Consider the following 61,669-nt stretch of genomic DNA (forward strand, 5'->3'; position numbering starts at 1 on the left):
AACTTCTTCACCTTTGCAATAAATGACCAATGAATACCTTGGTCATTTATAGCTTCTATCACAAGAATATAAAATTGGGGCTCAAAGTTATTAATGGGATCGTACAGGCCATTCACCACACGCTTGTAAATGAAATGATGTCTACCACTTTTATTATGCATTTCCACTGCAAACCTTGCAGCAATTTGCACTTCTTCTTCATTGACGTCCTTAATTGGAACTAGATTTGAAGGCAACTCTTCTCCACAACTCATTTTGGAACACCTTTGATAGATAGATTCAACAAACTTACTTTGCTCATGAATACTTTAGAGTTTGGTATTTATAGTTGTGGTGGAATGCTACTCAATTTGATATAGTCGAATCTTACAACAAAGACTAATTGATCATTCTTCTATTAGGAGATAGCTTCGAATCAAATTCTTTCATTGAAATGATGGCTGCATCGTTTTAGTCAAACAATTGAGACTAGTGTATTATCAATAGTACAAACATTTTATGCGTGTATTTTTCTTACATATTAATAGTTGGATACAACTAAGGTTAATTAAATTTGTGAGTAGACATTTGGATTAAGCTTGGATGAACAGGTAATGTTAAATTTTAATTCTCTTATTTTTCAAGAATAAAAAGTATTATTCTCTCTCGAATATGGTACCGTATTTAATTATTCTCTCTTGAGTGAATTTTAAGTGAAACATATTCTCTACCTAGGTAATTTTGACGAAACAAACCCTAACTACTCAATAAATTACTAATATATTATGTGTTGTTTAATCGATATAAATATTAAATATTTTAGAATTAAAGGTCTAATACTTTAGTAATCTTTCAAATAAGAAAGATGCTAGAGATATTATAATCAAAGGTATTATAATGAGTTGTGTGGAACCCGTGCTTGCAGAATCTGTAGTGCTGATTGAGGATACTAATGACCTAAAGGTGCAAAAAGTTGGAAGGATTGCAATTGAAAGGAATCTTGATTAAATCATGTATTTCATTTACTTAGTGTCATATTGGTTATTGTTATATTACGTATGTGAATATGAGGATTATATGTAAAGTGGATAAATTTTTAGAGAAATACTCGCAAGTATATGATGTGATAACATTAAATGATGATATGATACTGTTATATGATGATGTGATGATGTACATTATGTTGACATGATAATAATAATGCATGATAACATGACAATGTAAGATGTATGATGATGAGATTACTTAATATGACGTTATTCCATATTAAGATGATGTGTATGTATTAAATGTCATGATTGTTGGGTTTTATGTCTTAAAACTCATAGTTTGTAAACAAAGATATATTTTATGTTCAATAAAGTTATTATTGATGTTCATTCGGTAAAAATTGTTATTGAATAAAGTGAACTTTACGATCATTAATCTAAATCCAATAAACTAAGAACACTCTGGCTATAGTATGATTACTTGAACTATATGTGGAGACATAAGAGGGGATCAAGTTCAAGTATATAGTCAAAATGATCTATAGTATAAGGATAAGGCTGAGTACCTTATTCTGGGGACACTATGGATGCGGCCCACTTTTGTATATGATATAAACAATGTGATCACTAAATTGTACATGTGGAGACATGTGAGTGAGGGCGTCCTATGCAATGAGTATTGCATAAGATCGGACCATGAAGAAAACCACTCTCACTTTATAATGTCGTTTACTGTTGAGACTGATTTTCTTTTCATTCGATAACCTAGGTAACTCGGTTTTAATCTTGAGCTAACCATGAACTCCTGTTTATTCGGAATTATCCTTAGATTTGCATGGGTGAGAGTGGCTCTAATTCGCCGACTCAACAGGCCTCCCATTTCAGGGGTAAGACTGGGTGAATGGCTGGGGACGTGGGGTGCAAGACGGAATTCACTCCTACCCACTTTTAGGGATAGAAGAAATGTAGTTCCCTTAAGCACTGACTCTAGGTCTTGAACAAGGGGCCTCACCCTCTCATTGACCTGAGAGAGATTCGGTTTACTGGTTGGACCACAAACCAATTGTTCATTAGAGGATCAGTGAGACATAAGGAACAAGAAGTAACTTCAGGGGTAAAACGGTAAATTGACCCAGCTCTAGTTACGAACAACCTGTGAAGGATCGACTTACTAATCATGGTTATATCATATGGACAGAAATATATCTATAGTGAGGGGAGTGCAACTACTAGGCTATAGTGGAGTGTCCTAGTAGTTAACGAATGTTGGTTAACCAAGTTAATGAATTTAACCGGTTAATCTTGGATCGTTGGAGCCCATGATCTATAGGTCCATTAGGTCCCTCTGCTAGCTCATATCGGACTAAACCATAGAACAGTGTGACGAGTGAGTTCGAGGTGTTCGAATTCAAATTAGGGAATATGCGTTACATATATACGATATATTTAACTGCAATTTTGTTTTATTTACGAATTAAACAAAAAGAGAGAATCTGAGATATTTAAATAAGATTTAAATATCTTAATCAATTATGTGTCGGAATTGATTGGGATTAGCATTTGAATTAATATTAAATATTAATTAAATAGTTTAATTAATCATTTAATGTTACTTTAATTTGAAATTCATTATTCAAATTAATTGTTGAATTAAAATGAAGAAAGTCAAAATGTTGACTTTCATCTAATGAAAAAATTCATGTTAGTGGAATTTTGAGGTGTCAAAATTTGGTTTAACCAAACTTGCATGTTTGACAAATAAACCCCACAAGTTTGAGTGGAATTTTGAGTGTCAAAATTTGGTTAACTCAAACATGCATGCTTGCCACATAATCCCAAACATTTGAGTGGAATTTTAAGTGTCAAAATTTGGTGATCTCAAATTTGCATGAACATGCAAACATGACTCTTTAAATAGAGTGATCATGATACATGGAAGGTCTTCTTCATCTTGGTGAAAAACCTTGAGAAAAACCTCTCACAAACACTCTCTTCACATATACAAAATCCCTCCCAAGTTTAGTCACTCACCGGATTCCACAATCCCATTCTAAGGTCGTAGGATAGTGGAGAAGACACTAGTGGTGGTTCGAAACCGGTTCGTGAGGCAAAAGGAGTTTGAACTACAAAAGGTTGGTATTTAAACTCATTAAGTTTTAATACTTATGAACATGCTAGTTATTTACAATAATTGATGTTCTAAAAGTGTCTAAGATCCAAATTGCTTCCGCATGTGTTAGATTAACACCATCAATGATGCATTATGACGATGATTTTTCTAAGACACAACCCTAGTTAATGTTGATGATGATGAACGTATGAAGATCAATGCATGCATATTACTTAGAGTATATGTGAACGGTATTTAGGTTTGTGTCATAAAGATAATTTAAAGATGAAAAACTATAGGGACCTCATACATTTTTTGTTTACATATACATCGAGTTTACTTCCTCATTCATGATGATGAGTATGAACACGTACATTATGATGATGATCATCATCTTGTCTTGCATGACACTCAGGGGTCTATTGACCTCCGAACGTCGCTACAGACAACTAACTCAACTATGATGGGTCCAGGGGGTGGAACTGCCCGGGGATCCACGCTCACACATGTGGGTTGTGTGTAGGGAACTAGACATTCAATTTTGTCTGGATTGGATGTCACTCCTCTCCTATGATGGTAACCATAGGTGACTCGATCATGAGTTGTATGCGTATGCATTTCCCTGACCCCAATAGTGAAGCCACTTATTAAGTATTTCTTGAAATATTCAAGTCATGTGCTACTTCCATTTTAGGTAAAGGCAAGACACCCATGTACGGCTAATGACGACGTCACAAGTAAAGACTATCGCACATGTATAGGATAGTTGTATTTAAATTCCTAGATCATAGATTAGTATAGGACGTTTTTCAATAATTTTTACTTGTTTTATTTTAATTTTCATTATATTGTTTTAAAGACATTTTCAACTGTGTAAGTTCATAGTAATTTTTTTAAGATGATGTGTTTAATGTTTATTTTCGCATAAGAGATGATGATATGAAAATGGTAGCGACTTTAGGTTAGTAAAATAACTAGGGCCGTTACAAATAGCTTAATAAAAATTAATATAAGTAAATTAAGGGTTGGAGATGAAATAAAAGTCCAAAGTTTCTTAGAAATATTATTTTGGAAAAGAGGGTTCACTTGAGTGTCATTAACGACAAAATTTATAGAATCTTAACAAGCGACCCCTGAAACACACCACCAGTCGGTTCGCACACAACCACACATGAGAAATCCTAAATTTTCCTTCGTTTACTTTTTCTTTTGTTGTCGTCTCCAATCTCTGTATCATCAATTAGTCTCCCAACTGCCTCGTTCCCATCCTCCCCAACTATTCTTCTTTTGATACCCCTCCATCTCCTTCTATACCTACTAAGATTCGAACTTGCACACAAAAAGTTGCACTAGCAATTAATTCATCTTCTTGGTTGGCAAAGTTACGACACTATTCGATAGTAATCACTCATGTGCATTGTGGTGTTCTCTGGCTTGTTAGTCCTCTCTTCCATTGCGTTATCTACATTATACGGCACCATGAGTCTGCACGGGGTGGTTATCGGCATCATGCTCGTCGTGAGGTAACTAAACAATCTTTTCTTCTTCTCCCTTGTTTTTCCTATGTATCATATTATTTTTCTTTGCAGGTGGATTTTGTGAGGTGCGTCTGTCGTTGGTGTATTCTTGGCGCAGAAGAAACATGTAGAGTGAGGGTGCGAGAATTTCGGAGAGTCGCCGGCATCCTCACCCTTTTTTTATCCTTACCTCAGAGTCAACCAAAAAACATAATTTTTTAGTAGAGTCAACCGAACTCACTTTAAAATAGAGTTAAATTCAATCCAATCATATCCTACTTTTAAGATTATTACGAAAATTAAGAATATTTAACATTTTTAACCAAAGTTAATAATGAGCTGTGACATGTGAATATTTAACATTTGAAATTTGTGAGATTTTAATTATTAATGTAACATGTGTTACCTATATGTGAGATTTTTTTTAAATAACTAAAAAAAGATTTAAAAAAAGAACAATTCGATAATACAACTCAATTCGAGAGTTGGGTTGAGTTGTGAACTCTATTCAGATTGCTTCAGTCACCAACCTAATCAACGGAAAATTTCAAATTGGTTCAAAAGATTTCTCCAAATCAACCCAATTCAATCTAGGTAAATTTCTACTCATAATTAAAACATTTTAAACTTTAGTGATAAATTAGACATAATTCTAAAGGTTGAAAAATCTACATATTTGGTTATTGGAGTTCAAATTTTATTTCAATTGAGTAGTTATTAGCAAGTTTTAACTCCCACTAATTTTAAAATGATTATTAATAATTATTAGTTTGAGGGAGTTTAGGAAAATTGTTAGTATTTTGTTAGAGAAAATTTTTAATAGTTGCAAACTTGTGTAAAAAGTTTAAGAATTTGTTAGTGATTTCTCCGGTAAATAGTTTTGAGATGTATGTTTTATTCAACTAACAAGAAGAATTGGAAAATTTTAGTACTTCAGGTTCTTTTGTGGTAAGAAACTCTCTGTTTTTTTTAATTCATTTATTTGTTTTGGTATATTTCGATCATGGATCATGTCCAACATTTGACATCAGAGTTATATTATTAACTTAGTCATATCAATAAAATCCTAATGTATTGAACAAAAAGTTGTTAGCCTCAAAGGTGATCCAAGTATCGAACAAAGGGTGTACTTTGTTCAAGGACTCCAAATAAGAAGTCGAGCTTTGATTAAGGGGAGGTTTTTTGAGAGATCCAGAAAAGGAGGGCTCAGGGGAGGCTCCATGATGTACTTTGTTCGAGGGAAAGATTATTGAAAGGAGTAGTCCCACATTTGCTAATTAAGAGGGATGATCATGAATTTACAAGTAAAGAATACTAACACTTTGAAATTCACAAATAAGAAGGAAGAAAATAAAAGAACAAGGCTAAAAAAGAAATTCAAAAACGAAAGTTGATACATGTTAAAGAGTATGGATAAAGTAAGATATCAACGATCGACATGTCGATAAACCCATCTCATTTAGCAACGTCGATGACACGTTAACAACCTCTCTCTGTGTTACTTGTTTTCCCAAATTGCAGATGGGGCACTTGCGATCAAACTTAGATGACAAGATGTACATGAGGCATCAGTTTTCGATGGTCAAGTTAGATACCGAGAACGCTAAATATTGTGGTTCTTGTTGAACACAACTATTTGTGGGAAACACTCGCACACTTTATTAAGACCAATCGAGAAGAGATTTACAAAAACACTCGGTAGAAACTACTGATTTGTATTGCTTGGGATTTCTTGGGATGATGAACTAAGTAGGGTGGAGGGGTATTTATACTGAAGGGTACTCAATTTATTCTTAAAATTTCTCAACGTTTTTTCCTAAAATACCTCATCATTTTCCTAAATTTATTCCTAAAATCCTAAATCATTCTCCTAAATTTATTTCTAAAATTCTAAATCATAAATATAATTACTCATACAATGGTTGGGTTTAACTCCATTGGGCTAGTGATGACATTTTAACACTCTCCCTCAGCACTAGTCCTCATTCGTTGCACCATGTTGAGCTGACAGCGAAAACTCTCATGTTTGCCAGTATTCAGCTTTTTGTAAACAAGTCTGCCACTTGATCATCTGTCTTGATCTGTTGCATCTCGATTTCTTCCTTCAAGACTTTCTTTCTAATGAAATGGTAGTGTACTTCCATATGCTTTGTTCTAGCATGAAACACCGAATTTTCTACTAGGCGAGTCACAGATTGGATATCACAATGAAGTGGTATTAGATAGTCAATTTTCTAGTGCCAATCTTCGATCAAGAGTTTCGACAATGTACTTTCCTGAGTTGCTCCAGTCGCTGCTTTGTACTCTGTTTCTCTAATAGACAATTATACTATTGGTTGTCTTTTCCTACACCAAAAGATTGTTCTCGAACTGAGCTTGAACACATACCCAGTGATTGATCTTCGGGTATCGTGATCTCCTGCATAGTCGACATCACTATATCCACCTAGCTTCCAGTCTTCGCTTCTTTTGTACAAACAATCGTAATTGATTGTACCTTTGATATCTCAAGATCCGTCAAGTCGCATCCAAATGAGGGTTATTTGGACTTTGCATACATTGACTAATACTCCAACTTCATTTTCGAATTTCTTCGGTTGGTCCATGTAGAACTCTCTGTTTAAGTCACCATTCAGGAAAGCATTCTTCATATCATTTGCCATAATTTCAACTCTTTATTTACCACAAGTATTGGAAGAACCTGTATGATAGTTATCTTCGCTACTCGACAAAACGTTTCATCATAATTTAGTCCATATTCTTGAGAGAACCCTCGAGCTATATATTGAGTCTTGTATCTTTCGATTGATCCATCTGAGAGACACATTATTTCATAAGCCCACTTGCAAGAGATGGATTTGACATCTTCTGGTCTTGGTACAAGTTCCTAAATTTGATTTTACTCTAGGGCTATAATTTCTTCCTCCATCGCTTTCTGTCAAACCGAGATTTGTGATATATCCTCATATATCTCTGGCTTATTAACTCCGTTTTCTACAATAGTTGCGTTGGCATACTAGAGACTTGGCTTTTGGATTATTTCTAACTGTCTTATTGTTGAGGTGCCCTTGGTTTTTCACTAGGTTCGCTTGGTTGAGTCACTTTCTGCTGACCAACACTAGTGTCACTTGAATCTTTGGCACATCAGCACTTAAGCAAACGTTTACAGTTTGCTCCCCCGTCTTCTGTGGAAGAATCTCTTCAGTTTGCTCTCCCGTCAGAAGAATTTCTTCAATTTACTCAATGTCTGGTGATACTTCCTTCTTTGAGGGCCACCCCTCTTCCATTGCACCACTTTGATCGTCAATCATGTGATTTGAGTATCCTGAATCAATGATCCAATCATTCACATAATCGATATGGTCTCCCATCATCGCCATGAGTGCTAGCTCATCTTCTTCTATGACATACAGTACCTCTGCATCCCATTCCTCCTCCATCTCCATGTTGGAGGATGCCACATTGCTTTCGACAGATTTTTCATGGATCAACAATCTCTGGACATGTGACCCTTCTTCCCGCAAATGTAGCAAATGCCCTCAAATCTTTTCCCTTAAGAGTTATTGTTATCATTCCTCTAAGCTCTCTTTGGTTGTACAGTTCCTTAGTGACTTCTTCTTTTGTCACCATTGTATCCAAATTTGGTAGACAACCTATTATTGCTCCAACTTTCACTTGTGTAGAGTGCTTTTTCTTCACCCTTCAATGTGATGCCTCTCTTTGTAGGCATGCTGGCTAACAAATTTTCGAACTCTACAAGTGATGGTTGAGTGGGCCATCCTTGTACAGCAATAATAAAGCTTCTATATTCTGGTCGCAATCCATGGATTATAATCCTCTTCATTCGAGATTCTACAATGGTGGACTTCGGGTCTAATTCAGTAATCTCCCGACAAATCGACTTGACCTTGTGGAAGTACTGAGAAATCGTCATGTCACGTTGTGAAATTGACAACAATTCATTCTCCAAGTTGTAGCCTCGTATCGTTCTTCTTTGAGAAAAACATCACGAACGTGTCCCAAACTTCTTTCGGTGTCTTGTCATCCCAAATTTGCTCTAACATCCCTTCTTCGATTGTGGTCTTTAGGGCAAACATTGCTTTACCTACTCTGATTCTCCATTTGCGCAAGGCGCCGTTAGAATCATCCTCTGTCGACGTAGTTTCGCACCCGCCAACGATCTCACAAAGATCATGGCCTTGTAAATAGAACATCATGCATGTTGCCTACGTGTTGTAGTTGTTGTTGAGTTTCTTGATTCCTCCAATGATTTGGAAATCACCCATCGTGTTGGCTATACCTCAATAATACCAAACAAGCTCTTTCGACACAAGACTTGCAGAGTCACAGAATACTCACAATACAAAAGAAACTCACTCACTACTAATCATAAGAAATCGTTTCTGATGTGGAAGATCAAACAGAGCTGCAGCCACAAAGCATACTAAGAATTCCAAGAGATCAGATAACCTACACTAACCTTGCTCAGATACCAGATTGTTGAACACAATCTGTGGGAAACACTCGCACACTTTATTAAGATCAATCGATAAGAGATTTACAAGACACTCAATAGAAACTATTGGTTGGGATTTCTTGGGATGATGAACTAAGTAGGGTGAAGGGGTATTTATACTAAGAGAGGGCAGGTTATTACTTAATGGTACCTAATAGGTATAATTAAAAGTTGAATTTGACACATTTTTTAAGAAAAAGAAAACTGTAAGTATATATATATGTAGATAACTATGTGATTATTTTTTTATGGTCTATGCCATTTTCATAGTAAAAAGACAATAACGACCCTATATATAGAGAGAGAGGGCTTAGTGTAGGCACTAGAGCAGTCTAATGCTTGTAGAAATCCTTGAGAACATCTTCAAAGGATAAGAGACTCGGTCCTAACGAGTGTAAATCTAACTCTATCTTTGCAATATATGACCAAGGAATACCATCGTCATTTATAGCTTCTATCACAATAATATAAAGTATGCTAAAACGATCTATGTTCAGACGAAACAGACCGTTCACCACACGCTTATAAACGAACTGATGTTCACCATTCTTGTTATTCATTTCCATTGCAAACCTTGCAAGAAGTTGCACGCTTTCTTTATTGACATCCTTAATTGGAGCTAGATCTAAAGGCAACACTTCTTCGCAACTCATTTTGGAACACCTTTGATAGATAGCTTCAACAAACTTTACTTTACTCATGAATACTTTAGAGTTCGGTATTTATAGTTGTGGCCGAACGCTACTCAAATTGATATAGTCGAATCTTACAACAAAGACTAATTGAGTGTCCCTCTATTAAGAGATAGGTTCGAATCAAATTCTTTACTTGGAAAGATAGTTACATTTTTTTAGTCAACAACTAAGACTAGTGTATTACCAATAATATAAACATTTTGTAGGAGCATTTTTTAGTTTTAGTAGTAAATTACATATTAATAATTGAATAATGTTAACTAAATTTGTGATCAGAAATTTGAATTGAGCTCAGGAAAATTAATCATCTTGATTGTAAAGAACAAAACAAAAAATCAAGAAAATGTCATTCCATCTAATGTTTTATTTTTGAAACAAACACTAACTTCTTAGATGAATTGCTAATATCAATTTAAATGTATAATATTTTATTAATTTCTGTGATCCAGAATTAACTTTATGGTTTAAGATACTTTTTTTTCAAATATATACTTTTGATAACATTTTGATTCATGTATTTTTTCGATCTCAATATCGTAAACTACTAAACTCATAGTATTTTTGTCTCTACCATTAACTTTTTGTTAATTATCGAAGCCAAAGATTTTTTTTCATAAAAATGTTTTAAATTCTTTTTTTTTTTATCCTTCTCTTTTCTAAAGTTATTTGGTGGAAGAACTATGTAGTTTACTGATGTTATTATAAAGATAAACGTACCTAGACACATAGATTCTATAACCAAGTTGAAAAATAAATAAATAAAACGTTTAATGGAAAACATGAGAAATAGTGGAGAAAGAGCTCTTTCCACTATAATAAGTGGAGTTGGAGATGGAGATGGTATTTTCTGTCCACATTTTGTTTACGTTCAAATTTTGAAAAAGGTGGTAAATTTATTTTTTTCAAATAAAAATATATTTGATTTGGAAAAATTAATTATATCTTTATCTAAATCTATATTCGTATTACTAAAATATTAGAATTTTCTCTTATTTTTTAAAGAAAAAAAAATATTTTCTCTCGTATGGTACAATGTTAGTTATTCTCTCTTTAAAATAGTGTAATTTAAGGTATATTTCACTCTCAAAATATATTCAAAGTCAGTGTCAAACACAAAATGTTGGAATATAAATGTCTAATATATCGATTGTACTAAGAAGTGTTCAATACATGTCCACCACGTGTGAACGAGGGACATGAGAATAAGTTATTCTGATGCTTTTTTTACGTCCATTCAAAGTAGTTTGAAAGGTAGCACGTCAAATATTACGATTGACTAACTACAACCTTAATTTTGTCATTTAAGGGGTTGTTTGGACCAAAGAAACGAAGATGAGAATAACATAGAAAGGGCAAAGAGAAATTAAGCCTTTAACTTTAGTACATAGTTTTAAAGATGGGAGGCAAGAATAAGTTAAAGAGTATTTGATACACTTCCAGAATTAGAAGTTTTCTTTCTCCTTTTTCGTTTAACTTTTAAAAAAAAAAAAAAATTAGAGAGGAGCTCCTCCTCACCCGTTTCAAATATGAGATAGGGAGCAGACCTCTTTGTAATAGCCCAAGCCCACCGTGAGTAGATATTGTCCACTTTTGTCCATTACGTATTGTTGTCAGCCTCTCGATTTTAAAACACGTCTACTAGAGACAGGTTTTCACACCTTTATAAATATTGTTTCGTTCCCCTCTCCAACCAATGGTCAGAGTAGGGCTAGACCCTCTCCATAATAGAAGCATTTTATTATGAGATCCAATATCGGTTGGAGAGAGAAATGAAACATTCTTGATATAGGTGTGAAAACCCCCCAGTAAACATGTTTTAAAACCTTCAGAAAAAGCTCAGAAGAGAAAGTCCAAAGAAGACAATATCGACTTGGTTGTTGCACTCTTCTTCTGTCTCATGTTTGGAAGAGGGAAAAAGCCTCCCAATTTTATTATTATTATTTTTTAAGTTAGAAGAAGAAGAAAAAAAACGTGTTTTTGTCGTATTTATGTCCATAGTTTTTTTTTTAAAATGGCATGACATCTTGTCTCTACGGTGTTATAACTGTGTCTCATGTTCCTATATTATATTCTCCGAGTTCTTACATGTTAGATTTTCATAAATGGATATCCCAACCTAAAGAGAAGTTAAATTTAGGAGGAAAAGGAGAATAAAAATCGGAATTATTTTTATAACTGTTTTGGTTTCTCGTTACTCATTTCTAGTAACCATTCATAAATGAAAATAAGTCTAAAACAAATTTTAATATTCAATTAATTTTTAAAACTTATATTTACCTAAAATCTTTATATTTCTAATTAAATTTTTTTAGAAAATTTGAAATTAGAAATGGTTACATCATGTTATATAAGCTAAAACTATACACAAACTTAATTCCTACCCCAAGAATATTGGCATGGGTTAAGAAGGTTGACATAATAGATACATATTTGACGATATCATGTTTTACATAAAGCTATATTTTGTGCTAGAAATTCAAGTTTGTTCAGAGTTAAAAATCATCTTATTAAAATTAGGACTCATTTTTTCATGTTTTTTTTTTATTTCAAATGAAAAGTGGTTATTCTCTCCTAAATATTATTTCACTTTCAAAAGATAAGTATATTAAGATTAAGGTATTAGTTCGACACAAATCCCACAAATTAATACAAGTTTTTCTAAGATGCTTTCTTTTCACTCACATGCATCTAAAACATGTTCAACCACGAAATTTCTGTGATTGAACCACAAAAAAGGATGGTCCTCATTTAGATGTGGTCTTGGTTCATTCATATACCTACCTTTACTCAAATGAAACTTTTTTTTTTTTTTTTTTGTAAAGACCTGTTTTAACATTCTTAATTAAAGTAAGTTTGAGTAAACCATGCTCTATATTATTTTTTTTTTTACATTAATTTTACAAACAATTTTTTATAACAAATTAGTTATGCTACCATTAGGAGGGTACTAAATAAAAAGAGAGAAAGAAAAGATACTCATATAAAAATAATTATATCATTATGGCTAATGCCATTTTCATAGATAAAAGAGAGTAATGCCCCCACAAACATATATAGAAAGAGGACTTATTATAAGTAGAGATAGCAGTTTATTAGTTGTACTGCTACTTCGTGACAGGGAACTTGATGACTTCTTCAAAAGATAAGAGCTTATGGGATGGCGGGGGCGGCGGAAATATCAAATTCAAAGGAAGGAACTTTACCTTTGCAATAAATGACCAATGAATACCTTCGTCATTTATAGCTTCTATCACAAGAATAGAAAATGGCCCAACGAGATTAATGTGACCGAACAGACCATTCACCACACGCTTGTAAATGAAATGATGTCCACCACTTTTATTATGCATTTCCACGGCGAACCTTGCAGCAATTTGCACTTCTTCTTTATTGACATCCTTAATTGGAACTAGATTTGAAGGCAACTTTTCTCCGCAACTCATTTTGAAACACCTTTAATAGATAGCTTTAACAAACTTACTTTGCTTATGAATACATTAGAGTTTGGTATTTATAGATGTGGCTGAACGCTACTCAAATTGATATAGTCGAATCTTATAACAAAGACTAATTGATCGTTCCTCTACTAGGAGATAGCTTCGAATCAAATTCTTTAATTGGAATGATGGTTGCATTGTTTTAGTCAAACAATCGAGACTAGTGTATTATCAATAGTACATACATTTTGTAGGTGTATTTTTCTTACATAGTAATAGTTGGATACAACTAAGATTAAATAAATTTGTGAGTAGAAGTTTGGATTAAGTTCGGTTGAACAGGTAATGTTAAATTTTAATTCTCTCTTATTTTTCAACCATAAGAAATATTATTCTCTCTCCAATATGATACGGTATTTAATTATTCTCTCTTGAGTGAATTTTAAGTGAAACACATTCTCAACCTAGGTAATTTGACAAAAAAAAAAACAATAACTAGATGAATTACTAATATATTATATGTTGTTTAATCGATATAAATATTAAACATTTTAGAGTTAAAATGTTAATACTTTAGTAATCTTTCAAATAAGAAATATGCTAGTGATATTATAATCAAAGGTACTAAAATGAGTTGTGTGGAACTGGTGCTTGCAGAATCGGTAGTGTCGATGGAGGATATCAATGACCCAAAGGTGCAAAAAGTTGGAAGGATTGGAGTGGAAAAGAATCTTGATTTATTCATGTATATCTCATGTGCTCGAGCGTCACATCCCGTGAGATCCCACATCGGTTGGGGAGGATTGTTGAGAGTTATTGAGAGGAGTAGTCTTACTTTGGCTAACTAAGAGAGATGACCATGAGTTTATAAGTAAGGAATACTCTTTATTGGTACGAATCCTTTTGGGGAAATAAAAAATAAAGTCAAGAGAGCTTATACTCAAAATGTCATAAATTATTGGGGAGGTTCGTGCAAGGAATTCAAAATTAAAGTTGATGCACATTAAAGAGTATGGATAAAATAAGATATCTCTGATTGACATGTCGATAAACCCATCTCATTTAGCAACGTCGATCAACACGTTAACAATCTTTTTCCGTGTTGCTTGTTTTTCCAAATTGAAGAAATCAAGCAACGTGGTGGTGTTGCAAATGGGCACTTGCGATCAAACTTAGACGACAAGACGTACATGAGGCATCAATCTTCGATGGTTAAGTTAGACACCGAGAACGACAAATATTGTGGTTCCAACTTCAAAATGTTGAAGCTTCGATCCAAAATCGAGAGCTCTCGGACGAAGAAATTAGTGAGCAAACCCAAAACTTGTATTTTTATAAAGGGGAAGAAGAGAGGAAATATACAAAGTTTAAACATTGACCTTGTATGTTTTGGCGGTAGAAATATACAACTTGGTTTTGAACATCATATCATTAAACTCCTTTCATATCAATTCATAACCTGATTATTAATTAAGTTATTATCATTAAACATGCTCTTAAACCGCCGTTCAGTCACAGTCCCACTACTTCAAGACCTTCATAGACGTGTTATGCGTTAAGCATCACCATCTAGCTAGCACTGTGGTGTTGATAGGCATATGCTCCTTGGGAATGATGGAACTCCAAACAAAGCAAAGTTGCTTCAACCTAACCATTCTTGATAAGGAACCAACACAATCTTTCCCTATTCTGATGATAAAGAGTTGAGCATAAAGTTTGGAAGATTGATTTGCTCCCTACTTTATGCATTTGACGTGCTACGCAGGAGAGTTCATGTCCAATGTCCAATGCCAAGTTCCAAATCACGTGTCAATAACACCATTTCATCTGTGCACACAAAGCTCTATATCATTTAATGCAGCAATAAAAACATGTTAGATGGTCGGTGCAATCATCACGTGCAAGTTTCAAAGTGTGGGGGCCATTGAACTACCTAAATTTAAGCAGGCCTTCGTCATGTGATAACAAAAAAAATGCGAAAAATAAGGCCCTATTTGATATGGAAGAGGAGCCTACCTAGATACATGTTGTGGACTGTTAACCGATGATGCCACTATATTTGTTCCTACAAGGGGAAGTGTTTGCTTACTTTTGATGATGGAGAAGTCGTGATGTTGAGCAGCTACTCCTTCGGGCTTCCTCACAAGGAATCTCACATGGAAAAAAGAAACGTGAAGTCACAGCCAAAGCTCAAAGACCAACTTCACCATTAAGGACATAATTATGTACTATCCTCGATACAACAATAAGCGTTCTTTGCTCTTTTTCGTGCCAAATAGCGTTCTTTTGCTGCAGCGACACCATCTTCACGCCTTTTATTATGATCACGCTTAGGTTGTTGTTCACCTTCATCGTGCTTGGGTCGTTCCAGGACTGAAGAAGTTTTATCTTGTTGGGAGGGAGTCACACAATTTGCTAATTTAGGGAATCATCATGGATTTATAAGTGAGGAATGTATCTCTTGAGGCCTTTTGGGAAAGCCCAAAGAAAAGCGATGAAAGCGTATGCTCAAAGTGAACAATATCATACCATTGTGGAGAGTCGTTATTCCTAACGGTTATCAGAATCGGGGAATCATGATAAAACTCACTTTCTTATCAAAGAAACGACACAACATACACATATATTCGGTTTTATATAAGACCATTTTTTATGTTTCATTAAGTTTTAGGTTCTTTTGTCTTAAATACAATCAACTTCATGTTAATTAGGAACCCATTAGGTTATTTTGAAATCCTCTGATTCTAATTAGATTACAAGTCCTAGTTGAAATATTAATCGAGGATCGTTGAGAGGGAAGTTCCACGTTGGCTAATTTAGTGGAAGATCATGGATTTATAAGTGAGGAATACTATCTCCATTGGTATGAGGTCTTTTCGGAAAGTTCAAAACAAAGCCATGAGAGCTTATGCTCAAAGTGGATAATATCATACCATTGTGTAGAGTCGTGTTCATTTAACATGATATCAAAGTCATGCCCTAAACTCAAATGTCGAACAAAGTATAGTCTCACATCGGCTAATTTAGTGGAAGATCATGGGTTTATAATCAAGAATACTATCTCCATTGATACGAGGCCTTTTGGGGAAGCCCAAAGCAAAGTCATGAGAGTTTATGCTCAAATTGGATAATATCGTACCATTGTGGAGATCCGTGATTCCCAATATAATACATGTAGTTTGTTAGTAGATAGAGTAGTTATTTATAAACAGAGTAACCCAATTCAGAGTGTAGGACAACATGGGCGGTAATGGAAAACATTCTCGTGTTGATGATGACTGAATTTGCAATAATGAACTAAAATAAAACAGAGAAACGAAATCGCAATGTAGGGCTGCAGGACAAGTTCAAATGTTTTTTTTCTTCTGGAAGATTCTATTCTAAGATTCAAAATCAGAAAGAGCTTAATGTTGGATCGTGAAGTCTATCCAAAATTTAAATTAGTCTAAAATAATTTGTCAACCTAACCCGACCAAATTAGTGAGGCCCATTTAAAACTTATGTTTGTGAGGCCCATTCAAAGCCCAAAATCCAAAAAGAATGGGCTTTAAAAAGGCCCATTAGGCTACCTGTTATTAGTCCAGCCCAGCCCAGCCCAACAATAATTAAAAATCACAAAAAGAGAGAATAAATAAATAAATAAATAAAATATAAAAAGAAAAAGAAAATGTAATTAAAAAATTATGAGGGGGCACATGAGCTTTGGTGAGGTTAATAAACACCAAATCTTTTACTTAAATTTAAATGAATGATTAGATTTGGGATTTAGGAAGTAATTAAGGCCAAATTAGAAGAAACCACCGACCAAATAAACACACATGTGATGAAGTTAGGTGGATGATGATTATGAAACAAAGTGGTTTTTAAGGAAGCAAATTTGGTGGTTAGTTTTTACAAATGCATCCTTAAAAGGATCGAATCATTTTCATGTATTGTCTTTTTGTTTTTGTTTTTTTTTTTTTTATAAATAAATTATTATCCCGTTCCTCTACCCGAACGTACGAATTTTTCTTGTTGATTTCTTGTTTGTTTGTGACATGTCGGAAAATTCATTTTCGAGGATTTTGATGTAAATAGTACGTGGCAGAATGAGTACAAAATATTTATTTATTTATCGAGGGACGTGTAAAACCTAAGCCATGTGGCTAAAGGCCAATATATTTATATACAAACCTTAGGGTTTCAATTGAATATAGTCGAACACTGCACGCCACTCGCCTGCATTGCCATCGTAGACGAACACCGTCGTCGCCGAAACTACCATTTGGAGGAGTAAACGGTGGGTTTTCATGAGACTTTTTCTTTGAGTCCAATCTCGATCTTGAATGGAACATACCCTTAATGTTTACCTCTAAATGTCCATATAGTAACCGAAGTACAACGACCCAACGAAGTTACAATGTTGGAATTGGACACAACCTCTACGTAGAAAGGAGGTGACCAATAAAACCCTATGATTTGTGGGAATCGTTGTATCGTGTCAAGTTAGGTTGTTTAAACTTGGGTGTTTAATTGTAGACTCGGTATAAGTTGGAGTTGGACCAATATTTGTACGTTCAATTAAAAAGAAGTCCTCAAGACAAGGGACCTTCCTATTGAAACTTAAATGTTTTATTTTTCTAAAATGGTTAAAAAACATGTTCGCTATTGATTGGTTGTGTGTTGTGTGATACGATTATGTTTTATAGTAAAAATAAATGTTTTGAGACCCAATGAACGCATATTATGTCTGATGATTGAGAAAATAAATATTTTTAGACCTAATGCATGCATATTATGTTTCATGATTGAGTAGATTGTGGTAAGGGTTATACTCAAGTGAGATCGAGCAATCACCCACTCTTGGTCACTCTGCTGGGTGATTGCATGAAATGATTATTAAGGTAAGAGTTACATGTTGTGTGAATCAGCCACTAACGGCCACTTTGAGGAGTGATTGCTGAAAATTGTTTTGGTGGAAAATTACACACGGTGTGTTTTGGATAATTAACCACTAAGGTCTTTCGATTTTGTTTGATTAGCTATATGATAGTTTATAATTACACTCTGTGTGTTTCAGATAATTAACCACTAAGGTCTATCGATTTCGTTTGATTAACTATATGATAGTTTATATATTTGACTCCAATACGGGAGTTTCTTACTGGTTATGACAGCTCTGCTTCCTCGTCTTGCTTCTGGCAAAGCTTCGACTTTGCTTGCTTGCTTGCGCAAAGGCTAAAAGTCCTTTTCGCTCGGTCCAAAAGCTTCCCGAAAGATCAGATCCAAGGGAGAATTTCTTGTATGTATGATATGGGGTCGAGATCTGTTATTAATGAATGTATCCTCTGGCCACTTCTTTTGGGGATTGCCCTTCTATCTTAAGGAGATTGCTGCCTTCCGCATTCAGTGCTCCCTTTCAATCAATGCTCGGAAATTTATTATAATACCCACTCTATTTTTAAAATAATTTTCAAACAAGTCGTGGCACGGAAGTGATGAGCAAGGTGGGAAAGTGAATCATGGGACAACTCGAATTTTATGTTTTCACTACTAGAACATTGGGACATTTAGTTTTTCATTGATTTAAATTGTGTTAGAGGATTCCTAGTTTATGGGAAGTAGGAGTCCGGTTAGCTTTTGTTTGAAGTTTTTAATTATTTATTTAAATTTTATGTCACATTTTTTTTTCATTTATTTTAAAACTATAAATTTGTTTATTGAGTAGTAGCTCTGATCACTAAGCTTAGTATGAAAAGTCAGGTCGTTACAAGTTGAAATCTACCGTTAGTGTTAATCGATAAGTTAAAACTAATTCGTTAGTGTCAATAATTTTCAACTTCTTTTACCGTTAGTACTATGGTTAAAAAAACACTCACAACATTAACACATTTTACCTTTATAAAAAAAATTAGTTTAAAAAATGAAAATCGTCTATAAAAAACTTTTTAGATTATCTCTAAATTTTTTAATATTATTTTTAAAAGTTCGTCGGTATTTTTAAAATTGATAATGGTCTTTTAATTTTCTTTTTAATTTAAAAGTATTTTTGAAATTTTTCAAAAGTTTATGGGTACTGTTAATTTTAATTTTTATTTTTTAAAACTTTACTGTACTTTTGAAATATTTTTTAAATTTAAAAGACATTTTTGAAATATCCTTAAAGTTTTTTTTTTTAAACAAAAAAAATTGAATGATATTATTGAAACATTTGAAAATATATAAATATTTGTTAAAACAAAAATCTATAGTTAAAATAAATAAAATTTTATGGATTAAATTGAATGGTTCGTAATTTCATGTTTGAATAAAATTAATCAAAATTTATTATTAATTTTAAAAAAAAAAATTGCTTAGAACTTAATTTTTCATTGATTATCAAATTTGTAATTGGTCATAAAATTGAATTAAAATGTTAATTTAATATTTAAAAATAAATAAATAGGTATTTTATCTATCAATATTTTTACTTTTATTTAAAATTTAAAAAAAATTAAATTATATTAAATTTATTAGTTAACAAAAAGTCACTTAATAATTAAATTATATTTACAAAAAAAAAATCTTATTAAATATTTAATTATAGAGGCGATGGCAATAATTAAAAAAGAAATTAGTTTATTGGAAATATAAAATGGATGGCGCGTGGAAAGGCGCGTGGAAAATGAATTTGGATTCATATTTTCCGGTAGTTGCGGAGTCAAGAAGCGAAGAAACAACAGTGGTTACGCATCATTGACTGGACTCCCATCAATTACCAACGAAACGACAACCAGTTTCGCGTTTTGATATTTCTATTTTTATTTTAATTATTAAATTCGGGGAAATCCAAGATAATGATTACATGGTACCGGTAAAAAAGTCGACATTATTTTGTCGGATTTCTTGTCAGGTTGGGCCCCACAATAATCTAATAAAACGGTGCGTTTTACCTTCACACACTCATCATGTTTCCACATGCTGCTGCTACTTTTTTTTTTTTTCTTTTTTTCTTTTTTTAAATTATTTTTTGGTTCCAAATAATTTGGGAGAAATTGAGAAATCTATTGCCAATTATTAATGAAAGCAAGCTCCAAAGTTTTTGAGTAAATTGTAAGAATATTTTTATAAAAACTTTTGCATTATAGGGACACGAATAATGTCTATGATGGCTTCCGATCATGGCTGAGATCTTTTCTATGACGGGTGTGAAAACTAAAAACCTCTCCTGTATAAACGAGTGTTAAAATTTTGAGGAAAAATCCGAAAGAAAAAGTTTAAAAAAGACAATATCTGCTAGTGGTAGGCTTGCACAGTTACAAAAGTAAAAGGTATCAAAACCAGGCATCGAGCGGTGTGTCCCACTCCACTAAAGGGGTGAGGGGAACGAAGCATTTCTGATAAACCATGAGACTGACAGTGATACGTAATGTGTAACTCAAACTAATTTCACGAAAACACTAAACCAACTCAACTCAGCTCAACTTATAAAATTTTCATTTATTTGAACATCGGTCAATTCAAATAAGTTGAGAATCCAATTTGTACGGTATGGATTGGGTTAGGTTTATTTAAACTCGACCCAATTCAAATAAGTTGATAATCTAGCCTAGGCTATATGGATTAAGTTAGGTTGATCGAGTTTTTCATGTCATCGAATCTTTTGAACATACTTGTATAAGTAAATAACTCAACCCAAACGATACACCGACATCAACATTTGATATAGCAAATCCAAATTACAATATGATGGGAACTATGAAGACATGTTGGTCTAAAACAAGGCATTACACGACTTATCCTCTTATTATTGTCTGTCTATAACACACGATGTCTTTTGTATGGTTGAAAATTACTATTTATGTTTCAATGTTTTACGTATTTATTTACATTATTTTATCGTTATTATTTGTTAAATTATTAATATAGGATGATTTATTGTAATCTATTAACTTTATTTATTATTTTAAAATAAATAAATATATATATATATATATTGTATTTCCATAAGACATCGTGCACGGACTCTGTTTCAACAAATATCGTACGTCCATAATGTTAAAACTATTCGTTCAAAAAAAAAAAACTCGAGTAGGAACGTTCGTAAAGATTTTTTTCATTCATTCATCATTAACGAGAATTCATTCATCCAAGTCGAGTCAAAGTTGGTATATGAGCTTGAAAAAATAACGAGAATTAGTGTATGGAAACAATTAGGGGAATACACGAAATTGGTTGAATTTTTTTGGATCAACCTAAAATTTGTTGACCCGAGCAATTTGAATATATTTCACAATCTAACCTAGCTCAACCCTCTATTTTCGAGCTGCGTTGGATTGTGTTGTCAAATTATAATAAATTATATTTATCTACGATACAAGTTACATTAATAACTAAAACTTAGTAAAATTTAAATATAAAATATTTATAAGTCATAACACATCACTAATATCAATTACAAACAGTAAATGTTCTTAATATTTTTAACATAAAATAGGGTTGAGTTGTAACCATATTTCGGGATTGGTCATATTATGTCAACCCACGAGTGCGAATCAAATTTTTCGAATTTTCAAAAATTCAACCATACTCAAACCTAAAAAAACATCTACTCGACCCAAATTTTATGATTTTTGTTGGATAGTCTCTACTGGTCGGGTAATATGAACACGGTTCGAAACAAAAAAAAAAAATTCAAATTTAGAGATATTATAACGGAATAATTCAAACAAATCATCACACGACATAAAAAATTAAGTGCCTAACTCAAAACGACACAAGCAAAAGACAAAATTGAATCGAATTAGTGTTAAATTATAAAGTCTTTGTCCCAAAAAAAACATGAAGTTACTTGTCATTTACGCATGTTTGCTCCAATTAGCTGCATCCTTTAAGCTGAAGTGATGCAATTTCCCCTAACCTTTTCCTACTTTAGTATGATTTGACAATTACAACTCCATAAACCCCCCCGTAAATTTAGCACCAAAAAATACCCAAATCCCCCAAAAAAAAAAATAATAATAATAGAAAAAAAGGATTTGGGATTTGGGGGCAGGGAATGTTACATGGCTTAAAAATCACTCAAACGTGATATCAATTGGGGCCAAGAACATTGATGGATGGGGGCAGTGAGATGAAGATTGATATCTATTGCGCGGCTTACGAGGCTGCCTGCCAGTGCCGGTTGGCGCCATTTCCTGCACTGCCGCAGGCGTTAAGCAACCAAACTGATACTCCCAATCAATTCATTCCTGTTTATGTTCATGCCTCCTTACGCTAAATTCTCACCAATCCCAATTTTTTCATTTTATAATGATTTTGGTACTTTTTTTTAAAAAAAAATTATAATTACCATGTGTTTAAATCTATGGTTGGTTTAAATTTTTGTTTACTGAATTGATAAAAATATTTTTGGTTTAAATTTTTGTTTACTGAATTGATAAAAATATTTTTGTGACATCGAAGAGGAGAATGAAGCATTCCTTATAAATTTGTGGAAATCTTTTCCTAGTAGACGCATTTTAAAATCGTGAGGCTGATGATGATACGTAATGGGCCAAAACATACAATATTTGCTAACGGTGGACTTAAACTGTTACAAATAGTATCAGATTCAGTCACCGAACGGTGTGAGACACTAATCGAATTAGGGGTAGACCCTCTCCATCGTAGACACTTTTCATAGACACTAATTAGATTAGGGCTAAACCCTCTCCATATTAGACGCATTTTAAAACTATGAGTCTCGTGACGATACGTAATGGGCCAAAACATACAATATTTGCTAGCGGTAGACTTAGACTGTTACAAATGGTATCAGATCTAGTCACTGAACGGTGTGAGTCACTAATCGAATTAGGGCTAGACCCTCTCCATCATAGACGCTTTTCATAGACACTAATCGGATTAGGGCTAGATCCTCTCCATAGTAGACGCATTTTAAAATTGTGAGTCTTGCAGCAATACGTAATGAGTCAAAACATACAATATTTGCTAGCGGTGGACTTAGACTGTTACAAATGGTATCAGATCTAGTCACCGAACGATGTGAGACACTAATCGAATTAGGGCTAGACCCTCTCCATCATAGACGCTTTTCATAGACACTAATCGAATTAGGGCTAGACCCTCTCCATAGTAGACACATTTTAAATTTGTGAGTCTTGCGGCAATACGTAATGGGTCAAAACATACAATATTTGCTAGCGGTGGACTTAGACTGTTACAAATGGTATCAGATCTAGTCACCGAACGGTGTGAGACACTAATCGAATTAGGGCTAGACCCTCTCCATCATAGACGCTTTTCATATACACTAATCGAATTAGGGCTAGACCCTCTCCATAGTAGACACATTTTAAAATTGTGAGTCTTGCGGCAATACGTAATGGGTCAAAACATACAATATTTGCTAGCGGTGGACTTAGACTGTTACAAATGGTATTAGATCTAGTCACCGAACGGTGTGAGACACTAATCGAATTAGGGCTAGACCCTCTCCATCGTAGACGCTCTCCATAGACACTAATCGGATTAGGGCTAGACCCTCTCTATAGTGTGAGTCTCGCAGCAATACGTAATGGATCAAAGTAGACAACATCTGGCTATAGTAAGATTAAGTTTAAGTTGTTACAATTTTATCTTAAAAAAATATCTTTAAATGTTTTAAATTTTAACATTACTCATAAATTCTTAAAAAAATACTTTATTGTATTAAAACCATTAATATTTTATTTCTAAAATATCATTAAAATTTTAAAATATTTAAAAATATTCTTAAAAAGACTCTTTTATTTTTTAATTTTTTAAGGAAAATTATTTATTGTTTTGTGGATTGTCTCTTCCAACTTTACGAGTAAGGCACTTTTGGATATACGATGTAGTTTAACAAAAGGTGTAGTGAGAAATTAATGTATTTCTTTTTGCACCCACTCCACGTCATCAACCTTATCTCCACTCTGGACCCCATCTCTCCAAGTGGTAAAATTTTCCATTTTTCGAAACACAATAATAAACCTTTGCAGATAGGATACAGGGATCTACGTGTCGGGTCAACACTGGTTCTGCATGTTTCCTTGGATGACAAAGCTGACACGTGGGTGAATCTAACTGGCCGAGTAAGATGGCTGTGGAGTTGAAATGGGTTCACTTGCCATGCACGTAAAGCCCGAACTTGTTATTGTCTATGAACTGGGAGGCATTAAGGAACCTTCAATTTCCATAAATGCCCTCTTCCTTCAGAACTTGGTAACTTCTTTGTTCCAGGGACGTTTCTGTCATTTTAAGCTTCCTTTTTATTTTGATCTCTCCCGTTGGTAACCAACGGTCGGGATTTGCTGATCTGGTTCGTAAGCGTGAGAGAGTGAGGTGGCGTGTTGGTTTTCATTTTTTCAATCTTTGGTCAAGATCACGTGACTGAAACATCCCGGTCAAACTATCAGTCAAAAACTCAGTTCCCATGTCACGTGCAATCAACTCGTGGTTGTTATATCAACGTCTCCCCTGGCCCCACGTATGACCCGATATTCCAGCCTTTTGAACTCGCGTGCATGCAAATAACAAACTATCATATAATCTTAATTTTAAAAATTCATTCTTTTGAGACTAAGATGTGATGAGACAATACATGCGAGCATATATTATCGGTTTGAGTAAGTTATATATAGTTGTCAGTCACACGATTTTTAAAATACATCTATTAAAGAGAAGTTTCTAAGTCACAATCCATCCTCTTAGAGACCCAATATCTTCACTGGCACACCACTCGGTGTCTAGCTCTAATACCATTTGTAACAGTCCAAGCCCACTCCTAGTATATATTGTTCGCTTTGACATATTACGTATCGTCGTTAGTCTCACGATTTTTAAAATACGTCTACTATGGAGAGGTTCCACACACCCTTATAAGGAATGTTTTGTTCTTTTCTCCAATCAATATAGAATCTCACAATCCACCCACCTTAGAGGCCCAACATCCTCGTTGGCACACCGCTCGTTATCAAGCTCTAATACCATTTGTAACAGTCCTAGCTCACCACTAGTAGATATTATTCGCTTTGACACGTTACGTATTGTCATTAGTCTCACAATTTTTAAAATACGTCTACTATAGAGAAGTTTCCACACCCATATAAGGAATGCTCCGTTCTTCTCTCCCATCAATGTGGGATCTCACAATCCACCCCCTCAGAGGCCCAACATCCTCCCTGGCACAACGCCCATTATCTAGCTCTAATACCATTTGTAATGGAGTCCAAGCCCCATTAGTAGATATTGTCCACTTTGACACGTTACGTATTGTCGTTAGTCTCACAATTTTTAAAACACGCCTACTATAGAGAAGTTTCCACACTCATATAAGGAATGCTCCATTCTTCTCTTTCATCAATGTGGGATCTCACAATCCTCGCTGACACATCGCCCATTATGTAGCTCTAATATGATTTGTAACAGTCCAAGCCCACCACTAGTTGATATTGTCCGCTTTGACATGTTACGTATCGTCGTTAGTCTCACGATTTTTAAAACACGTCTAATATGGAGAAGTTTCCACACCCATATAAGGAATGTTCTGTTATTCTCTCCTATCAATGTGGGATCTCACAATCTACCACCTTAGAGGCCCAACATCCTCGCTAGCTCTCCTATCAATGTGGGATCTCACAATCCACCCCCTTAGAGGCCCAACATCCTCGCTGGTACACCGCCTGTTATCTAACTCTAATTCCATTTGTAACAATTACGTATTGTCGTTAGTCTCACAATTTTTTAAACACATCTACTATAGAGAAGTTTCTACACCTATATAAGGAATGCTCCATTCTCTCTTCCATCAATGTGGGATCTCACAATTCACCTCCTTAGAGGCCCAACATTCTCGCTGGCACACCGCTCGTTATCTAGCTCTAATTCCATTTGTAACAGTCCAAGTCCAGCACTAATAGATATTGTCCGCTTTGACACGTTATGTATTGTTGTTAGTCTCACAATTTTTAAAATACGTCTACTATAGAGAAGTTTCCACACCCATATAAGGAATGATTTGTCTTTCTCTCCAATCAATGTGGGATTTCACAATCTACCGCCTTAAAGGCCCAACATCCTTGCTAGCACACCGCACGTTTCTAGCACTGATACCATTTTGTAACAGTCCAAGCCCAGTGCAAGCAAATATTGTCCGCTTTGGCATGTTACGTATTGCCGTTAGCCTCACAGTTTTTAAAATGTGTCTATTAAGGAGAGGTTTCCACACTCTTATAAGGACTTCACTCGTCTTTCCAACTAATGAGGGTTCTCATAGAATGCAAAACTCTATCCGTGCACAATCTCAATCTCGAATGACTTGATTAGAAGATTCGAAGGGTGAGGGACAACTGGTTGTCATCCCCAACGACGGTCAACACGATAACTTCGAAATGTAAGAAGCAAAAACTATCCCAATAAGCATGTCTACAATGCATTTGACGATATTTTCATTGATCGATTATAACTTAAAGAAAAAGAAGCATTACTTGGTTACGTTAAACCCATGTTAGTTATTTGATTAAAGACAGTTAATTTAGACACAAGTTACAGTTAAAAGAAGGAAGCATACATATTTATATGGTGTTTGGGGGTCACGTGCAGCTCGTGAGTGGATTTCGGACATTGGGCAGCCTAAAGCAAAGGGCTAACAAGTTGTTGGCTAATACGTTAAGCAACATCTTCTCTAATTAAATTAAATGAAACCCAAATGAATCTTTAAATTTGAATTTTTAATTTTGAATCCCGACAAATAATTAAATAAATTTAATTAAGAATGTGAGATTATTATTATTATTATTATTATTATTATTTATTATTATTATTATTAGCTGCAGGCAATGGACAACCTTTTAAGGTACTCCATTGGTTTGCTTCCTCTTTTCTAGGTTTTGATTTGGATGCACAAATTAAAATTTTCACAACCACTCTGCCCCTTCTCTTGCTTTGTACTTAATTTCACATCCTTCAAAAGGAACCCACAATGAGTCTTTCACATGTAGTTTAAAAATTAAGTGTCCTTCCTTTCGTTGACGGATATGATTCGAGCTAGTTGGAAAAGGGAACAAAACATTGTTTATAAGTGTGGAAACCTCTTCCTAGCAGATTAGTTTTAAAACTATTAGGTTGACAACGATACGTAACGGGTTAAAACGGACAATATTTGCTAACACTAGATTGTGTGCTAGCGAAGATGTTGGACTCCTGAAAATAGTGGACTGTGAGATCTTGTATCGGTTGGAGAGAGAAACAAAACATTTCTTATAAGGAGTATGGAAACCTCTCCTTAGCAAACACGAGCGAATAATATTTGTTAATAGTAGATGGTGTGCTAGCAAGTATGCTGGACTGCCAATAGAGTTCGATTGTGAGATCTAGGACGCTGAACGCTCAAGAGGGTTGGATTGTGAGATCTCACATCGGTTAGAGAGATATCGAAGTATTTCTTATAAAGGCAAGAAACCTCTTCTTAATAGACGCGAGCGAACAATATTTGCTAACACCAGATGGGGTGCTAGTAAGGATGCCGGACCCTAAGAATGTTGGATTATGAGATCTCATATCGGTTGGAGAAGAGAACAAAACATTTCTTATAAAGACGTGTTTAATATTTACTTTGTGTAAACTTTTTTCTTTTTTAATTCAAAATTCTCTATGGAATCTTAAAAATAAATTATGAACTCTTCCCAAAACTCATGTGAAGGTTCATGCTAGGGAAATCATGTGCATTACGCAATTAATCAAGTTGACACCTAACACATCTTCACCGTCGGTTGTGATCACGTGGCAACAAAACAAAGCGCCACCAATCAAGTGGGTGTCGCTAAGATATCGCCACGTGTAAACATCCATGATCAGAGAAATAGAGAACAAGCGAGCTGAGCTGTCCGTTACCCGCCTAACAAAACCAGACCCCACGTAACTGCCCCCATTAAAAAAATAATAAAAACAACACTGACGTGGAATTGAAGTAGATTAAACGGCGATCTCAGGCTTCCACACCATGCATGTGGATTGCATGATAACCCATTATCTAATTCTCCATCATCCATCATTAGTCCCTAACGTAAACAAGAAAGAACAAGAATTACGACATGTCGTACTGGGTGCAAAACGACGGTGGAAAATGGAAATAACATAAAAATAAAAATAAAAACACTTGAAATTCACTCAAAAAATAAGCTGGGTGATTTGGATCCCCCACTCCAGTGGTGTACAGTAGTTAGCGTGTGGGTGAGTCTTGTTGCTTGCTTTACCATACAACTTTGGGGGACAAAGTTATCACGTGACGGGGCCTCCCCAGTCTTACGTGTCCAAGTACTTTCCTTTGCTTAGCCTTGCCATTTAATATTGAGTAAAATTCAATCCTTTTTTTTTTCTTTTTTTAATAAATAAATAAATAATTAATTAATATCTTTTATTTTCCAATAGTTTAAAAAAAAAGGAATAAAAACTAAGGGTACAATCGACAGTACAAAAGGATTTATTTATTTATTTTTATTATTTATTATTTATTATTGTTGTCTTTATGACCGAGGAGGAGAAGGAATCAGTTGCTTTGAGACGGAGAATGACGTGGCGTTATCTTGGAGGCACAGCCAGACGCTGCTATCTATCCACGTGTCAGTCAATGAGAGCCTAATCCAATTCCTTAAATATCTCAATTAATTATAAAATTTTAATTCAATATTAATCGAAATAAATAAATAAATAAATATGGGTTTTTATTTATTTATTTAAATAATGGAGAAATTGAGTCCAATCATATGCGAAAGAGAGTGGGCGGAGGATTAAATAAATTCAGTCCAAACGCTAAAAAACACAAATCTCTGGAAAATCTCCTTTTATACGGAAAGGAAAGCGACCATATTTAAATTAATTAATTTTGTACGTTTTTGACCCCTTCCAACATATTCCTTTCATTTTAAATCGAATCCAACGGCTATAAGTTCATCAAGCGTTTTGATCTTAAAAGATCAGGGAATCCAGTACGTTGATTTCGTGGTAGGCAACTCAAACACGGACACTTCCGATGTGGGACCCCACCGATAAATACACCAATTCCAAAAAAAAAAAGAGGTCTCTACTTGGAGAGGCAGCCACGAGTAGGACAGGTGGGGTCCACATGGTGTTTCATGAGTGGTCAATATCACTTCAATAGATCCACGTCATTTCCGCGGATTTTATTATTACTTTATCTCAACTTAATTTAATATTTATTACCAATTTTATCCCCAACATTTTTTGTTTTCCTAAAGTGACCTCACCGGGGAATGTTACGTATATAATGTCAGCAAGACAGTAAACACTGGGAAACGTTGTCGGTTTCGGAATTTATTTATTAATTTTCTATTTTAAAAAAACCCTAATTAATTAATTAATTAATTCAACAATATTCAGGATATTCACTGTAACCGTTGGGGAAAATTTCATCGGAAAATACCTTATTTTGCTTTAAAATAGCTTCATAATTTTTCAGTCAACATTTTTGTTGATATAATTAGAATAAATTAATGCAACAAACATGTGCCAAAAAGAATAATACTAAAACAAATTAAATATTAATATTAATATTAATAAATAGCATAAAATTTCCATGTTACCGACAGCTGGGTATCATGTCGTGAAGGGCTCGCAGTGTTAATACTTTCATCCGACTATATAAACCACCGGATTTGCTTTTTCTCTTTTACCACAACAAGAGAGAAACCCACATCGGATTCATCCATGAGAACTCGAACAGGCCTCTGTTACCCTCGACTTGAAACCACCCTCTGCTCCGACACCCGTCATCGCAAAAGAACTCACGATGTCGCCGCCGACCGCCGCCCCCATTTTTGTCGGAAACGAACCAAGCTCTCTCCACAAATCACTCCGCCACCGCCTTCCGATTTGTTTGATTCCTTGCCTGACGACCTCGTCATTTCGATTCTCTCTAAACTCAGCTCCGCCGCCTCTTCCCCCTCCGATTTCATCAACATCTTGCTAACGTACGCCTTTTATCATTTTTTTTTTTTTTTTTTTTTAAATTTTATTGGTTCAATCTATTTTTAGGTTTAATTTTGGTAATGGGTTTAATTTAAAATTTGTTATTATTTGTTGCAGATGCAAAAGATTAAATAATTTAGGACTTATTCCCATAGTTTTATCCAAAGCTTCCCAGAAGACGTTTGCAATTAAGGCACGGAATTGGTCTGAATCCGCTCATCGGTTTCTCAAGCGGTGTTCCGACGCCGAAAATATTGATGCCAGTTATACCCTCGGCATGGTTAGTTATATATATATATATATATTAATTTAAATTTATTCTAATTTCATTTTGTAAGCTATGAAAATTCCGTTTATTTTCCGATTTTAAAAATTAATTCGAAATTGGGGAATGGCCGTACAGATTCGTTTCTACTGTTTGCAAAACAGAGGAAGTGGAGCTTCGCTGATGGCTAAAGCGGCGATTTGTTCCCACGCGCCGGCGCTTTACTCACTCGCTGTCATTCAGTTCAACGGCAGCGGCGGTTCCAAAAGCGATAAGGATCTCCGTGCCGGAGTTGCTTTATGCGCACGTGCTGCTTTTCTCGGTCACATCGACGCGCTGAGAGAACTCGGGCATTGTCTTCAAGACGGTTACGGCGTTCGTCAGAATATAACAGAGGGTCGTCGGTTTCTTGTCCAGGCCAACGCGCGTGAACTCGCCGCCGTGCTCTCGTCGGAGGCGGGTTCTTCGGTTATTGCATCACGGTGTTGTGTTACGTGGAACCCTCACGTTCCACACCGGCACGTAACGGGCTCGGGATGTCCGTTGTTAAGCGATTTCGGTTGTAATATCCCGGCGCCGGAAGCGCATCCGGTGAGTCGGTTTATGGCGGAGTGGTTTGGGGCACGTGGGGAGTCGCCGGGGATTGGGCTGAGGATGTGTTCGCACGTGGGATGTGGACGGCCGGAAACGAGACAGCATGAGTTCCGTCGATGTTCTGTTTGTGGCTCTGTAAATTACTGCTCACGTGCGTGTCAGGCGCTGGATTGGAAACTCCGCCATAAGATGGATTGTGCGCCGGTTGAACGTTGGGTTGATGATAACGGCGACGGTGGGGCCGATGATATCATGGCCGAAAGTTGAAAAAAAAAATAATAATTCGAAAATTAAAAAGGGGAATTGACAGTAGCCGGTTGCCGGTTGTAAACGATGGCGGCTTCTCGTGAAATTTAGTCGAGGAGACGTAAAAGTAAAGCGAGAGAATAAAAAAATAAAAAAAAATAAAAAATAAAAAAGAAAAGCGTGGAGGCCGTTTTTTGTCGGAGAAATTAATTATCTGATGTAACCATGGCCAGCGAATAGGCGCGGCGGAGATTTGTTTGTCCTTTTCTGTACAGGGCGGCGGGCGGCGGCGGCGGTTTTTTTTTAGGGAAGTTCTGGAGCCTAATTTTTGTACCATACAGCGACTAGAATTTTACAATCCTTCCCTTTTTTTTCAGTTATTAATATTATAAATTAAAAAAGTTTTTTTTTCTATATTTTTTATTCTGTTGCATTTTTTTTTGGTAATTATAAAAATTACAAAAATAAAAACATGGAGAAAAATTATTATTCGTGGGAACTTAATTCTTGCAAATTTTTCGGGGATATCGTGTCCCGATCCATGCGAAGAAAAAAAAAACAAAACGAGGGGATGGGGAAGGTCTCTCCATCCCGCCCCTCGTATTCCCTATTCCGATTCGTGCAAAAAAAAAAAAAAAAAAAAAAAAAAAAAAAAAAAAAAAAAAAAAAGGAATTTGCGAGGATGGTGAAGGTCTCCCGACCTCGGGAATTCTCTATTATGATCTTTGAATTTTTTTTTTTGAAGAATTAGCGGGGACGAGGAAGGTCTTCCTGTCCTTAGAGATTCCTATTCCGGTCTCTGCAAGAAAAAAAAAATTTGCAGGGATGGGGAAGGTCTGTCTGTCAACATACAATTTCGTTGACGTTTTTAGTCAAACTTTATTAGGTCGAGAGATTAATCTATACAAAGTAGCATTTAAAAATTTATAATGTGGAGGGATTTATGGATGAATAATGCAATGAGGGCATTTTGGGGATTGGATATTGGTGTTTGAAATAAATAAATATATTTAATGGGGAGATTAAAAGGGAAGGGCATTGGCAAATTTTGTAGACCAAATTCTTTAATTCATATCCATTCATTTGCAAATTGCTTTGCTTTTTATTTGTTGGGGCCATTCTTCATTGACTTCACCTTTACTAAATATTCGGGTCGATAATTTCATCTCTCACGTTCTTTTTCTGATTGATTACTTACGTTCTATAAAATTTGGTGATTTATATTTCTATACGTTCGTGCTGCAGAGCACAACTTTATAGAAGGCCTTGCGGTCTAACAAAAATGCATCGAGAAGATGAAGTTTACGATGGGGTTGAAAGCCATTGTAGCCTATTCGTAATAAAAATGCATGATTCTTGTCCTAATAGGTTCGTATCGAAGTGTTCCACAAGTTTTTTGATGGGGTTGAAAGCCATTGTAGCCTTGAACACGAGTTGGAGAACGTTGAAGGTTTGCTGGCAAATAAATGTGTAAAGGTTAAAGATGACTGGTCTAACCTAGTTTGGTTGGATCGGATGGTTCAATCCAGTCGAACTGGTTTGTATGCACAAGCTTAGGTGGCCTTTTATAAACTTTTATTTGCATATTTTAGCTTTGATAATGTGAGCTAGATTCTTTATCGTATTTAAATAGAATAATATATTGTTTATTGTACGCATAAATAGAATAATGATGTAACGACCCAGATCCACCGCTAGCAGATATTGTCCTCTTTGGGCTTTCCCTAGCGGTGGATCTGGGTCGTTACAAATGAAATGTATTAGATACCTGAATAGTCAAAATGTTACGGCCTAAGCGATGAGTATTTACTCTTGTTTTACGCGGATTAAGGGCTCAAATGTTACGGTCATGCTTGTTTAGGGCATGTTGTCCGTTGCTACATACCCAAGCCACGTCAAATCTTTTATTTGATTTCATGTTGTATTGCCTTACTATTGTATTTTTTTGTTTGTATGACTATTCGATGAAATCTATGTCTAGATCTGCCAGACCTTAATCACTTCGAAATGTACTGTAGGGCAATGCGACTAGTCGACAACCCCTTCCACCAATATCTTGTACGACCGTTCGGAGTAATCATGTCTAGGCCTTCCAGACCTAAATTGCCTCGAAATGTACTCTAGGGGGATGCAATTATTCGTCGATTTTTCCTACCCCAAGTTATATAATATTTAAGTCGTGGTGATTCTTTCTTTGCTTATAGCCATGTACAGTTGCTTTCAATCTTTCTTTCAAAAATCTCTCTGTCCCATTTTCTAAAACCTTCTTCTCAAAACGAGCTCAGAGGCTAGAACATACTTTGCTCAACCGTAGGCGACGTGAGTCTAAATTGACTTGACTCACTCGGTATTGGGAATGAATGTCTCACAACGGCAAAAGTCCGCTTACAATAAAACTGCGATTGTGACACCTAGGTTACGCGTGAAACACTCCATCTAAAGAGTACGGCCACAAAACGAAACTGAAAGGAATTGACGGAGGCTTGCACAACCAGTAGAGCATGTGGTTTAATTCGATACAATTATAAATAGACACACTTGTACATTTATAAGATAAAAGGTATGGGCCGTAATGGGCCGTAAGATCCAACCGTGTCGGTACCCAATTAGTTGAACGGGCCTGGCACTGGTTTCAGGAATTTGAGGCCGGCACTAGACCGAGACCGACTGTAATTGGGCCTATGGGCCTTAAGTACATTGAACATGAGCCCTTGTATGGCCCATTCTTAAATGAAATTAATGGGGATTGTACGGGTTCTGCTCCTTCTTCGAGTCCATTTCTGCGAGTGGTGAACTGTTGGTTGACGTCTACTGTGGAAGAAATCTCAATTCCTCGATCGATTTTGAAGGTAAGCGTTCGATTAATTTTGGATTCTATTTCGCAACATATTATCGCTGCTTTAATTAGTTTTTGTTCGGTTGAATTTGGAAATCTGCTCGAGCATTTTTGCAATTTTTTCGTCTTTGGTTAACCTAGGGCTTTCACTTGAGAAATTTTAGATCTGGTTTGTTGTTTCGGTAATCTCTGGAACGATGAAAGAAATTTAGAGTGGATTCCGATGATCCTGATAGTTTTGGTTAAATTATGTTTCTGATTCACCTAAATCTATTTTCATTATAGAACTATGTTGTTATATTTTTTGTGTGGAAATCGGCATCTTAAGTGAATTTCGTGTTGGATGATTTGTTTATTCGGCATTTTTCCCGTTAATTTATCAGGAAGAAATTAGAAATGAAGTTCATCATGGAGTTTGCCGAGAATTTGGTATTAAGAATTATGGAGGATCCAAAAGAGAGGGATCGCAAATTCCGAGAGCGCCTGTATGCGGTAAAGGACCGATGCCAAAAGACGAAGGAGATGTGGAGCTATCCTCTCCGTCCTTACGGATTTTGGACGTTTGACCGCCACAATGCTCAGCTGCATTGGGATGCACAAATTAGCCAGGTTCCTGGTAGAAGGGATCCTTATGATGACATGCTACAGGACATCCACAATAACTCCAAGTGATTTATGAAGGTTCTGTTTCTAAGCTTTTTCCTGTCCACTTTGATTTCATTATAGCACTGATTGGAACTTGAAACCTTCATTATTTTTCAGTTAACTTTCATAGTCTTAATTCTTATAAATGGGAATGGGTTTGGAGAGAGATGGCTCTTAGATAGACCCCTTTGATTTTGTTCTTGAAATACTATGCAGAATACTCGCAAGAGCTCTGAAATTGCAGGTGGAAACTGGGAAGCTCTCGAGCAATTGTTTGAACGTATGTTTTTTGTTGTTTTAATTTCACGTTGTGTTGTTGAACACCTTGTGGTTTGTTGTTGTTTAATAAACGGGCTGGTTTGCGTTTTGAGCTCATTGTTTTTTCTGACAAAGAGTAACGTAAACAGCCTCGATTGATTAGTAAGAACAAATTAAAATAAAGGTTTTTGTTTAGTTGAGGTTAACTGTATTGTTTGTTCATAAAAGTTCCTAAATCTACTTTTTTTTAACTGTTTTTTTTGTTTGTTCATGTATTGTTAACTGTTTTTTTTTTCTCAATTTTTTCCCAATTTAGATTCTTGTCTTTTTCTATTATTTTGTTTTTCTTGCCTTTTGTTTTGTTGTCTTTTTTTTAATATGATTTTTTTTTTATACTGTTGTTCTTTGATTAGTTATATTTTCTTCTTTTATGGCATATAACCTTTTTTCTGTTTGATTTACTTTATTTGTAGATCCCTTTTGGTTATTTGTTTTTTATTTTATTTTTTTAAAAATTTTAATCTTTATTTATCGATCCTTTTCAAATGGTTTATAAATGGGGTGGTAGAAGAAATAGAAGAAAAATAAGAGAGAATCAAATATAATTTTAATTAGTTAGTTTCATGTTAAATAATTTTACTTAATAAAAACAAACAACAATTAATTCCATTAATTTTAATAATTATTAAAAGATAATGAATGTATTTAAATTGTTGGAAGTCATTCTAGGAAATAAATAGGTAAGTTATGTATTTGTATAAAATTATGATAGCATTTTTATGCTACACGTTCTTGGGTATCTTATTTTCGAGTATCTTGGTTTATGGTTTTGTTTAAGATATATAAAATTAAGATGTTTGTCAAATGTTATATAAGGTTTTATTTAGTTTTGTTTAAGATACCTAAAATTAAGATGTTTGATAATCTAATGGCTCAGATTTTGTTTTGGATGTTCAGAAATAAAATGCATTATTTTTTAAAAAAATATTGTTAAAGTCTTATTAATATTTTTAAATTAAAAAAAAAAATCATAAACACCTTTAAATTATATTTTTTTAATTAAAAAATACTTTTAAAATTAAAAAATATCTTTCTATAAAAAATACTCATTTTATACTTTCAAAACCAATATATAAAAGTTTGAAGATAATATATACATGTGCTTAAAACGAGAGTTTCAATTGGTTTCAATTTAAATCCACATGTACCGTGGTACCACCCTTTTTCCCTTTTAGAAAATAGTAAGATATTGGAAAGAGAAAAAAACTTCAAAACGAAAGCAACTATTTAGAACTGCATTAGAACGGAGCGAAAAAGCAGAGGACATTAGATGAACGAAAATTGGTGAGTGAAACCAATTTTGGGCACCCACCTAACGCAAACATAACTACAAATTTTAAAATTATGAGCGTTCTTAAAACTTTTTGAAGCTTTGAAAAGAATAAAAGATAGTAATAAGGCTTTTTTTTAGAGTTACTTACCATTTGTAAAAAAAAAACCGTTTACCTTCAAAACTATGATATTTTTATTTTTTAAAAAAAATTTAAAATAACTATTGAAACTTATTTATTTTAGTTAAAAGACAAAGTTTAAATAACCCGAAAAAAGTGGAAGGAGAGATAATAAAAAAAAAAAAAAAATTAAAAAAAGTAGGGTGAGGTTTTCTAAAATCATCCAAGAAAAAGATTCCATTTTGATAGGTTTAAAAAGCTCTACGAACCCACCATTCAAATGCATCACATTCTAGAACTTTCAGTTACTTGTTCACATAACATCATTCAGACATTGCCATATCAACATCAAGAGCCATTCACACTTGTCTACAGCCTTCCAAGGCTTCAAACTTCTTGAAATTTCCATAGCTGCTGTTCATATCATTAACACATTGTGCTCCTACATCATGAACCATACACAATCTAGCAACCCAGATGATGAAGAAACTACAAACCATTTTCTAATTTGAACCTGAATCCAATTCGGATTCTGAACTCACTTTGTTCTCAGGTGGAGGAGGAGGAGCTTGTTCAGAAGTAGGTGGTGGAGGAGGAGGAGCTTGTTCAGAAGTAGGTGGTGGAGGAGGAGGAGGTGTTTCTTCCTTGTTCTTCGCTTCCCCCTCCTTAAATGCCTTAGCTATCTCACTCACAGGAACTTCAGGAAGATAGGCAAACACGTAGTACCCCTTCTGCCTCATCTCTTTCACCGTGCAGTTGTACTTCTCCAACCACTGTTCTGCCGATGGCACTGCCTTCTCTGCGAACTTGTGGAACGATGGAACCCGGTTCAGCCCTGCCCAAATCTTCACTCCTTGGTTTAGAACCAGCTGCTTGTACTCCTGAGCTGCATACTGAAATGCTGCGCGTGGTCCACTAGTTTGAAACTGGTTCACAAGTTCTTGCCCTGTTCGAGCAGCCTTTTGGACTAAATGCTGCGTAATTTGAACGGCTTGTTTTGCCAATGGAGGAGCAGATTTATCAAACTCGTATGTTGCTTTGTCAACCTGCAACGAATTCACAAACAGAATTGAAAAACGTTCGTTTCAGACACGAATCGTTATCCCAAAGAACACTGATTAGTACTGTAGACTCTAAAAGGCTCCTTGAACAATTGTGAACCAATTCAGCATTTCACTTTCACTAATCCAGTTCCGTTGGGAAGGAAGGGAAGCGACTAGCAACGTCGGCCAAGGAAAAGAAAAAGGATATTCTTAGTGGTTGAAAAACTAAACTGATCGTTGAAATTCAGATTTCATCCGTATCAACTAGGTGAGAACATATACAAATTTCATCCCTCATAAACAATGTTTTAGTTCCATTTCAGATGAAAATAATTGAATTGAAACTAAATTTTCAAAATCTCATCATAATAGAAGGCTGGAAAACTAAATTCATCTTACTAATCTAGATTGCAAGACCGCCATCAAATCAGTAACCAGTCAGATCGAAGTCGATCGAATCATAAAAACAAACTAAAAACTAATGTAAATTGATAGAAAGCCATCTATAGGCGTAAAGACAAGTCCAATCGATTAGAAAAAGTGAAGAATACCTTCTCGTCGAGAAAAAGAAGAACATCATCAGGCGCGATTCGGAGCTTTTCATAAGCAGGCGCTACGACTGTGTTCACAGCACTCTCCACATTCTCAACCGCCGATCTCAAAGGTCCGGAGTTCTGCTTCGCGTAATCATACAGATTCGTAACACACGCAATCGTCTGAATCACAGCGATCCTCACAAAACCTAGATGCTTCAACTCCAGATTTCTGCTATCGTTCTCCATCTATAAATTCCAATCAATTAAAATCACAACTTCTTCGAAAAACACAAAAAAACAAATGAACAACAAAAATTTCTTTAAAAAACCTTACAATGTAGTAGGTTTGCGTCTCCAGTACTTCCTTCACCGCTCCAAAAGATATCGAAAGATCAAAACAGCTTTCCAATTTATACGAAGGCGAATAGCGGATCCGTTCGTTGGATTTTGGTTGGGCGCTCATCCAACGGTCAACGTGAGAATACGCCAAATTTGAGCAGAATCTCAATAATAATGGGTGAAAGGATTTGATAAGAGTGGGCCACGCCGTAGGGATGGGAGCACGTAATTTTACTGTGCACTCCATATTCCAGTGTGCGCTAGATGTTTCTAGACGGACACGTGGCAATAGATGACATGCGCAGCCCACACCTGTAACGTTTTAACTGAAACCCATGTTTATAATCCTATTAAATACCGGTTATTGTCATTTATTAATAATACACAATTATTTATTAACGAATATTATAAATAATAAAACTTTAATTTTAAATTTAGTACATAGTTTATTTATTATAAATATAAATGTTATGTTCATCTATTTAATTAAAATTTTTAGCTTAATTTGCATGTATATTTTGAAAAGTTATATTCTCAATAATTAAAAATTATTTTTAAGTGGAGAATAAATTATAAAAGAATAAAATAAATATATGTGTCGTAAACATAAATCAACCCATCTAATTTTATTCACAAAAATTTCATTTATTTAAATCCAACCGTAATATAATTACTAATTCTAATATTTAAAATTAAAAGAGCTAAATTCTAATATAGTTGGACCCATCATACTGATCTGGGCTTGGGCCCATTTACGTTTTGGACCGTTTCTGTTAGATACAATGATGAAAAGCCCATCATACTGATGTCCGTTCCATGAAGCCCACTGAAAAATATGTTTTTGTGAAGCTTGGGCCAGGCCCATTAATACTGTGAACTACTTTAAGGAGCTAAAAGCCCATCATACTGACGTCCGTTCCTTGAGGCCCACTTAAAACAAGTGAAGTGGGCCAGGTCCATTAATACTCTGAACTATTGTAAGAATATAAAAGCCCATCTTACTGACCGTTTTATTGAAGTCCAATATTTGTCCAATAGCTTCTAGGATTCTAGGATTCCTAGGAGTGTATATAGTCCGGGTTGGGTTGGGTTGGACGGACTTTTTTGACCCAATCTAAAAGTTTGAGTTGGTTAGATTGGTAACCCAACTCAACCCAACCTAACCCAACCCTCTATTTTCGGGTTGGGTTTGGGTTGGATTGTCAATTTTTTTTTTTTAATTTTATTTATCCATAATTTATAATTATTCGATACAAATAAAATAGATTAAAAATTCACAAACACACGCAAGTTAATCCATAATTATTCACAAAAAAAAAAAAAAAAAATCAATAAAAACATATTAACATAGTTCAACATTGTCATAAAATTAAAGACGGCTAAATGCCAATATTTCTTGAAAATGGGTTAAAATACCATGGCAAACCTTGTATGAGGAAAAATTTCGAGGGTTTTTCCCGAAGATTCCTAATATATTTTATATATTTAAGTTTGGCTCTCGAGGGTTTTGCCCATGAACTCCAAAATTGAACCGATTCAGTTCGGGTTTAGAAAAATGAACTCAATCCTACCCGAAATGCTAATCCAATCCAACCCAACCCTATAGTTCGGGTTGGATTGATCCGAGTTGTCTGGTTGAATGTACACCCCTAACTTCTGGTTTATAGTATGTTCAAACAAACCTTTGCTTTGAGAATGGATGAAAATAATAATAATAATATAACATAATTATAAAAGAATATTTTTATAAGACTCTTTTGAGTAACGAATTAAGAATTAATATTTATACTAAAAATATATAATATCATTCAAATATCATGTTTTTGTCTTTAAAGATGGGGAATATAATATCCAACTCCGATAACGAGTAGAAATTTCTTTCCACTCTTTCCCCCATTCTCCATTTAAATAGGGATTTCCGTGAGGACGGGAATGAAAAGATAGTATCCATCCCTAACCTGGTTAATCCAACGAGTAAAAATCTCTTCCCACTCATTCTCCTATTCTGCATTTAAACAGGTATTCCCATGGAGACGGAGATGGGAATATATCATCCATCCTTTACCCTGTTAATCCAAGGAGTAGAAATCTCTTCCCACTTCTTCTCTCATTCTCCATTTAAACAGGGATTCTCGTGGGAGGACGAGGATGAAGAATATAATATCCATCCCTGACCATGTTAATCAAACGAGTAGAAACCTCTTCCAACTCCTTCCCTCCTCCGTTTAAACACAGGGAAACTCGTGGAAATGGGGATGAGAAATATGATATCCATCCCTGTCCAGTTAATCTAACGAGTAGACATCTCTTCAAAATCCTTCTCTCATTCTCCATCTAAACAGGAATTCTTGTGGGGACGAGAATAGAGAATATAATATCCATCCCCGACCCTATAAATCTAACAAGTAGAAATATCTTCCCACTCTTTCGCCCATTCTCCATTTAAACGGTGATTTCCATGGGGACGGGATAAGGAATATAATATCCATCCTTGACCCTGTTAATCTAACGAGTAAAGAATTTTCTTCCCACTCCTCCCATTCTCCATCTAAACAGGGATTCTCGTGGGGGAACGAAGATAGAGAATATAACATCCATCCATGACCCTATAAATCTAACAAGTAGAAGCTTCTTCCCACTCTTTCGCTCATTCTCCATTTAAACAGTGATTTCCACGGGGAGGGAATAGGGAACATAATATCCGTCCCTGACCCTCTTAATCTAACGACTAGAAATTTCTTCCCGTACCCTTTTCCATTCTCCATTCTCCATTTAAACCGAGATTCTCGCTCATAGATTCAACGAACCTCTCTCCTTACTCTTCTATATTGAAATATTAGAAAGAATATATATATATATAAAAGAAAAGAGAAAAGTGGGAGAGAGAAGTAGCCAATAGGAAACCGACGGCAGTTAATGAAATTGGTTTTTGTTGGGTATTTGCGTATTGGAATTTGAAGAGTGTTTGTAGGTTTGTCACAAAAGCAAAACTAAAGGGGAATAGCTTTTACGCTGTACCCAAACAGATCCATTTAAGATTTTCTCTTCAATCAATTACTATTCTTTCCCCTTTTTTAAAAGCCCCATATTCCCCTCTTCCCCCTCTCATGTTTATCCACTCAAATCCAATTCCCTCAATATGTATAACCCACTCCATTCAAAGTGGCTTTAATAAGATATTGATATAATAACGCCCTCGTAGGACAACTCAGTATACCTCAACCAAAAAGCGTTTGTTGTAAAGATCATGGCTTTCTCATAGTAGAGCACTTTAGATGTCCAAAATCCTCGATGAATTGACTAGGCCAACTCGTTCACTTACGATTCTATCATATGGGGTTTTTTTTTTTTTATAAAGGCAGAATCGGTTCTCTTTGAATACAGACAGATACTACGACAAAAGTTGTCAATTTCCTATTTGTACACCGCATTAATTCTAAAAAGATCGATTTTGTGTGTAGTGGCCTTAACTTCAATAGAGTGGTAGAGTTCTTTTTTTCCGTTATTTGATTCCTTTATCATTAGTAGATAGGTCTAGGTAGGGCTGTTTCTTTTCTTCTTTCAATCTATGCAAATGTTTGCGTCATGCATGCCCAAATAGAAATCTAGATCATTCGGATTTGGTTTACGGTGGCAATCAAATCCTTATTACATCCAAATTCTTTTGGCTAACTTAAACTCGAAACTAATGTGATAATCATAAGAAAATGGAAAAGTGGGTCGTGAGATCCCACCTTGGTTGAATAGTAGAACGAAGCATAAGAATGTGAAAACCTCTCCCTAACCGACGTATTTTAAAAAAATCGTGAAATTATGATCGTAACGAACTAAAACGGACAATTAGATAGTTGAATTGAACAACAATAACCATATCTATTTCACAGTTCAACAAACACTTGACGATTACAACTTGGCATCTTCGTGGGCCTTATTTCCTACTATAAAAACACAGTTATTAAGCAATTTACACCACAAATAATCTACTTTCCATGAGGTTTTTGTCGCCGTAAAAATATTTTTTAACCACCAAAATAACCTCTTCAACTCCAAACCCACTGCATATATTTTCCTTTTTTTACTACAGAAATTCACCGACTAACCACACAACACTCCAAAGCTTTTTTCATTTCAAGGGACAGCTTCAAACATTCCGACAAATTAACCGGCTTTGTCGAACACGGAACCCATTCGAACCGTTGCAGAAAAGTGGCCAACCATAGATGCACAGTGGCTAGACCCAACGCCCTTCCCGGGCACGCCCTCCGCCCAGCACCGAACGGCGCCAGCCTCAAATCCGAACCCATAATCGACATGTCGTCTTCAATGAACCGCTCTGGCCGGAATGTCCATGGGTCTTTCCATATGGAGGGGTCATGAGCTATGGCCCACATGTTCACCATTGCCGTGGTGCCAGCTGGGATTAAGACCTTGTCCACGTGGACATCATGGATTGCCAGACGGGCCCACGACAGTAATGGACCTGGAGGGTGTAAACGGAGAACTTCCTTTACTATGGCTTGGAGGTAAGGGAGGTTGGGAATGTCGGAATCACGCACGTGCCTGTTGGAACCTACGCACGTGTCGATCTCCTCTCGAGCTTTGGCTTGGATTTCTGGGTGTAATATCATCCTGCCCATGATCCATTCTAAGAGTATGGCAATCGTATCGGTTCCACGAAATATCATTTCCTGCATCATATATTAATGAAAAAATACTTTACCTTAAAATTATAATATATGGTATAATACGATATTTATTTCAGTATAGAGTGATAAATATGTTACCCATAGAACAGCCACCATGTCTGAATCATTCAGCTGATCCTCCTTTGGTAAAGTAAGCAAAGCACTAAGAAAGTCATTTTTCGCCTCATTTTTGTCTCTTTTTCTCTCTTCAACAATCTGCCCGACTGCTACACTAACCCTGCCCGCCAATTCATGGCACTTCCTTTTCACTCCACCAAAATCCAAGAAACTGACCGGAAAATGATCTTCCCAATTGAACATAGCTATCAATTCATACCCTTCTCTCACCATTTCACTAAGTTGGTTCTTTCTTTCCGTTTTAAAATCACTTCCAAACACGCTCTCTATTATGTTCTTCAGCGTATGCTTCTGGAGGACTTCTCTTAGCCTCACTACCCCGTCAATGGCCATATTTCTCGACATCTCCTCTGTCATTTCAACGCCGACCTCTCTTCTGAGCCCTTCCAGGTCGGAGATTCTTCGTGGGGAAAACATGTGGTTTGCAGCGATTCGTCGAAGATTACGCCAATAGACTCCATTGGGAGCGAAACCGATGGCTCGCTCGAACATCATGAGTCGAGCTGATTGCTTGACGGGGCGGTCGGAGAAAGCTGAGCTACAGAGGATCTGCTTGGCCGTGTCGGGGTGACTACTTATGATGGCTCTAGTGGTACCCAAGCTGAAGGACATGAGACGAGTGGCTTTGAAGGAGTGTGCAATGGCAGCAAGATTTCGGTGAGCGAGTGGCCCCATTTGTGGGAGCGTTCCGAGTAACGGCCAGCCAGAGGGACCGGGAAGGTTGGCGGAGGAGCGGTGGTGGTTGCGCCATGCAAACCCACCGGGGATGAGCCAGAAGCTGAGAGAGAGGGCGAGGAGAGAGCAAAAGAGGAAATTGAGGAAGGTGAAAGGGAAGAGGAGTGAGCTTATTGTGAGGGTGGCAAGAATAAGAAGCTTCATTTGTTTTGAAGTAGAGAGGTTTGTGGATAGCAAGACAATGTGTTGGAAACTTGGAGTGCATGGGGATTTAGGTGGAGAGTGGTTTATATAGTACGTGGGAACTAATCCTGGTTAAGCCTGCAGTTACTACTCACCTTAACCATAGTTAAGCTTTTGGGCATAGATTTGCCTTTCTTTTTGCTTCAAATTTGAGCTTGCAATCATTTTCTCAATCCTATGTAAGAACCAACTTTCCCATAACAAGAAAACGAGATAATATGCTTAGAATCGAGAACTATCTAAAAATTACCCTTCAAACATGTAACGAGATCCAACCTATACAGAACAAACATAATATTGTAACTGAGGTTAGTGAAGAGTAACTAACGAGATCGAAAGTGAAATCATCACAAGCAATTCAATTGGTTAGTGTTAAAATTTTCATAGAATATTCTCGATATGGAACAAAAGCTTTTTTTTTTTGAAAAAAAAAACATGAAATTTTATTATATTGAAAAGAAAAAAAAGGAAAAAGGGAGCTGATATTGTGGAAAAAGCAGGAATGTGAGTGGAGACATAACACCATTTCATACAGCCAAGGCAAAAGGGAAAACAGTTCGAAGGATGCCGGTTTTTGGAAAACCCAGAATTTACCTAATTTTGCAATTGGATTTTAATGCTATAATAATTCCAAAAGAAAAGAAAAAAAAAAAAAAGGTTTAAAAAATTTGGAGAATTGTCTGCCTGACATCAGGAGAAGCATCTTGTTAATCAAATACGTGGCACTTATTTTGGCATCCACTTCTTTTTTAAAAACATTCATTTTGTCCACCCACTTTCAAAAATTAATTAATTTCGTAGCAAAATTCAAACTAAAAAGATCTTGTAATACAAACTTAGTAAGTAAATTATCCTAAAATTATGATAAAAAAGATTAAATTACCCACTAAAATTGTGACTTTTTAAAAGCGGACTAAAATAAAGGTCTAAAACGAAACTGTTGTATCAAAATGGTTACTTTTTAAAATTACAACGACCCAAATGGATGTTTTAAAAGTCAGAAATAAAAATGAGCAGAACAATAGACAGAAAACATCTATTTAATTGGTCCTCTAATCTCGGGTTCATGATTAGAGGATTCATGTAGCTTCATTGGTTAGGTTGGATTGATACTTTTAAGTCCTTGACAATATTTCTTTAATCAATATGATAAGTTGATAATAATACACATATATAACACAATAATGAATAGTAAAACAAGTAATTTATTATACTTATTTGGGATACACATGAAATATTATTCACAAAGTTGAAAGTAAAGTGAAAGGACAGGTTGTAAAGCTACACATCACAATGTTTTTTTTTTTTTTTTTTTGGGTTCTTCTGGACAAAACATCTGCCCTCCATTTTTATTGTTAAGCTGACGAGTTAGTTCACTTTGTAAACCAAACGGTCATTTCTAATTCTAGCCAGAAAGATTATTTGCCTCACCAACTTGAAGATAATTTTACTATTAAAGGAATTAATAACATTTATAAGGATGAATCATTCGGAGATTTATGTTGAGAATTGTTAGGAGAAGAGTCTCACATCGACTAATTAAGGGGTTGATCGTGGACTAGTAAGGAATGTATCTTCATGGGTATGAGGTTTTATGAAGAAACCAAAAGCAAACCCATGAGCTTACGCTCAAAGTGGACAATATCATACAATTATGGAGAGTCGTGGTTTCTAACATGGTATTAGAGTCATGCCATTAACTTAGCCATGTCAATAAAATCCTCAAATGTTGAACAAAAAAATTGTGAGTCTCGAAGGTGTAGTCAAAAGTGCCTCAAGTGTCGAAGAAAAAATGTACTTTGTTTGAGGGCTATAGAGAAGAAGTCGAGCCTCGATTAAGGGGAGGTTGTTCGAGGGTTTCATAGGCCTTAGGAGAGGCTCTATTATGTACTTTGTTCGAGGGGAGGATTGTTGAAAGAGAAGTCCCATATCTGCTAATTAAAAGGTTGATCATGGATTTATAAGTAATGAATATATCTCTATTAGTTTGAAATCTTTTGAGGAAATAAAAAATGACTATCATACTATTACACAGAGTCGTGGTTTTTAACAATTTAAATGTCTAATAAATTGAACTACATTTTTGAATATGTACCAATAAATTTGTAGAACAAATAATAATAAAATCAATAGTGGAGAACTTTTTGCACATGAATTGGTTGGGCAAGTTATGGAGACTTCTCTAAATCTCTCTCTATATATATTAATAAACGTCTAGGATTCGTACCTTTGTGCACATGAATTGGTGTATGCTACCTGATACAAAAGGTCAGACGACTGCTCCAATAATCTTTCATCTATTGAAAATAAGAGAAATTGATATTAATAGGAAGATAATGTTATGAAAATGAGAAAATTAGACCAATAACTAATAGAAAGTCCACTATTACCTAAAATAGGCAACGAGCAATTAGGATACTTACGTTCATAGATCCCACGCTGATCCGATACGTTATAAACTCTCAACTAAAGAGTTAGAGGTAAGAAAAAAAGAAAAAAAAAAAAGGTAAAATGGGACATATATAACAGAAACTCATTTAGTGGAATCACAATGACATCCATTAGTGCAGGATTCAATACTACTGAGAATAGCATAAGATAAGTTAGCAGTGAAGGGCTGAGGTTCAATATATTTTACAAGGGCCAATTCACTAATAACCGTCAAATCCATATGATTATGTCACCGCTTGATGCCACCCTGCCCCACAGTTACTACATCATCTCGTACAAATGTTGTGTGGCAGTGCCCCTTTTTACCCCACTCACTCATATAAGTAATACACATAAATCAGCACAAAAGAAGAGTCTAGCCGACAGGAGCACCCACTATATAATAATCGCCAGCAGTCCATCCACAAAGCATCCCCCCATTATTGGGGCCTATGATCCACACTGCATATCATATTATTACAACAAAAGAGCTCCAATACCAATATATGTACAAGCTTGGGATGTGCCAAACAAGACGCGTGGCTTCCTCTACTTGGGTTGTATAATATAAAATGGATCTCTCAATTTGGGAGGATGACGATTCTACTTTGCTCAAAGCAGGGAATATAAAATCTCCCACTTACTCGCATATTCGCTGGCGTGCTAAATGACCTGTGGTTTTCCCAGGCTGGTGATTATAATTTTGGGACAAAGACCACCAATTAGAACTCGACTAACAGGAATCAAGAATTTTCCCCCTGCAACAGAATTCGGAATGCTGGCTAGCTTTTACATTTGAATAATATCCCTATTCTAATCTTTTTTATATCCACTAACCCAGTCGCTGGACCACCCCCCGTGACTGTTATCTGTTGCTTTCTTCCCATGAGGCTTCTTTCCACTAGTAGCAAGGTGTGCTCAAGATCTTCTTCATCCGCACCACTAATACCAGGGTGTCCATTGACACTACTAATACCACCAAGGTGTCTTCAATTAAAAACCACGGACCTTCGTGATGGTACGATATTGTCCACTTTGAGCATATGCTCTTTGGAATTTGCTTTTGGTTTCTCTTAAAGACCTCATACCAATGAAAATAGTGTCCTCGTGATCTTCAATTAGCCAATATGAGACTACTTCTCTCAATAATCCTCAACAATCCTCCTCTTGAACAAAGTACACCATAGAGTCACTCCTGAGGTCCCTTTCTCTAGAGCTCTCAAACAGTCTCCCCTTAAGCGAGACTCTACTCCTTCTCTGGAGCCCTCGAACAAAATACACCATTTGTTCGACACTTGAGTCACATTTGACTACATTTTCGAGATTCACAATTTCTTTGTTCGACACTTGAGAATTATATTGAGATAACTAAGTTAAGGACATGACTCTAATATCATGTTAGAAACCACAAACCTTCAGGATGGTATAATATTGTCTACTTTAAGCATAAACTTTCAAGGATTTGCTTTTAGTTTTCTCAAAAGGCCTTGTACCAATGGAGATAGTGTTTTCATGATCTTCCTCTTAATTAGCCAATGCGAGACTACTCTTCTCAATAATCCTCAACATCCCCAACCAACACACAAGCCTTTAACTAAACTTAAACTCACCAGACAACCTAATCCTACTGTATAGGGAAAGGCTAAAGGCTAGCTATGATAAGAACGTGCATGGTTGGGCGAGTGATAAAGTTCCTCTACCTTCGTATAATGTAAAATACAGTCAAATTAAGAACTGTTGTGGAAAAATGTTGCTTTCTTAGGATAAGAACATCAAAAAGTGGCAGCCATATGTACGGGGCCACCCAGAATAAAGAAACAAAGTATTTAATAAATTAAAAAGGTTGCTTAATCCAGAACTTATTTCATGTAGTGCAAGCTTAATGGCCACTGCTTAATAGCCAATAAGTTTCTCTTTACCACTTTTTCTTTATTAAATCTCTAATCATGCATCTAGATACGCCCAAAAGGTATGCATTTTGAAGCATATGGAAATGTTTTTTTCTCAAATCGTATATGTAAAGTAATCAGAAGCAATCTTAGGAATAAGAATAACGTTCAGTTAATTATACACCAAGGCTTCAAATGAAGGAATCTATGACAAACAATATGTTTTCAAATCATAATCGCACAAAAAGAATCCGGCAGATATCGAAATCAAATCTTTCCTTGCAGGATATGCAGCAATAACCCCACATTGCTAGGAACAGAGTAATTTTTGCAAGGATCTAAGGCAAAATCTTGTTCATAATAGGCACATAAAGGAGCGGGGACACAACAAAACTAGAACCAATCATCACAGTTTAAATCACTAGCAGGACAGGAAGTAAGTTGCAGACGAACTCCCAAAAGAAAAAATATAAACAGAAAGTAGTGCATCCTATCAAGTACAGCCTCCAGCGAATTGACTACCATCAGGATTATTCAAGAAGAAAAAAAAGTAGAGAGGGAAAAGAGACAAAAGAAGCTTTACTTTGTACACAGTAACAAAAGCACTTGAAACCGCATGCCCTTCAAATTTTTATTTAATAAATATCTTTAGCCTTTAGGAGAAAAAAAAGAGTTTAAAAGTAGATGCTCAGACCTATTGTTTTTTTTTTTTTTTTGGGTGATATTTTAGTTCATATACTTTGACTAAATCTTAAATTGGTCTATGGTTAACTATATATATATATATTAATCTTTCCTCTACAAATGTTCAAATGATATTCATATCGTATCTTTTCTTAAATGGATATATATCATTACTGTTTTTTTTTTTTGCTGTCAAGTTGGGCAAAAATTAAATTCAAACTAAGTTTAATGACTAAAATAAAAATAAGTTCAAAAGTACTTTAATCAAAATAATTTTTTAACTTTTTTAATAAGATTCAAAATTTGGAAAATTTTAGAAGGATTAAATACTATTTTAGTTAGTAAACTTTCAAGTTCCATTTTGGTCAAACTTTCAAAATGTTTATTTTGGTCATAACCGTATTATCTTTCCATCTAATATCAACTTGTCAAATATTTGTTCCTGATTCATATGACTTGAAGTTATGTTTATATTAACATGTATACATACTCAAACTTATCTTTTTAGAAATCTCATATGACTTGAAATTATGTTTATATTAACATGTATACATCCTCGAACCTATCTTTTTAGAAATCTCATAGGGCTAAATTAAACATTTTAAAAGCTCAGGATCAACCTAGAATAAATCTAAATGACCAAAATGAATATTTTGAAAATTTGATAACCAAATAGAATAAACTTGAAAGTTGGAGAAACCAAAATAGGATTTACACCAAATTAAAATGACAATAATTGCCATTTTGTAATATAGCATCTCACATCTTAAAGAAAATAGGTAGGAATACTAATTTAACCAATGAGATATTTATGTTCGCAAAAAAAAATAATTGTTAACCATAGAAAATTAAGCAAGAAATCTTCAGATTTGAATCAAACTTCTCAACAATAGGAAAATATTGGTCCATTCTTGTGCTGAAGAATGAACTTGTGATCGTTAGGGGAAGTGAAATGTAGAAGCAATTATAAAACTAATTTCTTCAGATCCTATTTCCCAGTACTAAAATCCATAATAGTATCTACATGAACAATGCCACAACATTAAATCACCTACCTGTACTGATAAATTTGTAATGATACAAAGAACATCACGTAGCTTAGGCATTCCAACATGAAATTATTCTCTGTTATCAGAAAATTGTGTTTCTTGCATTCATGCACAACTTCATATTTGATATGTTCCTGGATTAAGTTTAGATATGTACCTGACAACATCTGAAGGAACACTGATCTGATAGAAGTCCTTGGTTTGCTGCATTTGAAAAGGTGAGCTGCCTTAGTTCTCTTTCAAAAAATATACAAGTTTCTATAAAATATCAAAACGGCAGTGCTCTACTTAGAAAATATTAAGCAATGATGCTCCATTGGTGAACTGTCACTACGCAGAAATGGATTTTCAACTCACAACCATCTAGATCGAGCATTTGCATGATCATAAATGTGATATTTACACCAGCAAAAGCAAAGTGGTATTCCTAAGCAGCTGGTTTTCTTCCTTGTTTCCTTAACAGACGTTGGAAAGATGTCTGAAACCATAAAAAAGGCAACAAGGATTAGTAAAGGCGTAATAGCATGCTATACTCGGTCATCTATTGGGAGTTTTGAACTTAATTTCATAAATTTGTTGGCCCATTCAGGTGAAAAGAATCTGAAAATTTATGAGAGGTATCAAATGAAGTTTAGGATCTTAAGAACAGCAAATTCTCCAAAGAGATAAATCCAGATCCTTCGGATTAGGTAAAAGCTTTTCAGAGCAATGAAAGGAGCCCTCAACTCATGTAGCAAATTAACAACCTAAAATCAGTCGATGGATTTCTTCACTGCCATCCAATTTCTTTCCATTGATCTGATACCACGCCTGACGCTCTTGATCAGGATAAGCTGCATACCACAGAGCTCTTAGAGCATCCTGTCCTTGGTGAAAATTTCATAATAAGCATCCTAAAAAGCAAGGTGTGCACATACAACTAATAACATAAAGATTGTTGTACAGTGACATTAGAAGCAAACGTTATTAATGGTTTAGAAGTTACTCCACATATGAACTAAAGTTTCTGTGCTTTGAGAATCGTCTGAGCACTAAACTAAGGCATGAAATTTGAAAATATATGTAAACTTGTCGGTCTGTTCTTGATCGGTGCTTTAATGTTCTTAACCTATCTTCCTGAGATCATAAATGCAAATGTTATTCTGAGGCAATCAGCCATACAATGATTTTCATCAAGTTAAAAAGACAGTACATACATAGATGACAAGAATCATTACCAAAACTATTTGAAAATTTGAAAATTATCCATATGGAGGAAGCGTCTTGTTCGTAAAGGACGTGATTAATCTGTGCAGGAGTCAGGTAGAACGAAATCGGTCATAATTTCCGTTCAGCTTGAAGCAAATGCAATGCAAGTGATTCCCTTGCCAATCCAAGTTGGCGTTCCACACATCACATGATCAGGTTCAAATTTAAGCTTAAACTTGAAACTATTGCCACTAAATCAGCCATTATATCACTGAACAACATAGAAAAATAGTATCCGACCAGATCTTTCCCTATTCTACCACGTTTTTCCTTTTCTAATTCACTCCTGCGGAGGCTGAGAAAAATGATACTAACCGCAAGTCTTATACAGGCTAAATCACCATATCAGATGAATTCTTATGGCTTGCATCTGACTGAAACTTACAGTAATTCCTAAAGAAGGCTAATTCAAATGCGTCTAAGAACAGGCAAATAGAGAAGAAGCGTTGAGAGAAGCATTACCAGAGACGGCGAAGGAAATGTGTGCGCAGCGCCGAATAATCTCCGTAGTTCTCTGATTCCTCATCTCTCGCGCTCATCATCCCACCGTCTGCAAATCAAATGAGAGTACGGATATTCTCTCAGACTCGGCGTTGCGGGTGAACTTTCAATATGTCATGATCCTCTGTTCACAAGGTAGCTTTTAATAGAATAATGCGACAAGAATGGTTTGCCCCTCGTACATCGAGACCAGGGCAAGAGGCAAGCCTACTGGTTTGAACTCCTTGGCACGACTTGCGCCGAGTTTGGTTTAGGCATTAGAGGGGGCACGAATGCTCCCCTTGACACAAAAAGTTTGCAAACACATTCACGGATCGTTTGATGTTAAGGCATCCACAATGATCCTTCTGCAGTTTCACCTATGGGGGCACATGTTGGCCTCCCATGCGCACTGTCGCACGGATGACTTAAAATTTAGTCCTCGAAATCTGTTGTCGTGACACTATGGTGGTTGATTCAATCTCGGTATCGTGTCTCGACCTCAGCTCATATGCCTCCTCTTTGTGACTGAGGGAGGAATTTTATGTTGACCCTTTGAACATTGTCTCCAAAGACGATGCTCTCGACGCGACCCTAGGTCAGACGAGACTATTCGCTGAGTTTTTTGATTGATCTAGCCACTTCAAAAACTATGATATTCAGTCTGATTCCGCTTGAAAAGTAGTCTTTCCTAAATAGGAGCGTAGGTCTTCACCTCACTTTTTAGACAGGTTTGCGGGTCAATGTTTTTTCCCATCTCGGTTGAAAGCAGTTGGGTTCCCCCAAATCAAAAGCAAAATTGTCGGTCTCCTAGATCTAGTCAAGTAATTCAACTTAGCTAGAAAATCCAACATCGCAAAACTAGTGACAGATTTTCACCCATGTGAATGAATAAAATGTGACCAAATTCCTTTGATCGGTCGTCTTTCGGGCAGTATGTTCATGGAACGAGTCGAGGTTAGAAAAACTTTTCTCGTGCCTGCCCTTATCTTCTATTTCAATATTCATTTCTCGGAAATTTTTCATTTATTTTTACGAGATTTGAGCATTAATTCTCTATCATCTCTCCACTCATTCTCCATTCACTCGGACATTCTACACCTGTTCGAATCAGATCTTCAACCTTGCAGATTAAATAAACATCTCTCTATTTACGTCTACTTATTATTATGTAAATAAAATAATAAAAAAAATAAACTTAATTATTTCTAAAAATAAGTGGAGACCTTAAATTATTGTTTAATATATGTTGTCCAATTCTATTGTAAAGTCGAATTATTGTTTAATATATGTTGTCCATCATGGATGAGTATGTTATGCATGAGGTAAGAAATTACCAAAATGTCCCTACGATAAGATTTGTGAGGAATGTTGTTTCATGTGCTTTCCGCTGTATTAGAAAGAAGGATGGGTTATTATGATCTGTGCTATGGGTAATTGAGGGATGTTATCTTCTTGTTGAGCTTGTTGACTTGTCTGTGTGCATGATATGGTATGTGTTAGCTCTAGGTGTTTGATCGGGTGTTCTCCACATACAGAGCTAGGGCGTTAGAGTTAAGTTGGCTAGATGATTATATAGGTCAGAATACCTCTAGTAGATTGAGCACCTTAGGATCGTGAGTGACGGTTAGAGAGCCTGGACCCTAGTGCTCCTAGACTAAGAACGACTCAATGTGTCAGAACAGAGCAACCTAGAATCAGAAGTCCACATTAAGCCACCTAGCTGCCCTAAGAACCCAGTAGATTTCCTCAGCTCCCAGATATGACTAATATAAATTTTGAAATTATGTGTTACAAGCTTAGGTGATCGACTAAAATATCTCCCTAGCAAAGCATGCACAAGAGAACTCAGTTAAGATTAGAGCGTTACAACTAGTGTGGTTTACATGTTGGCCTTGTTCAATATGTTTTCAGTAAACCTTGCACCCCAGGATCGTGAGCAATCAGACCTGTGTGCACCTAGAGTTTGGTTTAGCCTAAGGAGCTAACCCCGAACGTCTTGAAAATGAGAGATGAGATTTAATCCGCTTAGACACTCCTAACAACCTAGTAAACTACCAAAACATCTAAACACGATTAAGAAAACTTAACAAAACTCTGAAGCCCATTGAGTGTAGGGTAGGGACAAGGCTGACGTTGCGATCTTCTTAAACCATTCCTAGAGTGTTGAAGACATTTGAAACACAAAATGTAATGACCCGAAATTTTCTACTTAATTTAAAGTCACTACTGTATACATATCCTAAACATTGAATGCGGAAGACTTCATTTAAATTCCATAAAACATATCCTTATCTTAAAAACAGCCATAGACTTACGTGTTTCGAAAACATCTTTAAAACAACACAAAGACTAAATAAAACAAATAAGCATTTAAGTTAAAAACATCATATTTTAGCCTAAGTCTAAGAAAATAAATACTACTATCCTATGCATGTGCCATGGTCTCGAGTTGCAATGCCGTTGTTAGCCGTACACAAATGTTTTGCCTTAAGCTGAAAAATGTAGTAGCACATTACTTGAGTATTTAAAAAAATATTCAGTAATCACCCCACTATTGAGGTTAAATGCAAGAACATGCAAATGCATTGACATGACCTATCCTTTCAATCTATTTTCCTACGGTGCTGCCCTAACGGGTAATTTGGACGTGTACTATATACTCTACACACAGCCCATACATGCGAGTATGGGCTCACCAGTCAGTTCGCACACCGTTGGGCCACTTTCCTTGTCAGGCGAGCATACTCTGGGAGCTCCTTAGGCCGAACACCCGTTAGAACTAGTAACCGTCACGGCAACGCTATGCAAAACATAACGATCATTGTCCTGCCATTGGATGTACGCGTCCGTACCCTCGTGATGGAATAGGGGTATCCCCAAATGCATGAGCACACATAATGCATGAGATCCCCAATATTTCTACTTTTATCATTAATGAATATAATCTCGCTATCATCTTTCATGCTTAACATGTCATTTCTCATTTTTCAGTCTACGTATCATGCATAATCTTAACGGGGTTATATTTCATTTCATTTATCGTGATATCATGTCATTCATATCATACTATATACATTCAATTTAGAAAACATAACATAAAGCTCCATGTTTTTAACATGTCATGTGACATGTAAGTCATACAACAGTTAGTCACACAAAACAATCTAAACATAACACATCACATCACAATATATCGTACCATAAACATGTCCTATCGTAAACACTTTGTGGTCATATCGTTCCTTAACTTATCATAGCCTTAACGTTCTTATACCTATCATAGTCATATCGTTACGTGAACGTACCTTAGTCATATCATCACAGGAACGTATCATAACGCTATCGTTCTATCAATCTATCACAAACCTATCCCTTTCTACCCATATCCTAACCATATTCTTTTATCAATCTCTCCTATCCATAGCACTCCAGTATGTAATCTAACCTTAACGTTTCATGAACGTATCTTACTCCTATCGTTACATTTCGTTTTGTGTATCCTTCTCGTATCCTATCTCAAACATATCCTTGAACACATCGTACCACAATTATTATCATACAATTCATATATTATAACATAACATAAACATAATATAAGCATATCGATTTACAGATAATTCACACATATCAGTATATATGACACGTGCAGAACCACAGGCACGTGTCACATCAAATATAACCATGCCGATAGTAAGGCCACTTACCTGGTTAGCTTAAGTTGTTATCACGAACATATCCTTAATGAAAGTTAGATTATGTCCCTTGAAATCCAAGTCAACCTATGTGAGTCCATGATATCAGTTTCAAGTTTGAACTTTATACAATTATTTCTCTAATTTACATTCGTTCATTGTTAAAAGTCTTGAAATGCTATATATCTATAATTATATTTTTATTAAAAATCTTATTTTCTATGGTTACTCGGTATAAAAAAGTTGATAGAGTTATTTAAGTTATTCTGTGTTTTCATGTGTATTTATTTTTCTCTCTATGTTTAGTTTAAGTTTTTTAATTCCCCAATCTTTTTACTTTTTTTTTTCTTTATCTGTATTTACTTAGTTGCCTTTTAATTTTGTTAACATGTATTCCCGACCTTTCTTTATCTCCATGTTTACTTTTGTTCACAAATTTCCTTAGCTATTTTATTTTTAATCTATTCATTTGGCTACTTATATAAATTTAATCCAATATTACTCATGTAACATGATTTACTATAATTCGTATAAATGATTGACATTTCGTTTCTAACTCAAAGTTAAATCATTGTAATGATTTAATGAACATCTAATTATAATGGGTTGTGATTTCTAAAATAAATAACGAAGATTTAATAAGATTTATCTTCAAGTAAATCTCTGTCTAATTTTTTCTTCAAGTAAATCTGACATTAAGGGATGGATTGAGGAGAGATAATTGGGAGAAGGGATCTAACATTTTTATTTTTGTAGTAACTGACATTCTGAGGTAAGTGATGGGTTGAGGAGAGAGAGTTGGAGGAATCATGAGAAGTAATGGAGAGTAGTGGAAAAGGGTTTGTTTCTCTCTTTTGTTTATTTATTTATTATTTTTTTAACCTAATTTTTTTTATTATCATTTTTATTTATTTATTCATTTATTTATTTATGATTTTTCTTTGGACTATTACATAAAAACTTCAACATTTCGATTAAATCTTCAAGGATTACAAGTCAAAAGCCGATACACTATATCGATACAAATACAAGTTATTTACACGTGTTTAATTTCAGAACAATCATATTTCCTTAATATATATATATAATTGATAAATAAATAATTTTATAATTTTTCCCCCTTTAAAATTGACTTTTTTCTATCAATATATAAAAAGGAAAATGATAATTTTTTTTTAATTATTCTTTAAAAAAAACAAACTAATTCCCTAAAAAGAAAGTATAATTATATTTATTAATGGTTATATTAAAAAATATTTATGTGATAAAATAGATTATCATGTTATCATGCAAAATGATTCTTATTCTCTTATTGCTTTTTCTTTATTATCTTTATATGAAACTATTTAGCAAAATTTTGATTGAAAAGAAATGTTATGCTTCTTAGAAAGAATATTTTCTTTTAGGTCCTTTCATATCTTTTTTATTGCATAATGGGTCCTCTTCGATGTGACTAAAACTCTGTTCAAATTATGTTAAAAGGCGTACGAAATACTTTCATAAATTTTATTTTTAAACGATAATTTTAAAATTATAGTAAAACTATAAAATATTCTTTTGATCGTATAATTTAAATGAGGGATGGAATTATACTGAGATTAACTAAAATTTTAAAAGCTAAAGACAAACAATGTTGTTTATTTAAATCACGAGACTAAAGACAAGACCCATCGTGAATAGGGGAGAGAGCGGGGAGAGACTTCTCCCCATTAGCTATATGGGGTCAAGAACGGGGTCGACTCCAACCCCGCACTGTCCCATAATTTGATATTGAACTAAAAACATTTTAAAATTCACCATCCATGGCTTATTCTTTAAGAAGCCTTAAAAAAGGCGTTATAAGAAAAGGTCCTGAAAAGAACCCATTCGACGAGTTTTTGGGCTAATTTGTTATTAAAACAATAGTCTCCAAAGGGTAGATGAGATGAACTGATTACTTGACACGTCGGCAAAGAGTGAGACCATCTCCAATGGAGAGGAGAGCTATCTCCACACGTGAATCATTAACTAAAAAAGCATTGAATTCCCGTATATGGCTTCTATTAGCTTTCAAATCATCCTGAACAACGTCATCACTTTGCGCCACTGATCCATACCATAAAGTATTGTCATATGCAATTACTCCACCTACTTTCACCAATCTTAAAAGGAACTCGTGATACTTAATGTACTCTCCTTTCACAGCATCCACAAATGCAAAATCAAATTCTGTTTTCGCGTCCTATTAAAAAAAAATTATTTAAATTAGTTTACAAAAACAATGAAAATATTTTTAGAATTTTTTTTTTCTTTTCTTCAGTTCAGAGAAAAAAAAACATGTTTATTGGAAAACTAGAAAATTAGTTATAGTTCACGAAATTTATGTTGTAAAATTAGAAGCCATGTTCAATAAGCAACTTGGAATCAAGAACTTACGTCATTGATGAGGTTGTTGAGGACAATCAATGCCTGTGATTCCACAAAATTGATCTTGTGATCAACTCCTGCCTTTTTGATAAATGGCAAACCGATCTCAAATGATGCTCTGTTTACATCAATGGCTGTTATCTACCATCCAAATCAACAAACAGAGGAATCAAAAAAATATGAAATGAATTCGATAAACAAATGAATAACAGTTCCAAAAGCATTGATAAATCTTTAAGCCTTACCTGACCATCAGCGGGCAGCGCTAGCGCAGTGGTTAGGAGCGAATAGCCGGTGAATACGCCGATCTCTATCGTTTTCTTTGCGTTCATCAGTTTCAGAAGCATTGAGAGAAACAATCCTTGATCCCCCGGTACACTCATCACGCTCCTGCATCTCAATCCCCAAATTTCCTTCCAAATTGTTAAACAGTCTCGTAGACTATTAACGAATACTACAGAATCGATCGTTCTAAATCTTTCCTAATCGAATCGAAACTGATAGAAATTGCAAAAATCTAAATCCGAAGAGGAGTCGGAATCTCACAAGGACTTGTCGAACTTTCGGAGTGTGGTTTCTCTGAGTTCCTTCAACTGTTCGTGCTCTCTCGGATAGGAATTGGCTTCCAGTATATACTGCAATCAAATACATGCGTTTTGAACTCCTCAATTCTTTATCCATTTTTCCGAACACTATTTGATTAAATTAATTTATCTGAGAGCAATCGCGAGTAATTAACGAAATGAAGGCGCAAGAGATCGATTACTACTCGGAATCGGAATCGGAATCGGAAACAAAACATGAACAAGATTCAGATTGGAACGAGAACTAACCTGGAGAAGAGCAGTGCTCTGGAGGATATTCTTATCTGGACAATCGTCGGCCATGACCTACTCTGCAACGAACGCGCTTGGCTTGCAATCAGTGACTTCGTGTGAGCATTTATGGAAAACCGCGCATGGTTTATATAATACAGCAGCTCTCAGCAGCTCTGGTGGAAAGTATGTGTGACAGTAATTAAAAAAACAGTAGCCTAGCCCCAACAGAGCCTAGTAAGACAATTCACAGACAATATCGGCTTATGCTCGAGCCTCAAGTCATGTTTGAAAAAAATGTTTTAGAAAACGTGATCGAGAAAATAGGTTAAAAACAATTTTAAAGAAAACAATGCTATAAGCTAAAAAGTGAGTAAACAACTACAACTATCGATAGATATAGCCAAGAATTGATAACTAGTCACATCTGACTATAGTACATTTTGAGGCATTTTAGTCATGGCGAGTGTAGACATGATGATAAGATAAGGAATCACTATAAGGAGAGTAAGATTCAGATTACCTTGTTGATCGAATATCTCAAGACAAGAATATTGTTTGAGATTTGAATCACTCCACAAGCAAGATTGATCATGTCGAGCTTGAATGATTCTACATGCAACCTAAACTACATAGAATAGCAAAGAAAAGCACAAATGCTTCTTTTACTATATTTTCAAGTCTACCTACAAATACAACGTACATGACTTTATATAGTCTCAAAATGAAAGTATTAAAGGCATTTCAAGGGTTGTAACATTCATGCTTAATGATCATAATTAACCATTATGTAATTGTAACCTACCGTAAATAAAAAGTCTTAAAATACATTAATGAAATACGATAACTCTAAATTACTCTAAATTGTAATTCACCCAAAATTTATAACATGAAACTTCATTCTTCTTCAATGTTGACATGAATTAAAATATCTTTTGATAATTTCAACAATATTTTTTTCGCATCTTCATTGAATTATATTGTATGATTGATGTCTCTTGGTTCATATCACATGATTTTGGTGTGTATCTGACATATTTTGAGTCATTTTAGTCATGGCTAGACATGATTTTGGTGTGTTTGGAATAGGCGCCGACCGTGACATGTGCAAGGTTGATTGGATTACAAGAAATTATATTTGTTTTAAATCATTGGTTAATTTGAATCTCAAAATTTATATTATAAATGTATAGATACATATAATTGTTGAAGATGGTTGAGTGGGAGTCTCATATTCGCTAATTTAGGGACTGATCATGGGTTTATAAGTGAGGAATATTTATTAAAGAGGGAGTCCCACATTGGCTAATTTAGAGATCATGAGTTTATAAGTGATAAATATTCTCTCCATTGGAATGAGGTCTTTTGGATCCCGAGAGCTATGAGAAGTTATGTTCAAAGTGAACAATATCATACTATTGTGTAGAGTCGTGATTCCTAACCATATATATGTAACGACAGAACTTTCTGCATCAATTGCCATTACTTGAAAATCGTTTTGAAAACGAGATGAGTATTAAAAGTACTATATTAAGACACTCTTCTATTAGGGTAAGATATGCAAACGTTGATCAAACAAAAATCGTGGAACCTTAGTGGTTAATTACTTGAAACACATAACGTGCAGTCTCCCACCGATAATCCTTTTTAGATATCACTCCTCAGAGCAACTATTAGTGGTTTGTTACCCGTTATACACAGTGTGTAACCCTAACATACATATATTAGGTCCCAAAATCAATAATGCATCTTATTACATAAAAGAGTATGATAAGAGCAAACACATCCGACCATTTTAAAAAAATAAAATATTTTGAGTTTCAATAAGAACTTAGCATTTATATTCATAATCAATAAATGCACAAAAACGTGGTAGATGTTAGAGGAATAGGTTAGTATAGGTTGAATTTCGTTCACATTCATAATATAGGTTAGTTTAAGTTGAATTCCCGTTTGCATTAATAGTATAGGTTAGTATATGTTGAATTGTAATCGCATAATAAATTATAGGGTAGTATAAGACATTTGTTTCAGCGTTATTCTTTTTTCTTTCTTTCCCTTATATTCATTATTATAAGATAATAAAAGGCAAACTTATGTCGCATTTATGATAAGAGCTCATTTAAGGTAAATTCTGCGTTTAAAAATATAGTAATGACCTTAGATTAAATAGGTAAAAGACGCGTTTTAAAGCCTTGAGGGGAAGCCCGAAAAGGGAAAGCCTAAAGAGGACAATATCTGTTAGCGGTTGATCTGGGTCATTACAAATGATATTAGAGCCAGACACCGGATGATGTGTCAGCCTTCTCGCTGTTCCCCAAAGGGGGTAGATACGAGGCGGTGTGCCAGTAAGGACGCTGGCCCCAAAGAGGGGTGGATTTAGGGGCGGTCCCACATCGATTGGAGGAAAGAAAGAGTGCCAACGAGGACGCTGGTCCCTGAAGGAGGGTGGATTGTGATGTCCCACATTGGCTGGGAGGAGAACAAAACACCATTTATAAGGGTGTGGAAACATTTCCACGCGTTTTAAAGCCTCAAGGGGAAGCCCGACAGAAAAAGTCCAAAGAGAACAATATCTGCTAGCAGTGGATCTGGGGCGTTACAAAATGAATCCCACATCGATTAACTAAGGGGTTGATCGTGCATTTATAAATAAGAAATACATCTCCATTGGAATGAGCCTTTCAATAAAACCAAAAACAAAGCCATGTGACTTCATGCTCAAAGTAGATCATATCTTACTATTGTGGAGGGTCGTGGTTCCTAACAAAAAAAAAAAAAAAAAAAAAAAAAAAAAAAAAAAAAAAA

General features: G+C 35.2%; 5 protein-coding genes and 1 long non-coding RNA gene across 15 annotated transcripts; 2 read left to right on the forward strand and 4 right to left on the reverse strand.

The window, feature by feature from the left end:
- Positions 1 to 29,898: 29,898 nt before the first annotated feature.
- Positions 29,899 to 31,728, forward strand: LOC111449223 (F-box protein At1g67340-like). Its single transcript, XM_023089026.1, has 3 exons — positions 29,899 to 30,213; positions 30,329 to 30,491; positions 30,615 to 31,728. Exons 1-3 carry the CDS (start codon positions 29,951 to 29,953, stop codon positions 31,335 to 31,337), a joined length of 1,149 nt encoding a protein of 382 aa, XP_022944794.1. The 5' UTR covers positions 29,899 to 29,950; the 3' UTR covers positions 31,338 to 31,728.
- A 2,341-nt stretch (positions 31,729 to 34,069) lies between these two features.
- On the forward strand, positions 34,070 to 35,255 carry LOC111449486. Its single transcript, XR_002711633.1, has 3 exons — positions 34,070 to 34,165; positions 34,536 to 34,833; positions 35,014 to 35,255. It is a non-coding gene; the product is annotated as an uncharacterized LOC111449486 (long non-coding RNA).
- A 1,519-nt stretch (positions 35,256 to 36,774) lies between these two features.
- Positions 36,775 to 38,573, reverse strand: LOC111449484 (REF/SRPP-like protein At1g67360). Its single transcript, XM_023089395.1, has 3 exons — positions 38,420 to 38,573; positions 38,101 to 38,331; positions 36,775 to 37,552 (listed from the first exon to the last, which is right to left on the reverse strand). Exons 1-3 carry the CDS (start codon positions 38,546 to 38,548, stop codon positions 37,010 to 37,012), a joined length of 903 nt encoding a protein of 300 aa, XP_022945163.1. The 5' UTR covers positions 38,549 to 38,573; the 3' UTR covers positions 36,775 to 37,009.
- A 3,752-nt stretch (positions 38,574 to 42,325) lies between these two features.
- Positions 42,326 to 45,806, reverse strand: LOC111449483 (cytochrome P450 78A5-like). The gene is made up of 2 exons (XM_023089394.1): positions 43,209 to 45,806; positions 42,326 to 43,112 (listed from the first exon to the last, which is right to left on the reverse strand). The coding sequence occupies exons 1-2, from the start codon at positions 44,124 to 44,126 to the stop codon at positions 42,513 to 42,515; spliced, it is 1,518 nt and encodes a 505-aa protein (XP_022945162.1). The 5' UTR covers positions 44,127 to 45,806; the 3' UTR covers positions 42,326 to 42,512.
- A 404-nt stretch (positions 45,807 to 46,210) lies between these two features.
- Positions 46,211 to 52,079, reverse strand: LOC111449485. Of its 10 annotated transcripts, XM_023089396.1 has the most exons (4): positions 51,928 to 52,079; positions 50,575 to 50,695; positions 50,375 to 50,421; positions 46,211 to 46,462 (listed from the first exon to the last, which is right to left on the reverse strand). In XM_023089396.1, exons 1-4 carry the CDS (start codon positions 51,989 to 51,991, stop codon positions 46,380 to 46,382), a joined length of 315 nt encoding a protein of 104 aa, XP_022945164.1. In that variant the 5' UTR covers positions 51,992 to 52,079; the 3' UTR covers positions 46,211 to 46,379. The 10 variants fall into 10 exon arrangements, 1 of the variants encoding a protein (XP_022945164.1); XR_002711630.1 differs by lacking the exon at positions 50,575 to 50,695 and having other exon boundaries at positions 50,964 to 52,079; XR_002711625.1 differs by having other exon boundaries at positions 50,506 to 52,079.
- Positions 52,080 to 57,248: 5,169 nt separating this feature from the next.
- LOC111449784 (caffeoyl-CoA O-methyltransferase-like) lies at positions 57,249 to 59,023 on the reverse strand. The gene is made up of 5 exons (XM_023089824.1): positions 58,880 to 59,023; positions 58,593 to 58,681; positions 58,292 to 58,436; positions 58,056 to 58,187; positions 57,249 to 57,861 (listed from the first exon to the last, which is right to left on the reverse strand). The coding sequence occupies exons 1-5, from the start codon at positions 58,931 to 58,933 to the stop codon at positions 57,574 to 57,576; spliced, it is 708 nt and encodes a 235-aa protein (XP_022945592.1). The 5' UTR covers positions 58,934 to 59,023; the 3' UTR covers positions 57,249 to 57,573.
- Positions 59,024 to 61,669: the final 2,646 nt, after the last annotated feature.

Source organism: Cucurbita moschata, unplaced genomic scaffold (genome assembly GCF_002738365.1).
Source record: "Cucurbita moschata cultivar Rifu unplaced genomic scaffold, Cmos_1.0 Cmo_Scf00011, whole genome shotgun sequence".
Taxonomy (NCBI): Eukaryota; Viridiplantae; Streptophyta; class Magnoliopsida; order Cucurbitales; family Cucurbitaceae; genus Cucurbita; species Cucurbita moschata.

What these genes read in the sequence shown, in the direction of transcription:
- LOC111449484 (XM_023089395.1), bottom strand. Translation starts at nt 38,548, where the DNA reads ATGAGCGCCCAACCAAAATCCAACGAACGGATCCGCTATTCGCCTTCG. An exon ending in AGACGCAAACCTACTACATT is followed by an intron (nt 38,332 to 38,419) that starts GTAAGGTTTTTT and finishes TGGAATTTATAG; the next exon opens with ATGGAGAACGATAGCAGAAA. An exon ending in TTCTTTTTCTCGACGAGAAG is followed by an intron (nt 37,553 to 38,100) that starts GTATTCTTCACT and finishes AATTCGTTGCAG; the next exon opens with GTTGACAAAGCAACATACGA.
- LOC111449784 (XM_023089824.1), bottom strand. Translation starts at nt 58,933, where the DNA reads ATGGCCGACGATTGTCCAGATAAGAATATCCTCCAGAGCACTGCTCTT. An exon ending in CGAAAGTTCGACAAGTCCTT is followed by an intron (nt 58,437 to 58,592) that starts GTGAGATTCCGA and finishes ATTGAGATGCAG; the next exon opens with GAGCGTGATGAGTGTACCGG. An exon ending in CGCTGCCCGCTGATGGTCAG is followed by an intron (nt 58,188 to 58,291) that starts GTAAGGCTTAAA and finishes TTTGGATGGTAG; the next exon opens with ATAACAGCCATTGATGTAAA.
- LOC111449483 (XM_023089394.1), bottom strand. Translation starts at nt 44,126, where the DNA reads ATGAAGCTTCTTATTCTTGCCACCCTCACAATAAGCTCACTCCTCTTC. An exon ending in ACATGGTGGCTGTTCTATGG is followed by an intron (nt 43,113 to 43,208) that starts GTAACATATTTA and finishes TATATGATGCAG; the next exon opens with GAAATGATATTTCGTGGAAC.
- LOC111449223 (XM_023089026.1), top strand. Translation starts at nt 29,951, where the DNA reads ATGAGAACTCGAACAGGCCTCTGTTACCCTCGACTTGAAACCACCCTC. An exon ending in TTCATCAACATCTTGCTAAC is followed by an intron (nt 30,214 to 30,328) that starts GTACGCCTTTTA and finishes TATTTGTTGCAG; the next exon opens with ATGCAAAAGATTAAATAATT. An exon ending in CCAGTTATACCCTCGGCATG is followed by an intron (nt 30,492 to 30,614) that starts GTTAGTTATATA and finishes ATGGCCGTACAG; the next exon opens with ATTCGTTTCTACTGTTTGCA.
- LOC111449485 (XM_023089396.1), bottom strand. Translation starts at nt 51,991, where the DNA reads ATGAGGAATCAGAGAACTACGGAGATTATTCGGCGCTGCGCACACATT. An exon ending in CATTTCCTTCGCCGTCTCTG is followed by an intron (nt 50,696 to 51,927) that starts GTAATGCTTCTC and finishes TTATGGTTTCAG; the next exon opens with ACATCTTTCCAACGTCTGTT. An exon ending in GTTCCTTCAGATGTTGTCAG is followed by an intron (nt 46,463 to 50,374) that starts GTACATATCTAA and finishes TATTTTCAATAG; the next exon opens with ATGAAAGATTATTGGAGCAG.